This window comes from Genypterus blacodes, unplaced genomic scaffold (assembly GCF_046128005.1).
Source record: "Genypterus blacodes isolate CSIRO-AG114 ecotype Tasmania unplaced genomic scaffold, CSIRO-AGI_Gbla_v1 ptg000062l_1, whole genome shotgun sequence".
NCBI lineage: Eukaryota > Metazoa > Chordata > Actinopteri > Ophidiiformes > Ophidiidae > Genypterus > Genypterus blacodes.
In genome coordinates, this window is record NW_027466874.1 from 452,528 (window position 1) to 521,729 (window position 69,202).

The 69,202-nt window shown below is 46.5% G+C and overlaps 6 protein-coding genes across 9 annotated transcripts in view; 1 reads left to right on the forward strand and 5 right to left on the reverse strand.

Annotated features, from left to right (window-relative positions):
- LOC143003614 (alanine aminotransferase 2-like) overlaps positions 1-473 on the reverse strand; it is a 3,336-nt gene extending 2,863 nt beyond the window's left edge. The window contains exons 1-2 of the mRNA XM_076154384.1: positions 369-473; positions 64-156 (exon numbers count right to left, since the gene is read on the reverse strand). Coding sequence (XP_076010499.1) covers positions 64-156; positions 369-473 — 198 coding nt within the window. The remainder of the gene's footprint in view (positions 1-63; positions 157-368) is intronic.
- Positions 474-1,130: 657 nt separating this feature from the next.
- Positions 1,131-22,202, reverse strand: LOC143003658 (1-phosphatidylinositol 4,5-bisphosphate phosphodiesterase gamma-1-like). Its single transcript, XM_076154433.1, has 32 exons — positions 21,133-22,202; positions 14,819-14,968; positions 14,365-14,458; positions 13,516-13,563; positions 11,860-11,944; positions 11,690-11,770; positions 11,502-11,536; positions 11,196-11,268; positions 11,023-11,118; positions 10,822-10,940; positions 10,502-10,587; positions 10,304-10,424; positions 10,047-10,212; positions 9,568-9,687; positions 9,349-9,456; positions 8,931-9,115; positions 8,533-8,733; positions 8,103-8,222; positions 7,711-7,894; positions 7,234-7,311; positions 6,997-7,100; positions 6,828-6,924; positions 6,681-6,747; positions 6,206-6,372; positions 5,988-6,084; positions 5,668-5,892; positions 5,143-5,288; positions 4,754-4,868; positions 4,494-4,655; positions 4,234-4,322; positions 3,963-4,147; positions 1,131-3,864 (listed from the first exon to the last, which is right to left on the reverse strand). The coding sequence occupies exons 1-32, from the start codon at positions 21,422-21,424 to the stop codon at positions 3,804-3,806; spliced, it is 3,957 nt and encodes a 1,318-aa protein (XP_076010548.1). The 5' UTR covers positions 21,425-22,202; the 3' UTR covers positions 1,131-3,803.
- Positions 22,203-23,546: 1,344 nt separating this feature from the next.
- naprt (nicotinate phosphoribosyltransferase) lies at positions 23,547-30,816 on the reverse strand. Its single transcript, XM_076154435.1, has 13 exons — positions 30,351-30,816; positions 29,002-29,129; positions 28,799-28,881; positions 28,290-28,420; positions 27,767-27,882; positions 27,437-27,633; positions 27,030-27,170; positions 26,831-26,915; positions 26,364-26,444; positions 26,054-26,156; positions 25,816-25,973; positions 25,490-25,597; positions 23,547-25,008 (listed from the first exon to the last, which is right to left on the reverse strand). The coding sequence occupies exons 1-13, from the start codon at positions 30,589-30,591 to the stop codon at positions 24,922-24,924; spliced, it is 1,659 nt and encodes a 552-aa protein (XP_076010550.1). The 5' UTR covers positions 30,592-30,816; the 3' UTR covers positions 23,547-24,921.
- Positions 30,817-31,305: 489 nt separating this feature from the next.
- Positions 31,306-32,807, reverse strand: cunh8orf82 (chromosome unknown C8orf82 homolog). The gene is made up of 3 exons (XM_076154468.1): positions 32,509-32,807; positions 32,267-32,315; positions 31,306-32,140 (listed from the first exon to the last, which is right to left on the reverse strand). Exons 1-3 carry the CDS (start codon positions 32,719-32,721, stop codon positions 31,644-31,646), a joined length of 759 nt encoding a protein of 252 aa, XP_076010583.1. The 5' UTR covers positions 32,722-32,807; the 3' UTR covers positions 31,306-31,643.
- Positions 32,808-32,986: 179 nt separating this feature from the next.
- On the reverse strand, positions 32,987-38,345 carry serpinb1 (serpin peptidase inhibitor, clade B (ovalbumin), member 1). Of its 4 annotated transcripts, none has more exons than XM_076154463.1 (7): positions 38,207-38,345; positions 37,247-37,462; positions 36,013-36,150; positions 35,806-35,923; positions 35,241-35,383; positions 34,730-34,894; positions 32,987-34,617 (listed from the first exon to the last, which is right to left on the reverse strand). In XM_076154463.1, the coding sequence occupies exons 1-7, from the start codon at positions 38,327-38,329 to the stop codon at positions 34,210-34,212; spliced, it is 1,311 nt and encodes a 436-aa protein (XP_076010578.1). In that variant the 5' UTR covers positions 38,330-38,345; the 3' UTR covers positions 32,987-34,209. The 4 variants fall into 4 exon arrangements, with proteins under 4 accessions (XP_076010578.1, XP_076010580.1, XP_076010579.1 ...); XM_076154465.1 differs by having other exon boundaries at positions 37,247-37,458; positions 38,112-38,263; XM_076154464.1 differs by having other exon boundaries at positions 38,112-38,263.
- Positions 38,346-63,143: 24,798 nt separating this feature from the next.
- mylk4b (myosin light chain kinase family, member 4b) overlaps positions 63,144-69,202 on the forward strand; it is an 8,156-nt gene continuing 2,097 nt past the window's right edge. Inside the window, exons 1-6 of the mRNA XM_076154385.1 lie at positions 63,144-63,665; positions 66,111-66,216; positions 66,336-66,768; positions 67,207-67,427; positions 68,305-68,410; positions 69,079-69,172. Coding sequence (XP_076010500.1) covers positions 63,144-63,665; positions 66,111-66,216; positions 66,336-66,768; positions 67,207-67,427; positions 68,305-68,410; positions 69,079-69,172 — 1,482 coding nt within the window. The remainder of the gene's footprint in view (positions 63,666-66,110; positions 66,217-66,335; positions 66,769-67,206; positions 67,428-68,304; positions 68,411-69,078; positions 69,173-69,202) is intronic.

Here is a 69,202-nt window from a genome sequence, read left to right on the forward strand (position 1 = left end):
CCAGGGTTAAATGGAAAAAAGCTTCAGAGTCAAACTGAAACTTGAATAAAAACAAAACCCAACTCTACGAAGGAAGGAGGTGGGTTTGATTCCCGCCCTGTGTGGATCAGCTGTGCTGATGTCGATCACCTGGCTGAAGGTTTGATGGTGGAGTCCCTGTGGAGAAAACAGCAGAGGTGAGTTTAAACTGCCTCTTGTTAGAGAGAAATAAAAACTGAGTGAAAGTGCACACTGAGTGAAAACAGTCCATTTAAGGTACTGTCTCTTTAAGGGCCCCTGTCTGTTTTCCTGCTTGTTCTCATCGGCCAGCTGCCTCGTGTTGGAACACCAGCTTCTACAATCACTGAGTGCAGCACTGAGGCTCTCACCTGTGTGAGCTGCTGTGTGATTGGTCCACACACATTGTAGCGTTCACTCTGTGATGTCTCTCTGATCGTCCTCTCGCAGGGATCCTCTTCCTGCAGCGATGCCATCACGTGTCTAAGAACACATAACAAAGATCCTAAAATGCAGCGAGTTCTAATCTGAATGCAGTTCTGTGAAAGGACCGTAAGATTTAACCACAAAATGCTAAAATATTTCATACATTGGACACAACTCAAACAGCATAAAGCAGCATAAAATAAAATCAGATAAAAGATGATCAGGTGAGGGATATAAACCTGTTCACCATCTGATACACATCAGACCATATCTAGTCTGCTGGAGATGAAAAACAGATCATTAACAAATCCAATCAACAGGCCTCAGATGGATAATAACAGGTGATCTTGAAACAAATGATGCAGAATCATATAAAAACAGTTTTGACTTCCAGTTCTGTACCTGTTTGATCCTCTGAGCGCTCTGACAGAGGTGAGACTGACATGCAGGAGAGGAGTGAATGTCTAACTGGCGTCTCACATGTGCTCCCTCGCTTCACCATTAAACCTGATGTGATGATAAACCTCATGTATACGCAGCCTGAGGACTTTGGATCAACGTTTAGAGGTGCAAACAGCCAAGGCTGACTGTTCTGATCAATCAGTACTCAGAGTGTTGCCAACTTATGGCTAATCTTCCATTATGTGGCTGCTTGGATGTGAATTATTCATCGCAATGAGGAGGAGACAGACGGCAGCACTTACGTCAAAGAGTTTTATTAAATGGAAACGTACACAGGGTTCTGTAATGCAGAGTAATAATACTGGAGATTTAGTATAGATACTGAGACAAGTAGTGTTGAATATACAACGAGCTTTGCATAGAAGTTGTGAAAGAGAGAGAGACAGAAAGAAAGGGGGAGAGAGAGAGACAGAGGGAGATAGAGAGAGAGACATTAAGGGGTACACAAATAAATTTCTACATAAAGTTCCAGTTTGGTCAGTCTAAATCCATCATCTTCTTCTTCTTCTTCTTCTTCTTCTCTTCTGTTCTCTCCTCTACTAGCAGCAGGATCTACACCCGCATGATAAATAACAGAAGGTATTTACACTGAGAAGGAAAACGGCTGACGGGAAAGTGAAGTAGCTTCAGAGGAACAGGTGGGGGCGCTGTTATATAGTAAAGTCATTGCAGGGGGTCCAGGGCCTGCTGTGCCACATCCCGTTGATTAGAGCCAGAATGTGGGACCCAATCCCGGTTTACGTGGTTCTGACGTCACCCCAGTCCGACTCTAGATGGCGACGTTACCCACGTGCCACTTAGAATGGCAGAGATCGAAACCCTGCATGCTTTCTCACAAAAAGTTCCTCAAAGAACTGTCTAACAATCTGGGTCAGCCTGTTAGAAACGGCGCCACCTAGAGGCCCTGAGGAGGTCCAATGTGAGGGACGCCAGCCAGCAGCTAAGAGAGCTTGGCTAGTTTCTTTGGTAGCCCTTGTTAATGGTGTGTATGACCGCGCTGAACACATCCCAGCCCCTTATTAAGGTAACATCCAGTGCAGGATCTTCCTCGCTCCTCATCCTCACGTCCTCTGTGAAGGTAGTATACAGTTTAAGCCCTTTGAAGTATTGACTTCAAAGGGAGACCTTCTAGTTGTGGTTTGGTGGAGGTTTGTGCTCTTCCAGGTAGAACAGGAGGGTTCCAGTCTGGGGGGCAAAGTTCATATGGACCCCCACAAAGTCTGGTTCAGGAGGATTCAGGTCTCCGTCCTGCCCCTTTAAGAATCCCTTTAACCCTTTTCCATGAGTAGTGGTTCATATTGTATGCAAAGTTGTTTAGCCCAAAAAAGTTGATTCTTCCTACAGAATTCCAGTTTGTAAATTATATCCGTAAAGTTCTTTCTTTCCTCCAGCTGTTCAGGAAACCTTCTGCAGGCTGAGATGTCGAGTCTCAACTCAAAGTGTCTGCTCATTTAGTCTGTCATCATGTCTGAAAAGTCTTTTTCTTCAACGTCTGGAGTCTGAATTCATTTCAGCAATTTAGCTCCATTGGATTCGACAATAACGTCACTGAAGGAAAGTCATTGAAGCTATCTAACAAAAAAGTAGAAAAAAGATTAATTGCTAAAAATATTAAATTAACCTAATTATAAAACGGTATTTGGTTTGTGTGGTTGAAAGGTTTGTTGTATCTAATAATAGCTTTTTAAGTGGTAAAAAACAGTTTTTTAACTTTTCAGACTCGACGTCAACTTGTTGACTTGCTGAGATGTTTTGCAGTGTAACTCTACAAGGCGCCCACGTGTCTCAGGTGAACATCAAAGGTGCAGACAGACTCCATTTGTCCTCTTTGCTAATGTCCACCCTTGTTCCCTTTTCTCATCCAGATGTCAGATGGTTGCGTCCACACATGTAACCTGAGTTTTCTTCCCTTTGTTCCTGTTTTTTAAGTGACTGAAGGCTGAAACACAGTGAGTGCGAACGTGCCGAGCGTCCGTTATTCATTTCCGTTCTGGGCCCTGAAGGCGCTGGCGGAGCTGCGTCACTTTGCACGGGCTGAAGATGCTTCCTTCTCTTCTGAACGTGTGGAGACGCGCCCAGACCCGAGCAGCTGTTTCCTCTGAGCTGAGCTGCACGTGTCTTTGATTTGATCCTTATAATCTGTCAGAAAGAAGCTATTTTTGGAGGAGAACTGGAGATGAGAGATAAGATTCTTCCTAAACTGCAGTACATCCTAAACCTAAAGAATTGAGATATCCACTAACCATTTGTTCAGCCGTTCAACTTCATTACTTTTAAAATTATAACCATATCATCTCCTAGTCAACCTTCATTTTCTTGAGCTCTTCATTAAACGTCTCCTTAGATGATGATCATCACTCATGATGGAGCTGTTTGAGGCATCAGAGCTCGACTGAACAGAACAGTGATTCAACTGATCGATCCGCTCCTCTCCTAAACCTTCCAGCTCTCCTGAGTTACTGTAATTGGGTGCAACCTATAACACGCTAACCTGGGCTGTAACGTGTTCATGCTGCAGGAATCTGCAAAGGCCAAACTGGGTCAGATTCTACAAGCGGCAGCAGCTGCCACAATACTATTCTGTAACAACTCTACACCTGCTCCCCTGACCCTTGAGTTGTGTTTCCATGGTAACATCAGCATTAATGCCACACTCTTCCAATTCGCTCTTAATGTGTTTCAGCCTGCAGTCCATGATTGTTTCTTATAGCTTAATGTGTGATCTTTGGTCCATGAGATGTTCCTGTTCCTGTTTCCGTTCTTATTGTGACGGAATGTGTTGCATGTTTTTCCAGTTATGAATTGATTGCTTTCCGCTGCTTGTGAAGAACCCATTTTCCTCTTTTCAGGCTCTGGTGGCAGGAAGTGCCAGGCACAGTCTGTGATGGCGTCGGAGCTCCCTCTGATGGACAGGAGGATTAGCTGCGCTTTGCTGCTACCTGCTGCCTCATTCTCTCCCGCCGCTTCTTCTCGATCAGCCTACAAAGTGGATAGAGGCATTAGCTCAGATGTGATAGTGTGTGTTTATGAGTGTGTGTGTGTGTGTGTGTGTGTGTGTGTGTGTGTGTGTCAGGTACCTGCGGTTGCGAGCCTCCACGAGCTCGCTGAGCTGGTCCTGAGCTGTCCTGAGCTCCTCCAGGCTCTGTTGGTAGCTTAGATCAGCCGAGCCCGAGCGCTCCAGCATGGAGACCTGGTTTGACAGCTCGCTGGTTCGATCCCGCAGCCGCTGAATGGACGTGTACAGGTTCTCGTCGTCTTCCTCCTGCCATGGTGGTGAAGATAAACGTGGTCAGGTGCAGTAGGAGTTTTTACCAGAGTTAGCAGGAGCCGTAAGAGATGTGTGTGTACCTTCGCATTGACGATCTCGATGTGGACCAGGAGTGTCGCCAGCTCGAGTTCTTCACTGTAGCTGTTTTTCAGAGGGACGCTCCTGTAGCCTAAAGGACGACAAATCAATACGGATGAGTAAGTGCTGTGCTGCTAAGAAAGGAAACAACGCGTTTTACTCCCTCTTCTTTAAAGTGATAGTGCAGGAAACCTACGTCCCGACTAGTTCAGTGACGTTTGACAAAAAGTCTTCAAGGTCTTCAAGGTGACGTCACAGTTACCTGTTCGTAGCAGACGGACAGGGTAGGTCGCCTGGGCCAGGAAGTTGGGATCGCTGAACATGTCCTCCTCGTAGATAGTGAAGCGCAGGAAGGAGAAGGTGGGGTTGTGGACGTCAAACACAAACTGCTTCTGCACCCACACTGGATTCAGGCCGTTATCAGCTGGAGGACAGAGGAAACCGGTTACCATGACAGCGGAGAATCCTTCTTCGGCTCTGAAATGAAGCCACCGCTGCTGCACGCCATGGCAGCCGTCTTACCCACGACGTCTGTCTTGCACTTGCAGCTGTCGTAATCCGCCCCGCAGATCTCCACCTCCACAAAGGGACACACGATGCTGCGGCCGTTTTTGGGAAGATGCCGGGCACCCAGCACCTGACAGGCAGACGATACGTGTTAGGGCAAATACTGGTGATGGGTTTTACTCTGACATCATTTTCAGGTCATTTGTGTACGAAGTAGATCAGCAATGTTCATTTCTGTAAGTTGTGGCATTCTAGAGATACTTGTGTTTCTCTCCCAGGTCTGTAGGTTTTTGACAGAACCCACAACTTACTCAGAAACAACATCAGTGTCGAAATCAGGAAATTGGTCAAATTGCTGTATCAGTGTGTGAAAGTGTGTAAAGTCTCCCTGACTGGTGTCTGACCTGCAGCTGGATGGTGATGGGCTCTATGTGCAGGGTGTCCTTGTCAAAAGGGTCGAAGGCGTCGTCCCTCATGATGTCAGGCTGAGGCACGTAGCCGCTCCCCCCTCCCAGCATGAACAGGCCCTGGTTCAGCTGCATGGGTTTATCTGCACGCAAACATGAACCATGTGTACAACTGAGGGGCACTAAAGCAGAGATGACTCCCATCATGCATTGCTCAGACAGAAACACAGGAATTTACACATGGCTACAGAACAAACCCCATGTGGAATCAACCAAGCAAGAAGGTAAGTAGGTGGGTGGGTGGTAAATCTTGGTAAATCTTGGTCTAGTCTGGTCTGGTCTGGTCGGGTTTGGTCTGGTTTGATCTTGTCTGGTCCAATCTTGTTTTATTGGGTTTAGTCCAATCCAGTCTTGTCTGGTTTGGTGTGCTCATGTCTGGTCTGGTCTTTTCTCGTGTTCTCTTGTCTAATTAATCTTTATATATTACATATTATTATGTATTTATAAGTATAATTCTCTGACCAGGGGTCTGGAAGTTGAGTGCGACCAGCTGGGAGCCGCAGAGCCACATGGGCAAAGGGTCGTAGTTGGAAGAGTCCAGCCTCTGTCCTCGGGGGTACACTCTAGAAAGCTGGCGGCGGTTATACTGCAGGAAGCGCTTCCCTCGGCCACGCGTTGCAAACTTCTCCGCCTTGGTCTCTGGGAAGGAGGACATGTCCCGGTAACACGCCCTCTCCGTTCCAATCTCTGCAAATGACGACATAGATAAGGCGTGAAAATCGTGAAAAGGAACATAACCAAGCGTGCTACACACATGTTTTGATAGACAAGATGCTCCTTACTGTCTTCGTTGAAAGGGACGGGCCTGCAATAAACCACGAGATCGGACAGCTCCACTGCAATCTTCTTCCTCCTCTCCATCTGCTTCTCCTCTTGCATCTGTTGCCATGGAGATAAACAACATAGACAGATGGCACAATGGGCCATGTATAAGGACTCATCCGTGCACCTTTACATCCCTGAAGTCTTAAATGTCTGATTGTTGTCGTGCGGCACTGACCCGCGCGTCTGCGTTCTGTGCAGCCTCTCGGATCTTGACGATCCAGCAGTTTAGGTCCTCCAGGCTGTCGGACGACACATCCAGGGATTGATTAGGGTGCAAAGACAGCTGCTGGGAGTGGACGGTGAAGACATGTGGCCGGGAGTTCTTCCCATCCTTCAGCACCACTGGACAGATTTGGGAACGGTGAGAAGACGAGGACAAAGACAGACAGACCTCTGCATTGATGTTGCTCAGGGTGGACTTCACCAACATGGATTAACTTCCTTACTGGATCAAAATATGGTTTAAACTGGAAAGGAAATGTCATGGTTTTCAGGCAAACTACAGGACTACAGGGTCCATAGTTGGAAGTTGAAGCATTTTCGAGATATTTGGTATATTCACTTAGCAGTTAGTCCGTAGATTGGACCCCTATGTTAACGCCCCCACAAGCTCACAGACATGAAGTCATAAGTTTATCACAGCGACTCACCGACGTGGCAGGTGGGAACATCGATGAAGCCTTTTAGGAAGGTCCCCAGAGGGCTGTTCTCTGTGGACTGAGACGCGACAGAACATATGAAAACCCATGAGGACTGGAGAAGCAGACATCCTCAGAGCAGTTTGTGTCATAACTCACGGCTTCAGTCAGCTCTCTGGTGGGCGAGCTGGGAACCTCCTCTACGTAGTTTGCAGGAAACCACAGCTGTTTCTTTCCTCCGTAGTCGCCCCGCCACCTGGAGAGGGAGAACACGTTAATCACCACACGCTTTAAGAGGCACAGGAAGGTACAAATGCAACCGCCTCACCATCCGCCCTCCTGTTTGTCCACGCTGAGGATGAGTGCCTGTTTGGGGAAGCAGAGCTCGTCGTCCCTCTGAGCTCTATAGTCGTAAAGAGCTTTGACCGTACACTGAAACGCACAGCAGGGCCACGTGTTTAGTCTCTGTACTACCTTATTAAAACAGGAACTCCAGCATGACACGACAGCATGACTGATTACAACTAGACATGATATTACAAGTCCACTGGAGGAACAATCTTACCCGCGATGTTGGCATCTTATTGGCCTCCACGTAGAAATGAGGCGTGCGGACCTCATACAGCGCCCCGTAGTCCAGCTCCTGGCACGCAAAACACATCAACACAACACTTCACTAGTTCGTCTCTAGTTTTTCCATGAATCAGAAGCCAAAATGGTTCTAAACCTTTGCAATTATGTAACAAAAGATGTCTGTGTCTAGGAAGCAAAACATGAACATTTGCAGCTTCTCGGCAATTTACTACATTTACTTTACACCACTGTTTGCTGTTTTGAAAGTGAGCCAAACCAAGTTGTTGTGTTTAGTGATGGTGAGTTGTACTTTTCCTCAGATGTGTTGATGGTCCTAGTAGCGTTGATTTGAGTGTCATCAGGGTGCTACTCAAAAATTCATAAGAAGCTTCTGCATCCTGTCACGTAACCGTTTGACTCTTGTGGACATGTTGGTTATGGTTTATGGTAATGCGGCGTGTTGGCTTACCGTGGTGCCCATGCGGTCCAGCGTGTCCTCGTTGATGGGGTAACGCAGTCTCATCTTGCGGTACAGAGGATGTTTCTCGTAGTAGTTCACCAGGTCCACCAGGCTCTCGAACTCTGCCGAGCTGCCAAGCATGAACAGACGCCCTTCCTGCTGGATGCGACAGTGTTTGATCTTCCCCTCCGCCCTGCAGAGAGACCACAGCAATGGGAGACTTAACGCTTGCAAGTCCATTCTTTATGTTTGCATAATGGACCAAAACATCTTTATGAGTCTCTGTGGCAAACTTAAGAAATGGAAATCACATTCAAAAAATTCGTAAACATCCTATCAATCAAAAACAGGTGATGGATTCTGTATTGAGGTCTTTGTTGCTGCGGGTGTGGACGTCCCACCTGAAGGAGATGGCGTAGGAGTTGTGTTCACTGCGTTTTCGCACCAGGAACGCTCCGTCTCTGGGGACGCGCATCAGCATGTGCTCGGCCTGGACACGGGACAGACTGGAATGGAACCACCTGGACAACAGGACACTCAGCTGTGACCAACAAGCCTCATTTTAACTTACTCAGCCCTTTAGCTGGCAGGGCCTAGCTAATGCTACATTAGCTTTGTACTTTGTTCGAATGTTAGAAGATTTGTTTCACTAATCTAAGATAGCCCTGCTAACTCTATGTTGGTGCATTGCTAGCTTGCCTTGCCATTAATTTGTAGCTTTGTATCCTAGCTGTTTCTGGACCTCTGACCCCTTGGAGCTACCAGCAGTCCACACATTGTGACAGACTCCCTACAAGGTCACGAGAATGACCTTTGGCGTCTGTGACTCACTCTCTGCTCTCGTGAGCGTTGGGCTGAGGTACAGGGCTGCCAAGTCGCATCTCAAACTCGTTGCAGCGCAGAGGCGTGTCCCTGTAGTGGCAGATGAGGCGGTAGAGGCTGTCGAACACCAGGTTGTCAGTCAGAAAGAAACGGGTGGATCCAGACTCCTGACGTGAGTGGATCCTGCAGTGCTGGACTCGTCCTGAGCGCCTGGAGGATACAGAGCCTTAAAATTTGTATGTGATCAAAACATTTGATATATGAGCTCAGTTGATCAGTCTCTTTATTTAAAATGCAGCGGCTCATTAATGTTGCACATTCTGCATAATACCTCCTTGTTTCCAGGAAAGCAAACAGTAATACATCTGTAGACTGAAACCCAAACGATTGTGTGCAGCATTACTGACCAGAACGAGAGTGTGTAGTCTCCCACAAACGTCTCACTCTCCCGGACCAGGAAGGTTCCGTCTTTAGCCCCGCCCTCACAGTACTCCTGCAGGAGCTTTTCGGCCACCTGTCGCCCATCTCGCCCGCCTCCTAACTTCCCGTGAAACCAGCGCTCTGCACAGTGCTGCTCGTTGTTGTTACACTCCTGCATGATCACATGAGAGACGGAGCAAGAAGGTGAAGTAAGAACAAAAGAGCCAGAGGAGAAAGGATGACAACATTTATGCAAGATGCTGAAGGATTCAGTTTGATTATTACTTATTTGCTTACATTTCCCATGACGTATTTTGAGAGACTCCCAACAACAAATGTATGAGTTGATGGGTGTTGACGTTTCCTTCGTTAATCGTGACATTACTATAATTTCTCTGTTTCTACCTCTTTTGCGTCATCGTCATCCTCTTCATCATTTGTCTGGTAGTGAGACGTCTCCTCTGAATAGTAGATCTTATTACTGGTCAAGACGAAATAATGCGGAGTCCAAGTCTGTAAGACACACACACCAACAAAAAATCTATTCCACCTTCTGTTGTACAGCCAAAGGAAACTTGCTCGTATCCGCACACACCGCCCACACATCCGCCCACACACACTCACGTGGTCGATGGGGTCTTCCAGGTAGAGGATCCCGTTCTTTAGAGAGTTGCTGATGTCATTTTCAGAGTAGCTGGCTGATGTCACCTCTTCATACAGAGTCCCCTCCACCAGTTTCTTGTGCTGTGGAATATTGAGAACAGTCAGAAAAAGTGATACCCATATCAGACCTGCTCTCTATGACCTCGTGCCAGTAAGTCGCCGGAGGGTCGCCGGTTCGAGTCCCTGCCGAGGTGCCCCTGAGCAAGGCACTGAACCCTCAATTGCTCCCCCCTCTGTAATGGGTGGTAATGTAATGTAAGTCGCTTTGGATAAAAGCGTCTGTTAAATGATCGTAATGTAATGTAATGTAAGCGACACAGCTCAGCCAGAAAAGGCCACAAATGCAAATCACACAACCTATCCAGAGAGGCAGAGATCGGATATGAATCACATCCTATGTCCCTGTGACCATCTGGATCTTAATCTCTGTCTGCGTGCACCTTGATGAGGATCTTGCGTCGGAGCTGGTAGGGTGACGGAAGCTCCTCTGCGTTGTCGACCGGCTTGGTGAGCAGCAGATCTCCAAACACCTTCTTAAAGTGGGTGGCCATGTTCCTCTGCTGGACCACGCTGCAGTGGTCCTCTATGGACAGGATCACAGGGTACCTACAGGACCCACACACACACGGTTAGAGTGAGCGATGGCTGAGATCAGGATGTGCAGTCAGGATGCGTGAATACCTCACAAATGACTCACTCAGATGTGACAAACGCATGTTCTTTGATAGTGTGCAGCACGTCCAGGAATTTGATTTTGGAGGTGAGCGTGTGGCCGTGGTAGATGATTGGCAGGTCATCAGGTCCATCCCAGCAGTCCACTAAGATCCAAACACGCAGAGTGAGGTTGAGACATCACACAACAAAGAGCACACAGGCCATGAGTTTCTGCTCTTACATTCGATGCAGCGACAGCCCATCCTCAGGCAGCGAGCATAGGCCTCCAGAGAAGACTCACTGGAGAACTGGTCACCTGTCAGGTACCTGAAAACAAGAATGAGGGAACCATCATCATCATCATCAACATTTATTTATTCAAAGAAAACAATACTGTGTAAAGCTGCATGAATCCTCTATTCAATAATACTTCAGACACACAGATCTTCTGACCTACAGGCTTGTAGGAGAAGCTCAAACATCTTCACAAGTTCAGACACAATGAAGTCGTGGGGTTTGGTGGTCATATTTGGGGGTCTGTGACTTGAAAGCAGCACCTACGTGTTGTGTGAGGAGGAGATCCAGTACTGCGACAGCGGTCGTTTCATGTCATCGGCAACAACAGGGGAAAGTCGAGGGTCACACACAGAATTCTCTTTAGAGAAGAGGAAGGTCAGGAACTATAAACACAAAGGAATGATTTGAGCGTTTGGCAGGAAGGAATGTGTGTCTCCATGTTTGAACGTTTGTGTGGTGCTTCACCTCATCCAGCTGTAGCATAGGCTCAGGCTGGGCTCCGCCCCTCATGTACCCCGTCAGGAACTCTCTTACGCGACTCAGATCTGACGCCCACGATTCCTGAAACCATCAGCGTAACAGTGAGCACAGAACGGCACAGAGAGCCACATTCTCCACATGCAGAATGTTCTCCTTACCTTTTGGTCCATCTGCAGGAACTTCTGGAAGTCATAGAGGGAGATCTGACAAAGCTCCGGCCGGTCCACGTTCCTGAATATGTTGAACGGGCGAGAGAGCAGAGGAGGAAGAGGTTCAATGCAGTAACACTCTATGAGGTGCGTATGAGGTGCGTATTTGTTTCATCACACATCTACATATCTGCTTTAGGTACACATAAATACGATACTGAATAAGAGTATTTCCAGTCTTGGCAGTGAATCTTTAGATGAAGAGGAAGAGACAGAGGAAAACTGGGAAGAGGTGAAGGAGGAGGAGGAACTCACCTCAGGGGGAAGGAGAGGTCCAGCTGCTCGATAATCTGGGTAGATAAAGGGGAGGAGCCAGGTGAAGGACAGGAGTGAGGGAGGCGGGCGGAGCATCGACGGTAAAGATACAGTGAGAGAGTGTGTGTGTGTGTGTGTGTGTGTGTGTGTGTGTGTGTGTGTGTGTTTGTGTGTGTGTGGATACTCACGCTCCTCTGTGCGTCAAACATTAGCGTTCTGTAGAGTTGTGCAAAGTTGGGATAGGACAGATCACTTCTGGCCTCCACTTCCTGTCCAAACGGGAAGCAAGTGGGTTAGCATTAGGCGACGCGGCCGTATCGGGGCGCGGTGATGCTTTGATGCATTTGTCTGCTCCTACCTGAAGTTTGTCTTTGAGGAAGCGCATGTTGGGGACGCGGTAGTTGATCTGAGGCAGCAGCGTCTTCACCTCCTTCACTGTGATGCTGCACAGGAGACAAAAGAGACAAGGAAGAAGGATGTGAGGGAGGTGGCTTCATGGATCCATCAGGGTCCATTCAAAGACCTACAGACCTGAAGAGAACATGAAGAGTGTGTGGGTGAAGTGTTTGCTGTCCCTGTGTGTGTGTGTGTGTGTGTGTGTGTGTGTGTGTGTGTGTGGGAGTGTGTGTGGCTCTGCATTGCACCAGCAGATGGCGCTGCATGATTTAAAGATCTCAGGCTGAGTGTGGTGAGGATGCTTGTGAGGTTTTCATTGTTCAGGCTCAGCAGGGACGGCTGGAGAGCAGGGCACACTTCTGTCCTGCTTCACTGTCCTCTGTGTCTAATTGGAGGCTCCCTCACTCTACATGATGAAATGTTACATGGAACTAAACTTAGTCAGAATACTGAAATGTTGTGCCATGTAGATTTGAGCTTAATTCTCATTAATAACCGAAGCTTTTGCAATTTTGCCAACTGATCACAAACCTGTTGTTCACAAATACTGATGTAGTAAACAAACAAAGGCTCAAACACATCAATAACTTAAAGAAGAAGAAGCTGAAGATAATTTTGAGTTTCTTCTGAGAAAACGTTCACGCTAACTGCTTACGTAATGTCTTCTGCGTTATGCTAAGACAAGGTAACTTTGCACAAGTCCATCTAAAAAAACACACAAATCAATAGGAAAATGTTTCACGTCACAGTTGGTAAACTCGTCAAACATCAACAATCCCAACTTCATGAGGTTATCTTTCCCAAGTAGTGAAATTTGTCATTGACTCCTGACTCATTTACCAACTTGCTTTACTACATTCATGCTTTATGTGCATGCAGTGGTGACCCCATACACTGATTTAAACCTGCGTTAGTGAGTAACAGTACTTTCACTCATATCAGTTTAGTCCAGTGATGTAATTAAATTATGTTTTATTGCATGTAAACGTTCTGAGTGATGGACGTTTCCGATCCTGCGTCCAGGATTTTGGAATCTTGGCCCCTAGGCGCTTTTAGTTTCCATTGAGATTACGGACTGTAGCTTTAGACGAGTTTCACTGTCCGAGCGCTGCCCAGCTTTTTTTCTGCCACATGGACGATCGCTTTCACTGATTACCAAAACACACGTGTCCGCCAGCCGCCAGCGAGATGAAGGAGGTCAGCGGGTCGAAGAACGCCAGGGAATATTACAGCTGACCTCTGGTGAACTCTACGGAACAATCGCCGACCTCCCTCCCCCCTCCCCCCCCTGCCTACTGTCTGACACTGACTCTGCTTAGGTTTTTAGCTACTGTTGCTATTTTCACAGGAGACAGGAAGTTGCCCTCTCCAAGCCAATCGAGTTGTTTCCTGCCTCTTATCAGGCGCTGGCAGGCTGTTTGTGCTGGAGCGGCTTCCAGCCAGACTAAACCCTGGGTGTGTGAGCGTGTGGGCGACGTCTGGGTCCAGATCGCTGCTCAGAGAACATCTGGAGCATCTGGGTTCACCTCCTTGTCCACCTGCTATGGCCATGCTGACTAGTCAGCTCCATCACGTGTCTTTACCGCTGCATAGTGACCCGTTATGGTGAGTGACCCACCTGCCCTCATGGCTCCGGTCCATGACCTCAAACTGTTTCCTCAGCCACCTGCAGAGGGAGAGAGAGAGACTGAATTAGTGTATGTTTCTGGCGTTAACATCTTTATCATATATATATACAGAATATTTATATATATATATTTATATATATATACATACATGGACAGTGTGTGTGTCTGTATTTGTGACAGCAGTAAGTTGGTGTTGGTGTCACATGACAAAATCTGTTCACCAAACTGTTTACGGACGCCAAAACAAATTCGGACTTTCGCTTCCCGTAACAGCTTCTAAGTATATATACGGCTCAATTTAAGGTGAAAACAAACCTCCACCTACACATCCTGGCCTTCACAGCCTCCCTCTGTTCTGCCGTGCACACACACACACACACAGGAGCCAAACTGTGCCTCCACAAACTCATGTGGAGTAAATATTTCTTCCCTAAACACATATTTGTCCTGTCCTCTCCACTCAAACAGGTTCATTTATCTCTCACAGACGCAGCAGAAACTGTAATGTGACGTCTATCACAAACATACACACCAATAAACATTAAAATAAAAAAAAACTAAACCATTCGTGTCACCCCAAACCCTGACATACACATTTTAAATGTGCTTTTCGTGCACTTCTTGAGTTTTATGAGTTTTCTCCCTGCGGTTGTCATGGCAACATGTCACGACTGTGGCAGTTATGTGACAGATATCCATGTGAACATTATTTTCGTAGAGACAGAGAATTAGTCAAGTGCAACAAACACACACACATGCACACACACACACACACACACACACACACACAAACACACACACACACACACACACACACACAGACACACACACACACACACCTGTCTGTCTGCTGGGGTGCTGGAGCTCTCTGAGTGTCGACCATCAGCCAGTTGAGTCCAGTAATCCACATGTTGACCTCCTCCTCACTGAAAGCTGAGACGGAGCCAAAAACATAACTTAATCTTTCTATATATCCAGTTACGTTGTGAAATACAGTATGTGTTGTATTAAATTCCACTGCATCGTTTTAGGAGCGAAACTGTATCATATAATTGTTGGCTTAAAATGAACCGTTCCTGTTACGACGGGAACACATGGGTCCACTAGGGGGCAATGTGGAGGCTAAAGTATTGATCATCCCTGGTTGGCATGGTAACCCTTCAAAAACCATTGACTTTTTCTTAACAGTGTAAACTATGAATATTGAATTTAATTGCAGCATATAAAACACACACACACCCTCCTACACACACACACACACACACACACAAACACACACACACACATACTGACCAGCAACACTGAGGGTCCTTAGGCGAAACTCTAGGCCGTACAGGACAATGAAGCAGTGGGCGGTGTCCAGTTTCCGCGCCTCCTCCGGGTAACGCTCAAAATCACGAGAGCCTTTTCCCAAACGCAGCTCCCGAATCTCTCTTACGTCGACTGGTGGGAGGGAGGAGGTGAGAGAGGACGGAAGGAGGAGAGAGGGAGGAGGGAGGGAGGACGGAAGCAGGAAAGAGGGAGGGAAGGAAGGAATTGTTGGATTAATACAAATATGCGTTACATAAATCACAGTTTGGCGCTCATATCTCTGCCGAAAACAGATTTACTGCTGCAGATGCACTGCACATGTGTAAAGCATGTGGGAGGAGTCAAAGTACTCAAAGTATTACAACAATGAAAATACTCCATTAAAAGTAGTTTGAGCAAAGACGGTTTCAGGACTTCATGAACATTTGTATCCAGGTGTGAAGGATAAGTTATATGTATTCATCAGTAATCTTTGAAGTAATGATGTCATTACAGATCAGGATAACTTCCTGTACTGATGTTTTTTATTGAGGTTGAACTCAGATGTTTTTGTCTGAGATCTGATATGAATGTAACCCGCTCGGCTCAGACACATTCATGGGATAAACTCCGCCCACAAGCTGAGAATGTAGCCCGCCTCTTCTCCTGCTTGCTGTTGTTAATAAAGTTCTTTTGAATACTAAACTGTACTGTATTACACTATAAACATGACAATTTCTCTTGCAGAACTTGTCGCCTTTAATTCCAGAAAATTCATTCAATTCATTCGTCAACACTCGGGTCTCTGCTGCACGCGCCCGCACACACACACACACACACACACACACACACACACACACACTGACCACAGACTATGATGTTAACTCTGGACTCGGCTTTGACACTTGCAGTGGTTGACACACCCATAAAGAAAACTGGCCTCTTATTGACTTAGCAGATGTCTTGTGCAAACACACACACACACACACACACACACACACACACACACACACACACACACACACACACACACACACACAGACGCTTGACTATAACACACACTCTCCATGTCACTCTGATGTGCCTCACAGGAGCTTCCACAGCAGGAATAAAGTAGGAAGGAAAAACTAAAATAAATCTTACAGAATACAGAAGTCAAACAACCTGAGTATACACAGAGTATTACTCACATAAAAACAGTGATACTTCCACGGAAAAAAGTATGACAACAGGAAACACAGACTGGACTTTAAAGGCAGATACCAATGTCGACATATGATAGATATCACTAGCTGCTATGCTTCTTTTTTCTCTGTCACTCTTTCATCTGAGCTGACAGCATGAAACCTGACTCTGTACACTTTACAGCAGATAATATTTTCCTTTTGCGCTATTAACTCGATCAGAGTAGTAGTAGCGCTGCGTCCTGTTATGACTCTGGTCCATCAGTGGTCTCAGTGTGATCTGTGGTCATGACGTTAGCGTGTGTAAACTGTGTGTGTTGAAGGTTGTAATCAATTCAGGATGTTCACTGGGAAACAAACAGATGATGTCATCCCTGTGCCACATGGCAGCGCTGCTCCACCTGGAGAGTTTAAAGGTGCTGCTGTGCACTTTGTGAACACTAGTGTCGCTGTTGAGTACTGTTAACACGACCTGTCCGTCACAGATTTGGCAGGTTGAAGGGCTTAAGGGTCAGGAACTTCACTATTGATTTGCCTGTTGGTGGCACTGTAATAACCACTTTGACGTTTAACATTTATGACATTATATCTTCCAAACAAATTCTTGGGTCAATCCTCATCCATGCATGTTTAAGGTTTTTTTTTTTTTAAGGAGTTTTTCCTCGTCTTCCCAGAGAGCTTTGGGCTTGGTCGGGGATTTTCCTGATGTTGTGGCTCTGTAAAGCCCTTTGAGACATTCTATGTGATATTGGGCTATACAAGTAAAATTGATTTGACTTGAAAATTTACATGTAGGCCACGCCCATTTCTCACAAACTTTTTTTTGTTTTGAACTTCCCCCAAAACAGTTCTTTCACACTTTCCTTCTTACTGATTGTATTTTCTGCCTTTGTGCTTATGCAACTCAGACAGAAATGAAAGTGTGCACAGTTATTCCCATTAATTACAATGAAAAGAAAAAATAAATTATCAGATGATTAGTGGGATTTCAACGTTTAACCCATAACCTTGAGTGTCTACCTAGTGGTCTGTAGCACTGGGCAGTATGATGGAGGAAAAGGAAGTCAAATAAGCTCCATCTCAGCTAGACGATGGTGCTAGTTGCATATTTGTAGGCCTGCTAGGCACTCAGCTCTGTCTGGATACATAGAGCTCCTATCTGAAGATGACTTTATGACCACCAGATCCAGATCCTACTGATCAGGATTCTACTGATCCAGATCCTACTGATCCAGATCATACTACTCCAGATCCAGTATTAGTGGATGTTTTGGTGTGAAGGCTCCTGTACCGTCCTTAGTATCCGCCACCATCTAGTGGTAACCTTGTGTCAACGCAGCAATGGTTGTCTATGGCCTAAAAATAAAGATAAAAAAATCACTTTAAAACTATGATCCAGATCTGCCTAAATATCTACCGTAATTTTCCTTAACCCACAACTCACCTCCTCAAAAAACGCTTTAAATGTCTGTCACACCAGGAGGTAAGATAATAAGAGCTAAAATAAGGGTGTGTCAGTACAAAGCAAGAGAATGAAAAAGTTCAAGACTCTGAGTCTCAATCTGCTTTTTCCTGCTGAAGATGCTGCCAGTGTTTTGTTTTCCTGCACTCAGGCCCTTAATCTGAAGCAGGACGTCAGACACGCCCTGATAACCCCCCCCCCCCCCCCCCCACTTCCTGTTCCTCAGGATTTAATACCGCCGCCACGATTTGCCGTGCTCATCTCAAAGAATAACACAACTCCCCAATATGTGTGTGCGTGTGTGTGTGCATGTCCAATTGTGTGTGTATGTGTGTGTATGTGTGTATTTGTGCGTGTGCGTATGAGCACGGAAAAACACAGCAAAGTTCAGGGCGAGAAAATGTATTTTAAAGCAAACAGGAGAAAAAAATATCAGGCAACAAAAACAAAGGAAGGAAGGGGGGGTGAGAGGAGGAGGAAGGTGAGTAACCCGAAGTATCGGAAGAGAGAGAGACAGAGAGAAAGGGAGAGGGAGAGACAGAGAGAGAGTACAAGAGAAAGAGAAAGAGAAAGAGACAGTGACAGAGAGAGAGTGAGAGAGAGAGAGCGAGAGAGTCAAAGACATGGCAGCATCTGAAAATAAGAGGTAAAGAATGAAGCAAAGCATCGGAAGAATAAATGAAAGAAAGTGAAGCAGGAGGTCAGAATCTGTAAGAGAGTGATGATCAAAGTTTGTTTAAATGAATTTAAGGTAGAGTGAAACTTTGACTTCATGGATTATAATCATTATGTTAATGTTTTGAATCATAAAAACTATTCATTTACATAAATCTGACTATGGTGTCTCGTCATTTTACTTTTCCTTTGTAGAGCTCAATGTCCTTCCTCCTTGTTATCCAGTTAACTATCACTACATTATGACTCACTAAACAGTTTGATCTTAGTCAGAATTTAAACTTTCAACCTGGTGTCTTGTTGACTGGTTGAACTTCACATTTTAAATGAACATTTGGATTGAAGTCATGATAAGGGTCCAGTTTTTATCACCTTAACTTCTCCATTTTTTCCTGGCAGGAATGAACTTCCGCTTTCAGCCTGAATGTTGTGGCTTTACATTATCCTGTCATCATCTCCACGGCAGCAGTGAGCCTCCATATGTAGACTTCACTGCTAGGTTTCTATTTGATCTCTACTTTTTAATGTACCCTTACTAACAAGCCTGATGTGTTTAAAGGTTCTTGGTAAAAATGTGCCTCTGTACAATGAATTTCCGTTGAGATCGAAACTTTTCCTTTAGGTGTTTCCTGGCAGGAACGTTCTTCCATACGATGCTCCACATGCTGCGACGGAACCGTGGGAGATAAAGTGAAGCGAGCAGAGAGCGGCGAGGACCCGCTGAGTTCCTGGAATGTGTGTGGGGTTTGTCCAGAGGGAGGTTGTTTGTAAAGGGGTGTGTGTGTGGGTTATGAAAGCGTGTGTGTGTGTGTATAAGTGTGAGCAGTAATGTGGTCGATACATGCCTGTGTCTGTGTAGACGTGTGTGTAATCGAACGGTGTTGTGTCATTGGAGGCTTCACACACGTTGGACTTTCACACATACACGCACACACGCGCACACACACACACACACACACTTGGATTGGAGATAAATAATTGATGATGCCACCTCAGCAGAACAAACACATACATGCGTGAAGCAGCTACGGGACTTCATACACACATACACACACACACACACACACTCACACACAGGCCTCCCACTCAGAGGGGGGATGGGGGTTGTGGGAACGGAGCAAAGCGAGAGTGAAGCAGAGGAAGAGTGTGTGTTACACTGTAATCCCTGGTGTCAAACATAAATAATCCAGAATTCACCTTCAGCTGCACAGAACACACACTGCAGCGTCGAGTAACACAGAGACGTTACAGCCTGCTCCTTTATTACAGGGACAGACGGACACTTATATGGTTGTACCTGCGTGGTTCACATTCGTATTTACATTCAATGTGAAAGTAAACAGGTTGATGTTTTATTTTTGTATCTGGTTTGTTTATTTTCTTCTTCCTGTCCTCATACCTCCAACTTTCTGTCACTCCTGCTAACCAAGAACACTCTTATCCCAATAAGTACTTAACTTTTCTTATACTTTCAGCAGTAATGGAGTACTTCTCTATTGTGGTAATACTACTCTTCCATAAGTAAAGTCCCTGAGTACTTCCTCCTGCCTCTCAGCAGACCTCCTTCCACTTCCAGAGGGGAGGAGTGGAGGAGTGGAGGAGTAGAGGACGCTCTGCTACCATAAATTGTGAGGCAGAGTTAGAATAACACATGGCAGACAGAAGGAAACTCTATCATGCCAGTTGTGAATGCAGTGAGGTTTGTGTGCTAACAGACACTGAAACAAATCCTCCCTAAGGCCACAGAAACCAGGACGCAGACAAAAGCCTCCACACCCAGACTGAGCCTGAGTGCCGCAGCTACACACAGGGACGACAGCCGGCCAGAGGGGCAGACAGACAGGCAGACAGAGGGGCAGACAGGCGGCCAGAGGGGCAGACAGACAGGCGGCCAGAGGATCAGGCAACAGACAGACAGCCTGAGCCCAGTTCCGACTGACCAAAACACAGGGAGGAGAGGCGGCAAGACAGTCTGACAGAGAGTAAGACAGGCAGTGTGTCAGTCAGAAAGACAGACAGACAGGCAGCCAGTGAGACAGATACGCTGCTGGGTGGCACATGGGCCTAGACACAGCATGAGTCTCCTGTCTTACTTCTTGATGCACATCCGTCTGTCTGTGTGCAGAGTTACAGAGAGGCTGACTTGGAGGAAGCAGAGGTCACAGGGTTATGATCTGCCTGTCTGCTAGGGAGGAGGAGGAAGAGGCTGTGACAGCTTCAAGTCAACACACACCAAACAAAATGTAAAAAGCTCTGGACAATGTTGTGATTGCTCTGTCAGCCTCAGTCAGGCTCAGCTGTGAGTCAGTTTGGTTAACCTGACTGGTTTCAGTCCAGTTTGTGTTTCTGTTCACTGGATTCTGAAGAATCTCAGCTGTTTACGATCAACTCCCTCAGTCAAAGCCTCTTCTGACACCGAAAGTTTGTAGAGATACGACTCAAACTTCTACATGAAACACTTTAGTAACACAATAATAAAATAAAGCTGAGAAAGCTTTGAGTGTTTGCAGGTGGTAACACAACCTCACCTGCCGTCACCATGGACACCTGCATCCTGGAGACGAGGAGGAGGTGGATCATAAAGGATGCTGAAGCAGCTCACACACCTGCAGCATCAGGTGTGTAAGCTGACTCGTCTTCATCACTTATACCCAATAATCCATTCCCTGTAACTTCAAGGGAGTTTTTACTTTAAATGTAGTAGTGGGTTGTAAGCGGTTAATGGTGACAGCCTGGATGCATTAGAGGATTCTTACTCTCAGGCCTGTTCTGGAAGCATTTCGTGGTCTGGAGACGTTTCAGTCCATTGAGTTAGATCAGTGTGTGACGTGTGGATGTGGCGTGTTCTACATATGTGCAGTATGTGTGTGTGTTTAATGTGTGATTTGTTGTGAGTCCAATCTGATGAATGACTCCAGGGTTCACATATGGGCCTGATATCAGGTTCGGGCCCCGGTGCATGCTGGGACGCGGTGCTTGAAGGTGTTGATACTCACTCTCGCCCTCCACTTTATCAGGGTTTCGGCTCCAGACGACCTGCCGCGTGTCCTGCTTGATCTGGAACGTTCTCCTCTCGGGGCGCTGGGACTTCTTCTGGTAGAACACCGTCATCACGGTGCCCATCTCCAGGCTGTGGAGGATGCGAGGGCCGGCCTCCGTCCAGTCCAGCATCCGGGAGGCCGTGACCGGACCGGCGGCGGTCCCTGCGCCTCCGGCACCACCGGCTGAGGTGGCACCGGCCTCCTCGGCACAGCCATTGAGGCAGCCGCTGAACCTGGCAGCACACATGCTCACTGCGCCGCCATGAAGGGACCGGACACGGTGTCGAACCTGGACGCTTTGAGACCGAGGATGCTGGTTCCGTTAGTCTCCTATGCGCACCGATCCAGCCTGCTCAGGAGGTCTGAGCCCAAAACTGCAAACATCCAAACCTGGAGCTGGACTCCGCGCTCAGCAGCCCGCAGGAGTGTGAGATGGGGAGGGGGGGGGGGGAGTGTGTGTCCCGTCTTATCCTTTCCAGATGCTTCTGGCAGCGCACCAGCGAGATCCACTTGGAGCGCCTTCTCATCACCGCTGGACTCGGGTTTCCCCCCTTTAGGTCCTCATGCAGCCCGCGACAGCAGAAGGCGAAGCCGCGGTTCAACCCGGAGAAATGCAGCTTCGGCCCAGCGAGGCTCCCGTCTGCCGAACCATTCTGCTCCAGCTCAGCTCAGCTCAGCTCCGCTCAGCGCCGCGGACGGGACGCGTTTCCACACACGCAGTCACACCAGACGTCCCGTTCAAAGCAGCCCGTGGATCCAGAGCCTGCGGGGCGGTGCGCGCTTTGCTCCGCGGCGGAGCCCGGAAGCAGCAAACCCGAGTCCGCCTGCTTGCTTCCCGCTGGTGCTGCTGCTGGTGCTGCTGGTGCCTGCGCGTCCCTCTCTCCTGCGCCGGAGGTCTGACAGGAAACCTGAGCGAGCAGACCGGAAAAGCGCGATGGGATTTTTTTTGTCTGTATATATGAGGAAGATGAGGAGGAGGAGGAGGAGGAGGGAGAAGGGAGGAGGAGGAGGGAGGAGGGAGGAGGAGGAGGAGGAGGGGGAAGGAGCCGCGGCTGTGGGAGAAAGAGGAGAGGAGCGAGGAGGTGCACAGCGACCTCCGTAGGCCTCCAGGAGACCTGCAGGTGTGAGTGCTGGACACTGTGTCAAGTTACATTTAGCAGCTTTAGTCCCTCTCGAAACACAAGCACGATCTGACAGTAAGGCTAAGATTCATTTAATTCTATGTTGTTTTTGTTTTTTTGTATTTTGTTGTTCATTCATTGTTATTCTTACCTCCGTCAAGGACGTTATGTTCTTACCCGTGTTGGTTTGTCAGTCTGATAATCAGCAGGATTACTTGAAAAGTTATGAACCTGTTTTCATAAAACTTGGTGTGCAGGTAAGTGATGATCCAGGGGAAAAGCCATTATAGTTTGGGACCGGTCAGCCTGATGGTGGCGCTGTGTTACCACTTTGGGCCTTTAATATTTGAATTGTGAGTTACAGAATCAACGCTTTGATTCTATACAATTCAAAAGGTATGAGTCAAAGAGTCCAAGTTATTAATACATAGTCACCACCAAAGTGTCCTAGTTGGAGGACTGCTCCACCTTGGCAGAGGTATGTGCTCTACCCTCTGGTTCTACCTGCTTATTAAAAACTCTTGATTCTGGAGATGATTATGCTGTAAAAAAAGACATTGAATTCCTCTGATAGAGATAAGTGACACAAATGTGAAGCATGTTGGCGAGGAATTCACATCTGTTTGGAAGCAGGATTCACCCGACTGTTGTTGTCCATTACAGCGAGACTGAGCAGGCGTGATGACCTCACATCAGCTCCGTGTCTAATCACATCCACATGTCGCTCTGCACCGCCACCGCCGCTGGCCAGCACGCAGCAACCCACAGCCACTCACAGCTCACTGCCCACACGGTTTGAGGTTCCAATCTGAAGGACTATCAAGCTGGAATAAGATGTATATTTTTCCTCGTGAATATTCATCTTCATAGGCCTGAGAACATACATGATCAGGAGGGACACAATCATTGTTGCCGTGGCTTCTATCCCAGATTTGAACTAATTCAGCAACCACCCGCCTCAGCCGATTCTTCCCTGTCAGACCTTCACTCCCCTATTTCCAAACCCTGAAGAAGGTTTTGGCTGGAGCCTGTTTGGCTTCAGATCAGACCATCAGCAAAGGAGTTTCCTTAAATAGGATTGTGACAAAATCCTTGAAATAACATAGTTGGACATGACATAGTTGGCAAAGGTGTCGAGGTGGAAAGAGGATTTGACGCAAAACAACAAAGTGCAGCACCTCTGAGTTAGAGCGCTCTATGTTCTCTCTATGTTAGCCTCAGAAAAGATCAACCAACCCTCAGAAGAGATGTAGTCATTAGCCATGTTTAATTGATAATTTAAACACATTACATCATTAGGATTGTTCAAAAAGAACCATTCCCGTTGCAAATCATTACTATGGAACATTCAATTAGATTCAAGTTATGAGATAAAGCATTTGAGGTTATCAATATTAGAAGTTCTAACACTTGTCATTATTTGTTTTAGAAAAATAGACTTTTTTACTTGACACGTTTAGTTTTCGTACAATTCCCACAGTGACAGATGGAACACAAACACGCCTGGAGCCTGGAGATGATTTAGTGTTCAGGCTACGAGTCAGTTCCTCATTTGGGGACTCGCTTATCCACCGACAGCTTTGACTTCTGTTGACTTAATGAATTCTTAACCCATAAACTGGCAGCAAAGGTCAGGAGTCCATGAGTCTGCTGGAGTAACTGCAGCTGTAGTTTACATTATCCATCATTTAAACCTACAACTCTGATGCCTTACAACCATCCAAACTAGTTTAAAGTCATATAATACAGAATTGTACTCAAATTTACGTTCTTTTCATTCATCAAAGTAACACATGTCAGTTTTCGTACTGATGTGTTGCCAGGCTGTAAAACAAAGTGCACACACACTCGGTACTATAAGGCATTTTGTAAACAAAACCTGGAGTCTGTTGCCATGACATGACACATGACTTGCAGAGGAAAAATATAGAACTTACCGAGAGTGGGGCACCAGGAGGGGGCGCCAGAGGCACTTTGGTTCAACCTAATTCAAACATTTCACAGGCTCAGCTCTGCATGGGGAAAGTTGGCTCGAGAGAGTTGATTGAAGCTCTGAGCCATGAATGTTCTACCTCAGACAGGCTGTTAGCTTGAGTTTGACATGATCGTGTCAGAGAAGTCCTTTTCTCCACAGCCGATGTGATGTCATGATAGGCGGTTTAACCAAAACCTTTCTCTAGTTTAAGATGTTTAAGTCTGTGCTGTGAAGATCCAGCAAGTACAAGTACAAACAGTTAATTGACAAGAGATCTATGGAAACTTCTGGAATTTGGAGTTACAATGGCTGAGCGCAAATAAAAACACCTTTCTCAGCCCTTTACGTGTCAGGATCAGAACTTATCAATCGACATTCTTAACTCTTTTTGTCTCAAGTCAGTTTCAGAAACATGATCTTTAAGCTTATTGGGGCTATAATGGGAATGTAGCGTTTAGTCTGAGGTATTGAGTGGAATTCTTGACTTGCTGGAGGTAAAAAAATAAATGCCAAGTGATCACCAAGGTCATGAGGGTTCATCCTCTGGGGATCACGAATGTCCCTGATGAATTACATGAGACTCCAGCGAAGAGTTTCCACATAGAAAGGACGCGCATGATCGGGAGACAACAGAGCAGTCGTGCTTTTTTAATTGGCCGACAGAAAGTTGCTGTTGTTGCAGCTTCCTGTTCTGAGTTCAGTGACCAGGTTATGGAGCTTCTCTGACAGCGCCACCTGGTGGGGGGGAACAGAGAAAAGACATCTTTGAAACTTGAGCAGTGTGAGAATCGCCTTCAGTGTGTTGTCGATTATTTGAATGATTGACTGAATAGTTTTGTAGTTTTTTGAAGTGCTGTTCTGTGAGTGATACAGAGGCAATTATAAAATACTTGATTTGTGAAATCATCCAATACATCCAAATGAGTCAGCTGACATTGTTCTCATGTATGTGAACGTCAAATATCACAAAAAGTCTCCAATTTCAAACACATGTATTGTGTTGCTGTCAAGTCAAAAGTGTCAAAAGTACGAATCAATCAAAACCTCCCAAAGTGGAGAAATCGTTTCATTTGGTATATTTGACATTGACACTTTGGCTCTAATGAGTATTTTACTTTTGCTTAAGTACAATTTTGTGTGTGTGTGTGTGTGTGTGTGTGTGTGTGTGTGTGTGTGTGTGTGTGTGTGTGTGTGTGTGTGTGTGTGTGTGAATCACCGTGTAAGATTCTGGCTCTTGTAGTCGTATGTGTCGAGGGTGCAGCGTCTGCAGGGAGCTCTGGACCTTTGCTCTACATTCAGCAGCGCTGCACAGAGGGTGTGTGACCTAGAAAAGTCAGATGGAGTCCATGAGGAAAACACATCCTCCTCCTGCACCGATACACTCCAAGGCTCCAGAGCTTCAAGGACGTTTTCTCTGATAAAATCATGTTTACTCTTTCTGCTGCAGCTGTCTCACAAACTCTGATGTGAACTTCTGACCTACATTTCCACTGAACTCCTTCACAATTGGCCCCAAGAATCTCTTCACATGACCGTGCTCACCTGTCCTTTGGTGAAAACTTCCTGCCGCAGACAGCTGACCTGAGCCGGCGTGACAGTCAGTGAGGTGTCATCCCTGCCCAGAGGGTAACAGCTGAGCGGGCGTCCTGCCTCTGGCGCCGGCTCCACCTCCAGACACATCAGGTCCAGGAAAGGGTGACCTGCAGGAGTGTGACAAGTGAAATAACTCAGAAGAAACAGCAAGACAGAGACAGAGACAGAGACAGGAAAGAGTTCTCACCCTCAGGGTCCACAAGCCTGTAGACCGCTTTCCTCCCAGGGACGGTGCTCTTCTTTGGGTCTTCTGTAAACTTCATCCTGGGTGTCCCCCTCACCTCCACCAGCTAACACACAACAGGAAATAACCAATGACTTCAACTTTAAATAAAAAATATTGATTTGGAAATCAATTATGGGGTCCATCAAGGCTCCATGCTAGGCCCCATATTGATTGGCAAATAAATGACATTTGGTAGTTTCTTAAGTACAAGCTATTGTTATAATTTGTATTACGACTTTCCGTGTGTGTGTGTGTGTGTGTGTGTCTGTACCTTATACACACAGCCGAGTGACGGCTGTCGTGTGCAGGTGACCAGATGAGTTCCAACACCGACCACATCGATCTCGTTCTCCTGAGACAAATGCACACAGAATGAATCAGAGGGAGTGAAGCTGACAGTGCAACTCAAGTACCAAAGTACTCACAGTAAGTAACAATGTGATGTAGTTGAGTTTTCATTTTCCACTTCTCCTCCACTACGGGAAATGTTCTACTTTTTACTTTGTAGATTCTAATTTTAATCTCTGTGAGATGTTTAATTTTTTCTTATTTGTTTCCTTTGAAGTTAAGCTTCATTTCCTTCTTCCTTCTGTTTTGCACCATTGTCTTCCTCCCTTATGTTCATTCATTCTTTCTTTCTTCCTCACCCTTTTCCTCTATTTGTCCTTCTTCTTATCACCATATTTCAATCTGCTTCTCGTTCCCCTTTCCCTTTAAATGTAGTGCAGTGTTTCTTACCATCTTGTTGAGTGCAGTCATGCTTTCCTCTGAGATGTTATTGGTGCCCACGATGATCATTGAGTGGAAAGTAGAGATGTTGAAGCTGTAGAGAAACAGAAACAAGTCAAAGGGACGACTGTAGCCTGAGAGACAAATGGATCTTCTCTGTAGAGCAAAGAGGCCCAGATGCACACAGGCAGCATGGCACTGTACTCACTGATTGCCACAGAGTTTGAAGCCACGCCGCACATCCACAGACTGCCTGCAGAGGTCGCCGCTGTCCAAACGAACTCCCCGAGGGCTGTAGCCCAGCTCACACAACGCCAAGGCCACGGCACAGAAGTTCAGCAGGCCGCTACTGAAATAAGGGAAGCAGGCCAGTTTAGTTTAGAAGCCAAAGGTCCAAAAAGGCGATGGGCAAAACGAACAACGTCTGTTTGATTGGCAACTATCATCTTTTTTGGTTTCCCAGTTCTGCAAGTTGCTGAAACAATTTGCTCAGTCTAACAAGACCAAGCAGCAGTGACGGTGACTGACCTTAGAGGGTTCATCGTCCACCACATAGAAGAAGAACAGACCACATTAAACAAACCAAACACACTCAGGAGACATTAGGACCATTACCAGCTGACGCTGTAGCTGTCAATCACAGGCAGGAAGTTGTGAGGGTAGGCGATGGCATACGTCAAGAAGGCAGCCAGCTCGCCCTCGTGCAGCTTATTAGGCTCCGCCCCCAGCAGCTCACACACACGCCTCAGCCAGCCTTTAGACAGAGAGATGAAGTCCACAGGGTCGAGGTCTCCGTTCACCGGCGCCAGAGTCTGATAGGAAACAAACACAAACAAAAACAGAGAAATGATTATGAAGCACTGGACACTCACATGTAAGACGTCCCTGAATGTAACAACGATAAATGTGCACGGAAACCTCAGTCTGCCCCTGAGAGACACTCACCTGAGGGGACACCTCCTCCAGGGAGGAAAAGGAAGTGACATAAGAGTGTGCCATGGTCCCGGACACGGGGATCCCAAACAGGAAGCCAGCCTGAACGTTACTGGTGAGGTCAAACCCTGAAACACAGTTTGTCATACAGCTGCAAGATTTATCATGTGACAAAAATGTCTATAGATGAAACTGAATGTGTGAGAAAAAGCACAAAAATTAAATGGAAAATATATTTGGGTGTAGCCACTAGAGGGCGCATGTTGACACTTAAGACACTTCTGTTATGGCACTTAGATCACTTACATACATGTTTAAGCATAAAGATATATTACTTTGTTTAAATCTTGTCTTTTAAAGTTTATTTTTTTAAATGTTTTGTGTAAATCAAATAAGCAGATACATTTAAATGTGCAATATAGCTGATATGTGGACTTAAGTGTGTGAAACTGAATCATGATGAAGCTGATGAGCTCCAGAAGCTGTGCACAATCTTTGGTGGCAGATCAGGAACATGTGAGAGCATCAGGTTCACCTCCAATGTGTGTGTATCGTGAGGCGGTAAGGCCCCCGTCTGGCCCCTGGGCCCTCCTCAGGCCCATCTCCAGCAGCTTCCTGCGAGGGCCAGCTGCCAGGCGGAAACGCGCCGCGTTGCTGCACACCAAGCTGACAACGCAGAGAGAGAGAGACAGACAAAAGTTTACATCTCATGCTAGAGTCAGAAGTGTGAGGAGGAGGAGGAGAAGGAGGAGGAGGAGGGAGGCTCTGTTTTTAATTCCACTTCTAATGAGGAACAAGAGAAATAGTTCTTCACAGTATAGATATGAGATTCAGCTCTTACAGTGTTTTGTTAGCTTCCAGCAGACACAATCTATTACATCATTGTTCGTACTTTATCTTAACTGGTTGCTGCAGTTGCAAGCAAACTGGTTTTGATTTTGAAGCTGCCAGTCAAAATGGAGGAGGGTGAAAAACCCCTTCAAATGCTCAAAAACATGTTTTGTGTGTGTGTGTGTGTGTGTGTGTGTGTGTGTGTGTGTTTACCTGGCGTAGTTGACCAGACACAGTAAGCTGGTCTCCAGGAGTTGAACTACAGCCAGTGGACCTGCAACCTCCATCAGTGGAACCTGCACATTTTCCCAAAAATTGCCATCTCAGAGTGAATCGTGCCGCTCAAAGTAACGCAGCAATAAATGAGCTACAGCTGTAATCCTCCCACACACACACCTTCAAACACACCCACTCACCCTGGCAAAGACCGCAGTGCCCTCTGGGACGGAGCGGACTGCGACTCCTGAACAGTCCAAGCCTCGCAGGAACTGGAAGAATGCGGGGTCGGTGTCCGGAGGCAGGACGGACTGCAGGAAGTCAACATCTGGATTCATACACACAGAACTCAAGGTCAGCAGGTCATGAGGGCATCGCATGATTTTGCTGGATATGAAATCTTTAACATGGTAGTGATTTATATGAAGTTTAGTAAAGACGTCGCTCAGCTTCGTCTCAGCTGTTGTCTGTGTAGCTACTCTGCACTGAGGTTAGTGCGGCCATGATGTTTATGTGTGCATAACTGTACTCTCTCTCTCTTGTAGCTGCTTCATTGGCGCCCTTATGTGCCAAATCTTCTTCCTCTTCTTCTACTAACTATTTAGGGTTAGCAGCATGAGGTGACAACCTACACTGAACCTAAAAAAGCTCAAAGCTGAACACACACATGCACTTAAACAATCACGTGTCCTCCATGTGACCTTGATCCCTCACATGACCTTACACACACATTTCAAAATGCAGCTCAATCTAATAATCTTAGCATAATCTCAGCAGTATGAGTGATCAGAGGGTTACTGCAGTACTTTCCTTACCAATCCAGTCCTTTCACACTCATCTACCCTTTCTTCCCGTCTTTCCCTGGCCGTTTTTCTTCCTTTCCTTCTCTCTCTTCATATAATTTCTTCATTCATTTCTTATTGCACTTCATTATTCTGCACAAACCTGCAATCATCTTACTCGTCACTAGGTTTACCGCAGTCTATAGTCCGACTGAGACGCATATGCAGGAATTCAGGTTTGCCTAATTACCGCCATATGTTGTTATGTAATGGTGGTGTGAGGAGTATGTTTACATGCACAAGCAGGGCCAATTAAAGTCCTATTATCCACATCTGCAACTTTATTTACATCAGTTCTTTGACGGTCGAATGAGGTGAAAGACGCTGGTTGTGTAACATACATTCCTTTTCTACATGCTTTACTTGTTTACGTCCTTCAGGTCGTTTTCGCTCTTTGCTCAAATTTCCACTCATCTGTTGTAACGCCAGGGACATTTGGTGGTAAGGCGCAGACTAAGTGAGTTGGACGAGTATATGAACCTTCGTGTCGCTCTGTCGCGTCTTAACGAATCGGTCACGTCACCGGGCGAACATCGCTGTGTGAAAAAAAAGTTTCTTAAAAGTAATGTCAAGGTTCACCAGTGAGCTGCGCGTGCGAAGCTGAGTATTGCGCAATCGGCTCTTAAAGGGGAAAAGAAAACGTTTGATATTATGAATGTAAATGATTATTAGTGATCGATGGATGCGGACGTGTGCGGGGCGCTCACCGGCCTGCGTGAGGCAGAAGCTGCGGAGGAACAGCAGGCAGTCGTGGAGCCCCGCGAACAGCGAGAAGCCGCCGCCGAACGGGTTGTCCCTGAAGAAGAGCTCGAACACGGCGGGCTCCTGGTGCCGCCCGGCCCGCCAGTACGCGTAGGCCATGGTGAACTGGTACAGGTCCGTGAGCAGCGGCGGGGCCCGGTGCCGGATGGACCGCTCCATGTGTGTTTCTGTGACCGGCGCTGCCATGTTCTGCTGCTCCGCTGCTGCTGCTGGGGTCGCTGGGACTTGCAGTTCTCTGACTGAAGACCCCCGTCAACTTGACTGGAGACGCACCAGTAGGACTCTCACCCACACACACACACACACACACACACACACACACACACACACGCACAAGTGCTGCTCTCAGTGTAAAGCTGCTGGACCTGTTCTCCGATTTACACACGCCTTTACAGTCAGAGTTAGAGGAGTCAGAGCAGAGCAGAGCAGCCTGGAGCAGAGGGAGAGCTTGTGTTTGCACAGGTGGACTGAAGTTGTGAAGTTGTTGGTGGTCCACTTGTTATTAAAGCTAAAGTTGAACTGGTGGAACTCTAGGGTAAGAAACTTGGAGCCCCCAAAAATACCACAATTCACCACAGGAGGCGCTGCTACTCCAGCTGTCAGTCACTGTCAGGGGAGTAAACCTGAACGAGCCCAGGCTTCAAAAATGTTTGATTTCCATTCCAAGAGATATTTCTTTTTAAACTTTACTTTTGTAGAATTTTCTGGCAATTTTCTGGCATCACAAGACGTTAAGAACTTGTTTCAGTCCATTTATTTTTTTCCATTCTTTAATACAGGGCATTATGGATATAACAGCATCACAGGCCTTATTTATGAATGAATCATATTTCTAATGGTAGATCAAACACATATACTGCATGATGTAATGAAGCATTGGAGGTTAAAATGCAGTCAAACATGCACACAGAGCAACAACTCATTGTTTGTGGGATTCAAGCAGTGTTCTGGTGTGGACGCGTCTTAAACGTGGCTGTGCTGCACCAATCAGAGCACAGGTTTACCGTCAAACCAAACTCGGGGCAAAGAAACACCTCTGGGTCCCTCAAGAAGCTCCTCACTGGGTTTGGACTCTTATATTAGGACATTAGAGGACACAGATCCGAGTTTACACGCCTAGCTGCTAAACTTTTCACTCTTGGTTGATAATATTTTGCGCTTTAATCACAAATACATAAAGGCTCATGATTTGCCTTTGATGTTGTTCATGTTTGGCAGTGATGGGGGCCTGGACACCATCAGCCCGCTCCTCCCTGCTGCCCGCTGTCCTCCTCCGCCCTGGGGAAGCTTCCTGCCAGCTCATTGGTCAGCGTGTGTTGCTTCCCTCCCCACAGAAAGTGTGTGGGCTGTCCCGATTGGCCGAGCTCTGACGCGTGAACGAAGAAGGGGCTGAGTTCGATGGCCAGGGCCGACCTCACCAGTCCCACGCTCCCCCCTCTCTCTGAGCAGGGGTGGTACAGCCGCCCGCTGGAGGGATGCATGTACAGGGCGGCGGGCCTGAACGGGGCAGACAACTTCTCACCCCCGCCGCAGTAAGACAGCAGCTCCTGGTCTCCTACGGGCCCCTGTGGCCCCGCAGGGCTCTGCAGCAGCTCGGTGAACACCACGGGCCGGTCATCGCAGCGCAGGAAGTTCCTCTCCCGGCCGCACAGAGACAGGAAGGGGAAGTGCTCCTCGTAGCGCCCAGAATGGTTAAAACGCAGACGGCTGAAGAAGAAGATCAGGAACTTCTGATCTGACCACAAAGAAACAAGACGCCAGACTTCACTATCAAACACTCACCAACACTGACCGTCACACTCACGGTGGTAAAGTGTGTGAGCTATAAATGTGTGTGTTGGTGTTTAGAGGCGAGTCTCACCTTTGAAGCAGGTCACGAAGTTCTTCACTTTAGTGTCATCAAGGAATAGCTGGAAGTTGAGCACAACACACTTATCAGAATGAAGACAAAAAGAAGAAGGAAGGGAGGATGCAAAGAAAGTGTGGCAGAAGGAAGGAAACTAGGGAGGAAAGGAAGGACAGAGGAACTGCACTAGTCTCCTCTGTGCTTCCTGCAGTGTTGGAGTACATGCGAGTGCTGCAGGTGTATGTGGACACACTCGCCTGTCCCTGGTGGTCCACGTAGTAGAAGTACTCCCTTATGCGGGGCTCGGGGCTCTGGCCCTGCGTGTAGGCGGGGGAGCAGCTGGACCGCAGCCGGCAGGAGGCGGCGGAGCCCGGCAGAGCGAACGGGAGGAGCCGGCAGGAGGCGGCGGAGCCCGGTAGAGCGAACGGAAGGAGCCGCCCTCTGCTGCGGAGGCACCGAAGACACGACATGACTCGCACGTGTGTGTGTGAGTGTGAGTGCTGAGCGAGGGAAGACAGACACCTCGTCTCTGTCCCCCTGTGTTTGTTTACATGTAGAGGAATCAACCGGAAGAAGTTATCGCGGCTCAAACAGCGGCGGAAGGTTCTAACTGCTGCCCCCCTGTGGACAAAGGCGATAACGCAAGGTTTCATTGGTTTTTACTTTTTTATCATAATTTTACACAAAGTTGTACTATTATGGAAGTAATGACAAAAAAACACAATATCACATGTATAATGTTTAAACTGTTTATTATATGTATAGTTCAAGAAAGTGTTAAGTCTAAACACAAAGTTGTACATTTTTGTTTTAGTATGTCTTTTTTATTTATAGGTCAAGAATAAATGAATCATCAAGGAAACATATTGTGCTGTTCGAAAAGTCGGAATATTTTAAGAAAAAGTTTAGATATTGATCAAATAAAAAATAACAAGTAAGTAAGCCATAATATCTTTATGAATAAATGAAGTAATATTTATCTAAATGATGCTGACATATTGAAAACAGTGTAGCAAGAATAAATTTATGTTATAGTTGGTGCAATAAAAGAGTGTTAAATATCAGGAGTTCAAAAAGCTGTGTTACTGTGAGAATACGTATTTAAAGTGTGTATGAACAAATTGTAATTGAGGGTTTGATAAAAACTTGTGAAAAAGCTCTACACTGAATGTTTTCTCCACAGTAACACACACACACACACACACATACTTTTGCTGTATGGCTGCCTCTTTGTGCACTTTGAAGTGTTAACGATTAACTCCCTTGTGTGTCATGGAAACCTGACGAGCACAGATTCTCCTTCTTGTGTAAATCAATAAAAAATGATCAAGTTCTCCCCAAATACAAATTCATCAGATTCCTGTTTTGGTGAAACAAAAGAGGAATCCAGGAGCGCTCTACTCTCCTTTTTTCAAAGTGAATCTATGAGCTCACCAGTCACCAATGCCTGAGTGGGATGTTTGCACAATAGTTGGAATTTCAGTTATTTTAGCTGGAATGCTGTTTTGGAATTTGATCTGCATTAGCTGCTCGATGTTTTCAAGGCCTGAGGTGATGCAGGGATGTTAGACTGAACGTGCACTGCAAAGCATCAGTTTAATAATTACCGTGTGCAGATAAATCATGTGTTATCTAGTCATCTAGTAACATGCAGGTGGGCGTGGCCTATATGGATGGGCAAGGTCCAGGAGGGAAAGATTTAGATTCTATGACCTACAGCTCAAAATGCCAGACCATCACCTTCTCTGCAGCAGTAATATCCACAAAAAGATGAGAAAATATCAGACTGACTTCTTATTAATTTGAAACGTTACAGCCGTGATTGTAGTGCAAGACCGTAAGATGTGAGGAAAATAATTTCAGAAGCAAAACAGGAATCAAAATACTTCATTAAGACTTCATTATTTTGGGTTCCACTCGAATCTGAATCATGAATCCAGGTCTTCCTGCTCGGGCGTCTACTGAGGAGACAAGAACATGCCGAGGAAGAGGATGGACTTGGTCTTGTTGTGCCGTATGAAGAAGAGGAAGGGGTGATCGGCCATGAAGTGCTCCTCTCTGAGCATGCAGAAGGAGACCATGCCGGCTGTGGCTGCAGCAGCTTCCGTCCCCTCCTCGTTCACCTCCACGAAGGCTTTGTGGGCCACCGTCGACAGGGAGAGGCCTCCCTCGCCGTTCATGCCGGACAGGTCGGCCTTTGCGCCGCAGAACACGTCGCTCATGCCCATTTTGGCAAGCGGCTCGTTCAGCTCATAGTCCTCTTCTAGCTTGAACTTGGGCAGGTGGATGATGATCTCTGTGTCCACGTCCATGTTGTCCCTGCTGGTCCATTCATCCAGCTTCTCCTGTGTCAAGTCTCTCTGCAGCTAAAATGTCCAACACATACACACCCACACACACACACACACACACACACGTGAGCTGCAAAGTCAGTGTGCCAGGTGGCTTTTGTTTGGAGGTGGATGTAGCGTTGTTTACCTTGAGCAGAGGGTTTGAGCCCTCGGACTCCTCAGGCAGCAGGATGAACATGCTGAGGTCATCGTTCATGTACGGGAGCTCCAGGATCTGCAGGCTGTATTCAGGGATGTAGTTGTAGGGCAGCTTCTTCATCTGGTACATCATCTGGACTGCTTTGGTCTCATTCTGACACACAGAACATGCAAATAAACATGTGAAAATGGATATTTGCTGTTTAAGGTGGACACAAAAACTCCATCTTGAAGGCCAGGAATGTATTTGACCTCAATCTTGATACAGATCGTAGTTTCAAAGTCATTACATTATTTCACATAATTTTTGGCCCATAGACAACCATTCAGACTGTGAGAGGTGCAAGTGTCTTACGATCAGATGTGTTAACACTAGGTTACCACTAGATGGTAGCAGAGGACAGCACAGCAGTCCTCAAAGTAAAACACTCCACTCACTACCTCTGGATCTGGATCTGGACCAGTGGGATCTATGTTCATCCAAAAGTCTTTGCTTTTACCTTCTTGACCTTGAATGGCATCTCTTTGGTGTTTGCCACATTGAAGCGGTTCTTCCAGCTTCCCTTGAAGTAGATGGCATTGACCAGAGCTAATCTGGTCATGGGGGTGACTGTGCCGGGCTTCAGGAGGTCTTTAATCTTATCTGGAACATATAACAAGGACAAAGCTGCTGCTGTGCACTGATTCACAAACGGTATTGTCGTCTTTTATTATGAACTCAGTGACTTGTGAAGCGTCACCAACGCACTGAGACTCCAGACCTAAAAGTGTAAGAGTTCCTACAAGAGCTCGGGTTTGACTCTTTGTTCTGGAGATGAAGCTTAAGGTTTAGAAACAGAATTCCTTTGCTTGAATTAAAACATGTTATTTATCTTTCTGTTTCAGTTTGTCTCGTGTTATAGATGGAGATAGTGTCTCTCTCTGTCAGCTCTGCACTAATGGACCCAACAGGCGATTGAAACACTCAGTTGGGGCAGATTTAGAGTGAACAACACCCTGCTGGTGCTGGAGTCTGTGGGGTCGTGGTGGTGATTCAGCCGCCACAGATACAAGTCAAATCCTCACTCTCTGTCTGTTCCTCCACCCAGCTGTTGATCTGGTCCCTGCACTCCTCCGGCGCCCTGATGAAGTCCACGGCCTTCAGCTCAGCCTGGTAAAACTTCATCGTGGAGTCGAGGAATTCCTGCGGCAAACACATAAGTGGTCGTGGATCCGTGGCTTCGCTTTGCAGAGTGTGCGTGCTGCGCGATGTGCAAGGGTGTGAGGACTCACTGTGAGGAAGCTGCAGGTTTTCTCTCCGTATAGGCGATTGGCGAGCTTCAGGATGTACGACGCCGACGGGGAGTTGATGTGAGCATTCAGAGCCTCAAAGTCTGCGTGAACGTTTGTTTCTGGGTCAAACGACAGCACCTGGGAACACACACACACACTTACAACTTCAAACTGGAGTAATGGACAAGTACTTGGACTGCACTTTCAGGAGTTGTAGCCATGACAACAATATCATGACATGAAGAATAGTAAAGCCTTCTTCTCTTCATCAGAATACTTTAAACTCTAGTAAAGTATCGTAGAATTCTGTGCATCTTTTGTGCTCAACCATTACAAAAGAGTCGCCCCCTGGTGAAGGAGCTCTGTAGAGCTTCACAGAGAGGCAGAGCGGTAAACAGAGCTGCAAGTCTGCTCTACTCTGATGTTAAGGTCCAGACTGTGATTTATCATCCTGTCTACTGAGGAATGGTGTAGCTGTTTGTTTGGTGAATGACAGATTGATGTTCTGACTTCAGGTTGTGAAGAGTTAAAGCTCACGGTGAACAGGTTTTTACAACAATGCAGAACTTGTACCAGGAGTTTTTATTGAGGCTAAAGTGCAGTTGGCTTTACATCCAGTCTGACACGCCTCTCACACACACACACACAGACACACACACACGACACATGTCCTCAGCATGAACATGCATTGAGACAAGCGATTCAGCCAATCAAATGACCTCGTCTTCTGTTGGTTCTGCTTCTTTGTTTGCTTCATGAATTCATTTAAGCTGGATGACTGATTGTGAGTCGATCCATTATCAGGCTCATTTAAAGTGACATCGTCATCGCCCAGAGTCCAAATTAATTTAGGCAATTCTACATTTCATTGAACTTGAATCTGAAGGTATTGATTAATGCAGATAGAACATGTTTAGATTTCTCCTTGATTCATGATTATAAGAGACCCAAAATAATCAATGAGAAAAAATATAGAAAAACTTTAAACAGTCCTGAATCTAAATGAATTTCTATCAATACATTTAAAAAAAAAACTGATTTTCTACTTGATTCTATAACATTTGGGAAACAACGTATAGAAAGTAAGAAAAAAAATAGAATTCTAGGGACTAAGGGTCCCGTGTTTCACACTCACAGAGTTATAGTTGTTACATGTTACATAGCTAATATTACATTTTTATAACACATTCACTTCCTTCTTACGTCCTGTGTGTTAGTGAGTGTGCGTCCTGACCTGAGCCATCTGAGAGGCTGTGGCTCCTCTGGCACCCAGGTACACCATGGCCAGAGCTGAGCTGATGCTGAGCGGCGACACAAACACGTTCCCAGAGGGGTCAGACTGGCTCAGCGTCCTCAGCAGTTGCAGGGCGAAGGCTGTGTTGGAGCTGCAGACGGAGGCCATGGCTGCTGCTGCTGAAGATGAAGATGCTGCTGCTGCTGTGCTATCTGACTGGAATGACACACAGAGTTAGTGATGCCATATGTAATAACAACTAGGCGTTTACCAACAAGCCACGTCAACTGTTGAGCCGTCTGAGTTACAATCACAACCGTGTCCCATGATGCCTTGGGTCAAATTCTCCTGATGAATCCAGTTTCCACCATTGAAATGTTTTTATAAGTTTTCAGGATAAAATGAGCAGCAGAATGAGTTTAACGAAGAGTAAAAAACTACACAAACAGGATCACAAACACACACAGGTGGTTCAAACCCTTAAACTTTGTCCTCACACAGGAATGCCCTGTGCAAACAGTTCATCTCCACACCCACCCGCCTGCAGGTGTGTTTTTACTGCTAGAGCTGCTGACACGTCACTCTCTGTCTGTGCTCTATTCAACCTGATACAACTCAAATCTCTGCTAGGTTCACATCTCTTTGCTGCCTTAAATGACTGAATGTGTAAACGTGAGCCTCCTCTCTGTTATGTTTCATGTGAATACACTGTGAAGCCATTTAGGGAGTAAATATCTGCTTTATTTCTCTATTTTAGTTTGTCACATTTACGGTGAGGCGATCACGCCCCGACCACCCTACACACACGCGCTCTCAAAATGTGTCCGTACTTTTGAAAGCGCGAGTGGTCCAATAAAGTGCTCACGTTGATAAACAGGTTGTTCCTTTAAGCTTGATGTTACAGATGCTGTATACACACAGGTTAATAAGTCCGATGATGGTGATGACGATGAAATTTACCTGATGGTTCGAACACCGCAGAGTATGAGGCTGAAGCTGCTTGCAAATCTCCAGCGGATGAGGAAATGAAAGTAAAAGGAGACCGGAAATCAAAACGGAAGCTGCGGTTCTGAGAAGGGGCATTTATACCGACACACGGTGTGGTTGTTCCGCCAGAGGGTGGAGACGCGTCACACACACACACCCACAGAGTACCAAGTATAATGATCGTTCATGTTCATGTTGTTGCCGTAGTTACAGCAGATAAACTGAAGGAGAGACGGAAAGACAGATGGGCGGTGGACTGCAACAGGAAATGAGTGGCTTATCAGAAAACATACAAATAAATTCAGGCTTATCCCAATACTTTGTTCTGGGGGATTGTGAGAAATAAGTTTAGCTATTCTTTAAGTCTTCAGGCAGAGTAAGTGTGACGTGTTTGACAGGCTCGTCTTGAATCAAGTGACACAGGGACAAAGAGGACAAAGAAGACAAAGGGGACAAAGGGGACGTTCCCTCCTGAAGTTGTTTCGATCAATCAGTTTAGGGGTTAACCCAAAATGTAAAGTGCTTTAAGTGGCCACGTGGTGGTGGTGCTATAGGCACCACCACCAAGTGAAATGTTTGAGGTTGTTTATGAGAGATAAACATAACAAACGAATCGGACGTCATTCAGTAAAATGAAGTAAAAGTGTAAACTGTAAAAACAACTTGAATCTTATGTCAGTGCAAAATGTTTGGTCAAACTTTCGATCTCACAATGAGGATCCGTGAACATGAACTAGGATTCAACTGTGGCATTTCTGCAACAAGAAGGAGATGTGACTCAGTGTGACTGGACTGAAGGAAATGTTTGGACTCTGGGTCCTCCAGTTTCACAGACAGAAGAAATCTTCATGTTCTGAACTCTAAAAATATCCCCCGTTGCTATCAGAGGAGTTTGTTTTCTCAGAACAGCAACTGGCATCAAAGTGAGCCCTCGCGTTTGATTTCTACCGCTTTGGAATAAGGCGCAAAACATCAGCTGTTTTGGTTCCATGATAAATGAAAGGACACTTGGTAAAGTTGTTTTAGAGTTGGAACGCGGCCTTGGGGAGGGAGGGAGGGAGGTGGCTTGTTTTTTATATTAAATGGAGCCATTGTTCTCTCCATGTGGAGCATAGGAAGGTGTGCTTGTAGGCTTTATCGTGCAGTATCACGTCTACACCCTTCACTCGGGTTAACCACGTCACCACGGTAACCCAAGGGAAACACCATAAACATGTCTGATTCATGCCAACCCTTGGACTCAACACTGTTACGTAAACTGCTCTCCTATAGCAGGTCCAACTATAGACCCCATCCCCCGTGGGAGTGAGATGCATATGGTGTTTATCATCTGCTGAAGTGTCGCAGCGTTTCCAACATGTCAAATTAGCTTTCAGAGCTGGACTGGAGGCCTCAGTCCTGTCCTGGTTCTTCAGTCTGAACCAGGTTGATCCTATAACTCCTGTCACCTATTTCCTAATGCGTGACTGTCTGTGTTTATTGCCTCACATGCCTTTTTTTGTATCTCTGTATAATCCCACTGGAGGTTCCTAATGCACACACTATTTTTACTAGTACACTAAACTATTTGTGGAGAGGGAATCTCTCTTGGAATTGTCTCTCCTGAGGTTTCTTTCTTTTTTCTTTGTACTTGTACTAGTTTTCTCTGGAGTTTTTCCTCATCATCCTTGAGAGCTTTGGGCTGGGTCGGGAATTTGAAAGCCCTTTGAAACATTGTTTGTGATATCGGGCTAAACAAATAACATTGACTTTACCTCTTAATGCCACAGGGGGGCGCTGCTGAGGTCCAGGGGCAGAGCCGATGAGTCAGCCCGTATTCAAGGGTTGTTACAGATGATTATCAACACAAAGCTTTATCCAGTGCAGAAGGTGAGAGAGGAAGAGAGAGTTAGAGAGGGGAAGAGAGAGTTAGAGAGGGGAATGGAGAGCAAGAAAGAGGAAGAGCAATTGCATTGTTATCTCATAAAAACAAAAACAAAAAACTGTTTCATGTCCTCTCTCAACTTCTGTAACACAGGGAGGAAAGCAAACTACTAGAGATAATTCATTTATGTTTTCTGATGTTTTCCATTATAATCAGCGGGGGAAAACCTGCACATTGAGCTAAATTCAGTTAAATACGAAAAATCCCCAAATTTCAAATCGTGTTTTGTTAATTTTCATCCAATCTAACTTAGTTTAAAAGTATATGTATACAGCTGAGAGGAAGCTAGTCAGTCCAGCCATCTTGGGCCTCTCAGTCAACTGGGGCTCCAATCAGGAAATGTAGATGTTTGTCTGTAGCTTCTTTCTCCTCTGTCTGTCTTTAGTTTCTTTCTCTTCATGTATTTTTGGTCGGTGGTCAAACTATAAAGTATCCTAGAATGTGATGGGGTTTGTTATGTCAACACGCTACACCTGACAGAGGGCTTCATTAATCTCTCTGTTGTTATTCTGACTTATTTACGAGCGAGAGATGAAGGCAGCAAGGGGCCACAGCAGGGCGGCACATAGTTTAACTCACTTTACCTTCGTCCTTCAGCAGGCAAACGGAGGACAAAGTACAGCTAACAGATAGATAGATAGATAGATAGATAGATAGATAGATAGATAGATAGATAGATAGATAGATAGATAGATAGATAGATAGATAGATAGATAGATAGATAGATAGATAATGCCTGGAGAGCTTCTGAGGACAAAATAATCAATTCTTCTTCTTCTTCTTCTGTTTCTGTTTCGGTTTCTGTTTCTGTTTCTGTTTCTGTTTCTGTTTCGTCTTCTTCTTCTTCTTCTCATTGTGTTGGCATGGCAACTTCTGTCATTGGGACGATCACAACTACTGCTTGAGCAGGAGTTCCAGGCGTGTGAAAGGGAACGTTACAGAGGGCTCCAGCATCAGGAATGAACTTTGCATTTCGCGCACCGAATGGAGCAGAAGCCTTACAAAAGCTTCAGTTTATATTTAGGGAGACGCACAGATGGAGTGATCCCCTATAGTGTCGAGGGGAGGAGGGGGAGTTGTCAGAGGCTCATATCGTGGATTTATGCATTAGTTCATCCAGAATGCATGCAGCAGCTCAGAGCGGGTGGCACAGCCGAGGATGAGGATGAGAAATCATTAATATTTTAATTAGAGGCCTTTGTTCCACAGCAGCAGTGGATGTCGTCGTCATGGTGCCAAGGCCGTACAGCTTACCTGTACCGAAAATGACTTTATGAGACTTATATATAACTTGTTCCAACCCTGAGCCACTTTGAGTTCTTGCATGCCGTTAACACAGTTTGCCTGAGCTGCGTTTGAGTCCCGTCCAAGCGACGCCACGAGGCGAGCCGCAGCCAATCAAGTCTCACGTGGATCAGAGAGACGTCACATCACAGAGCACAGATACACGCTGTTAGAGAGTCCAGCACGTGTGTGTGTGTGTGTGATCTGATCTGAGCGCTCTCAGGTCACTGCACCTGCTGCCAGTGTAACACCAACACACAACCTACTTATGCTGATGAGGAGTTTGACCATGTGTGGATCTGTTCAGGGAAGCCAGAATGAGCTGAAATCCATTTTAGATCAATTTGGATGGAAGCGTCAAGCCTGAACACTCGCTGATAACTGACACAACATCTGCTGCTATGAGAGAAGAAGCCGTTCACTTAAAGACCGCTTCCCACCAGCGCTTCTGTCTGAGCTTTGCCTGTTTCCTATTTCTCCTTCCTTCTGGTGTCCCTGTGAGCAGCTGTCACATGATTCACTCTGAATGTTTTCAAAAGACAACTTAAGGAGGCTAAGAATATCATTTTTAAAAAGGTTTGGACATGTGTGAAGCTTTTTTTAAAGAAATTGTGAGCGAGGGTCAATGAGTAGGTGACCTTTGACCTTTGCTACAGGCCTGTGTGTGTGTGTGTGTGTGTATGTGTGAGTGAGTGTGTGTGTGTGTGTGTCTGTGTGTGTGTGTGTGTGTGTGTGTGTGAGTGTGTGTGTGTGTGTGTGTGTGTGTGTACATGTGTGTGCATGTGTGAGTTTGTGTGTGTGTGTGTGTACATGTGTGTCCATGTGTGAGTGAGTGAGTTTGTGTGTGTGTGTGTGTACATGTATGTGCGTGTGTGAGTGTGTGAGTGAGTGTATGTGTGTGTGTGTGTGTGTGTGTGTGTACATGTGTGTGCTTGTGTGAGTGTATGAGTGAGTGTGTGTGTGTGAGCATGTGTGTGTGTGTGTGTCTGGTTGAACACTTGCTGACATATCACTGCATAGCACGTTCAGCTGAATGTCCACAGTCCTGTGCTGCTCACTCAGCGCTCTGTTAGTTGCAATTCCATCAGGTGTCGCTCATATGATCCGATGTTCGCAGCCCAGTTTGGACAGACGGGGAAACGTCTCCGTCCCATTTCTCCGTCTGGTCTTGTTTGTAATTACACGCCTGTCTTCACACAATTCACATCAGATGGTTGATGTCTGCCGTCAGCGACATGCTGAGCCGCTCCGTGCACGTGTGTATGTCCAGCATGTGCAGAGGTCAGAGGTCAGGGAGGAGCTGGAACTCTCAAAACGTCTGAAGTTACTGAGTTTATATTTATGATGTCATGCTTTAATGATGTAAATTAAAACAATACAATCTCTATCTGAGCATAATTTGGAGTCTCATAGCAAGTTGATGAAATGACATTTTCAAGAAATGAATAATAATGTAATAATGAATAATATATAAATGATTGATTGTAAAATAATTCAGATTGTTTTCCATGTGATCGTCGGTGAACATTCTGTAAAATGCCTTATGGAACGTTCTGTCACTTAAAAACCTTCAGGAATGTTCCCACAGTAGTTGCTGGGATACTGAGCATCCTTCACTTATCAGTGTCTTAATTCAAGACCGAATAAAGATGAACATTAGAGAAACATCTCGAAAAATGACTCTTGATTCTAGAAAGTTCTTGTACACTTGGAAACTGGAACTCCATCTGTGCTGCAGGAGAAGATGCTGGCGTTCATGCAGAGTGTGGCCGTCATGTGCGGCTCCATCCCGGTAATGTGTTCTTTCAGGTCAAGGTGAAAGTTGCATACCCTTAGTTCAATCAGTCAAGCTACGCGGCCATCCCGTCACAGCGACGATCAGCTGGAACAAGGGACTTGTGGTGTTAAGCCCCAGCTGTGACCTTCCAGCGGATCACCAAGGAATCAGATTCCAGGTGGGATCAGGAGTGGCCCCTGAAATCTGTGTAAAGCTGTCCAGGCTGTAGCTTGGCGTGTGTTTCCCCTGACCCGCTGGTCGCGTGCGGTCAGCGCCCAGAAGCTTCACACCTCGTGTGACGTGAGGGGTCCTCACACACATTGTGATGTGGTACCTTGAAGACGCGACCATACTAGAGAGCAGGCTGAGAATACCGGGCCATAAACACAGCTCTTAACATTACCCAGACTGCACTGCACAGGTCAGACGCACAGTTCCAACTGTCTGTCTGTCTGGGACACAGTGGGACACATGAATCATGACACATATGTCATATTTACCAATCTTTCCTGTCTGTCTTTTTTCTGTTACAGCTAACATGCTCATTGTAGCAGTAAAGTCAGTGTGATACTGTGGGACTCAGCCAGTAGGTGGCGCTCTCACTAGGCTTCTTTACACTGTGGTAATGTTGTGATTGGATCTAATTGCTCTGTGGACGATCATCCATTCCACCGTCCATTGTTTAGATTGCTAATAGCTTCCAGGCTCCAAGGACACATGTGTATGTTTATCTCATGAACAAGTGTCTGTTGCACACATTGCATTTACACCTGAACAAGTTGTGACTGAGACGCGATCACAGCGCGAGACAAAGACGTCTGCGGTCTTGCAGAGCAGACGGCATTCCAGTCACCACTCTTCCTGCCTGGGTCAACACAGAGTGACCTCATTATCTGTATAACCAGACACACCAATCACTATTTAGCACGTGTGAACATCATGCCGACCAAATTAGTTCTGACTCGAATAAACCGTCTATATAAGTTAAAATGCACAAAATTCACAATGGCCAACTTCCTGTTTGGCTGAGCTGATAAGCAAAATGTTCCTCTTCATTAAAGCAGCATGTGAGGACGCAGAGGCCAGTGTGATGTTCAGATACAGAGCATCACTCGCTCGCTCGCCCCTCTCTCACCCGTCAGAGCTCCAACTGCTCTTCAGTGCAGAAGATGAAGAGGATCCATGGTCACCAAAATAACCGCCCTGCTCTCACTCCACACATGTGTACGGAGCCCTATATTCAGTCAGACTAACGTGTGTGTCCGTGCGGTCCGGCTGCCGTCTGAAGGGGGGGGGGAGGGCAGGTTAAGGCACAGCCAGCTGTTGTTTGCTTGGCTTTGTTATCGTCTGCGTGCTTCCCCTATCAGGCTGATTGCGATTAAGGCGTTCACACTCGCTGACGCCCTGCTGCTGCTCTGGATACACAGAAGCTCACGGCCGAAGGTTTGAGTCCATTTAACCACGTCCGATCTCATTGTGCACGCAGAGCTCAATTGACGCCGATGTGCTGTTGCTTCCCTGCTCAGATGTTTTTTTGTGTCCTTTGCTGACAACACAGAAACTCAATCTCAGCCTGAACCTTTGACTCATTACACTCATTAATTAGTGTTTCCATCAGCAGTTTGAATCAAAGTTGCCAAAGTGTAACTGAGAAAATGAAGCAGCTGCCTCTCGACTTCGTATTCAGTACTTCATTTGAAAGTATAGACTTTCGCTACAAACATCTTGTTGGTCACTAATACCAAGTGTACAAGACTGTGGTGCTCTGAAGATCTAATTGAGTTTGATCTAAATATAGCAGGAGTGAAATGCAAACATTTGACACAAAGCTGTTAAAGCCTGCAGCACCAGGCAGCAGATGAGCCAATTAACACATAGAGCGAAGGTAGAGCGGCAGGAGGGGACAAGGGAGGGACGGAGGAGCCAGTCAGAAATCTGGGGGTCTGGCATAAAACAAGATGATGAGGAAAGAGTGTGTGAAGAGGAAGACCAACGTTAGTATTCATGATCTGATTAATAGATCCCATTTTGCTGCTTCTGACAACGGAAATGTGAGTTTAATTCACACATACAGGGCAGGTATCTCGAGGAAACTTGCTGAGCTGTGTTCTTGGAGAATGCGGGCATCGATCCCGCTACCTCTCGCATGCTAAGCGAGCGCTCTACCATTTGAGCTAATTCCCTTGAGATGTGAAATGTGAGACATGACTTTTGGAGCCCTCTCTTTTGGAGATCCTCCCCACTTGGCCTCCCACCCTCTGTCTCTGTCTCTGTCTCTGTCTCTGTCTCTGTCTCTCTCTCTCTCTCTCTCTCCCTCCCTCCCTTCCTCATCCCTGTCCTGCACGCTATTCCTCAATCCATGACTTTTATGTGTTTTGCCCTGCATGCCTTTGTACCTCTGTATAATCCCACTGGAAGTTCCTATTGCACACCCAGCCATTCATGAAGAGGGAATCTCTCAAGGAATTGCCTCTCCCAAGGTTTCTTCCTTTTTTCCCTATGCATCCAGGATTTTTCGTGAGTTTTTCCTCGTCTTCCTTGAGAGATTTGGGGTGGGTCGGGAATTGTCCTGATGTTGTGGGTCTGTAAAGGCTTTAGAGACATTGTATGTGATATTGGGCTATACAAATAAACTTGACTTGACTTGACTTGAGCCCTGCTAGGCACTCGGCTGCCTGGATACATAGAGCTCCTATCTGAAGATGACTTCATGACCACCAGATCCAGATCCTGCAGATCCAGATCCAGATCCAACTAATCCAGATCCTAGTGATCCAGATACCGTTGACCCAGACCCTACTGTTCCACATCCTGATGATACAGATCTTGGTGACCCAGATCCAGTGGCAGTGAGTGTTTTGTTTTGGAGGCTGCTGTACCGTCCTCAGTCTCTGCTCCCACCTAGTGGAAACGTGGTGTAATCAAAGGACAAACAGTCTGAATGGTTGTCTATGGACTAAAAGTAGTGTTGAAATGTTATTACTTTAAAACTGTGATTCACATCTGACTCAATATCAACTATAATCTCCCTGGGCTCACTCTCCACCCCCCCAGTCTATCATCCCTCCTCTCACACAGACACATGGCGCTTTGGCATTCCCAGAGTTCCATTATAACAAGCTGCATTCCCTGGAAAGCTTCCTCTGCTCTGTTCCTGCCTGTGGTCCCAGAGCAGCAGGACCCTCCCCTCCCTCGCTCCTCGCCCTCCAACCCTCTGGTCTCAACACACACACACACACCCTCTCCCTCGCTCACCCCCTCTCCTCCTGTCCTGCTGTTTATCACTGGACGCCCCTGCAGAGCGTCACAAGCCACCAACTCTTCCCAGTGTCTGTCTGTCACACCGGACAGATCCGAACTCTTCCTCCTCTGAATTGCATCCAGGGCCAGGACCTACACACACACACACACACACACACACACACACACACACCGGAGAGAACGTCAAGCCTGGGGAGACGGACTCCATCACTGCCAACAGCGACATGGGGGGAAAGGAGAAGAAGATTGTGGTTATTTCAAACGTGTCAAATTACGGCGGGTGAGTGACTCTATTGCTCCTCTACTGTCACATCTACTGAGGACAGGAAGCCCTCACACGGGTAGAAGCTGTTTGAAGCTGTGGACCAGATCAGCAGAACAGAGGAAAATATGATTAAATCTTTTTAATGTAAGTGTATCTGCAGAAATAAATGTTTTCTGGGCATTGTATTTGTAATATATGTTCACTTTTTATTTGTACTAACAACAATTTGCATGTACATATCTGTGTGTATGTGTGTGTATGTGTGTGTTTGTGTGTGTGTTATTTTTCCTAAACTGGCCTAAGCCATAAGGGCCTTTTGAGGTAAAGCTAGGCGTTGAGAAGGATAACTTGGTGTTTGCGGAGGCGTCAGGAGGCTTTTCTCTGCTTGTTCCTCTCAGATGCAGCCTCATGTCGGCCTGCAGGAGGATGAGCTCGGGATTCTCACACCTTCTTTAAACGCTGCAGTTACATTCAGTGCAAGGTGCCACTTGTCAAATTACTCAACATGCTGACATTCGCTTTTGTGCAATGACAGACAATTAAATGAGAGAGAAGCGCCCCAAAAACACTTAACTGGCACCGGGAATGATCCTGCAATACTATACTACAATACTATACTACAATACCATACTGCAATACTATAAATGCTACATGGATACACGGTGCATGAAAATACTTCATTCCGATATGTTTAACTGAAAGAAGCTTTTATAACCCCAACCAAGAGCTGTTTGCTTGTTTGTTTGTTTGTTTGTTTGTTTTTAACTGATTTTGACCGAAGATGGTAGAGGGGCGTGGTTAAGGAAAGAACACCTTTAACTTTCAAGCAGATGGTGCGGTGGAGCCAGGGATCATCTTAGAATCGCAAGATGGAAACTTTTAAATCAGGTATATAGTTAGGCAATGATAGTAATAAGAATTGGGGCATTTGTTGGGATGTCAGAGCTTTCCTTTCCTTTAGGGGAGTTTATTCGCAGGACGTGACAAATGTTGCCCAGCCTCGTTCAGGCTTGCAGGAGGTATGAGGTGCATTAGTGGCCTCTTATTCCCTATTTGACAGCAAAGTTTGACACTAAGTAATGTCGATGAGAGAGAGCCAAAGGCCCGCCGGGTTATGTTCCTCTGCCCTGGTACAGATCAGCTTCCACACGCTGCCAATCACATCCATATCGTTTGGATCGTAGCCAATGGTATGCTGTTAATAACATGCTGAAATAATGAGAGAAGAGTGTTTGATAATCACTGGAACGATGCAGTTTGTTTTCCATGGTTACAGGAAGGAATTGTTTTGAATTTCGAAATAAACAATGAGTGGATTGCCACAGAAATGACAAATAAATACTTCATTTTTAATGGAAAGTTACATGTTGTTAGCTATTTATGCTGCTTAATTTTGCGCTTGGACCGGATGCAGCGAGTTGTTAGTGTGTGTGTGTGCCGCCTCCAAAGCGCTGCCATTGGCTGAGCATGAGAGACTTGGCAATGCAGAGATATACTGTCTCCTGTATGATTTTTATTTTGCTGATATTCTTCAGTTATGATGTTGGCTGTATGGATGCTCCACCTGATGATGTGATTGGTTGGCACAACTGCTTCCTGCTCAATTTGGTTGCGGAGCAGAAAGCAACTCTATCTGCTGCCGAGGCTGCTTTGTTCTCAACCAAATGAAAAATGACTAGGTGAAGTTCTACAGTTACACTGGTTTGCTGTCGGCAGGGTGAAGGATGGGTGGAAGAAGATGTCCTCAGCATGGAGCAGGCAGGGTGTGTAACTCTATACACTCTGAAGCTCTATAGGCAAATATTAGTGCCCAGTGTATATGGACATACTCCAGTAAGCATTGCAGTGAAGCTGTAAAGAACTTTATTGCAAGTATGTGTGCAGTCAGATTTAGTCAAACACGTTGAGCATGAGAGGAGTTTACAAGGTTAGAGGAAGAGAAGGAAAGGAAGGAAAAGAAACGTGGAAGGACACAAGGAGGTTAGGAAGGAAATACAAAAGGTGAAGAAAGGATTTAGGACAAATATATAAAAGAAAGGATGAAGGAAAGATAAACCAAGAGAGGAAAGGAAAGAAGGGAGGGAGGAAGGAAGGAAGGAAGGAAGGAAGGAAGGAAGGAAATAAACAGCAAATAGAGTAGAGTAAATGTACATGTTACTCTCTAGTATGGAGTGTGGGTATGTACTGTGTGTGTGTGTTTGTGTGTGTGTGTGTGTGTGTGTGTGTGTTCTGGACATAAGGTGAAAGGTGTGTGTTGGAGGCGCTGCTGCTTATTGGCTGCATTCCAGGCAAGACTCGGTGACTCGTATCATTTATATACTTAAAGATCAAAGTAAAAGTATTTTGTGAGTAAAGTCTTCATGTGTAATGTAAATACAGCTGTCAGATAAATGCGGTGCAGTAAAAAGTACAGCAGTTACTCAGAATAGAAAGTCTCATATAACACATATGGTGAAATTATACACACAGTGTTTACATACAGTACTTACAGTTATCTTCCACCTCTGGTAAACACACACCCACACACACACACACAGAGGGGGGGCCCTCCCCCACATTCCTGTGGCTTTAATGGATGTGTCCATACCACTAAACGTGGATCGCTGAGGCCCCTCGGCGTCTGATAGCACCCCAGGGTGCCAACTGTATATCTGAGCTCGCCGCGCCTCGTTAGGCCGTCTGTCTGTGACGCCCCCGAATCCATTACTGTACCCCATAGGCCCCGGATTACCTGTACGCATCCCATGACCCCGCACATGCACACGTGCACGCACCACATGGACACACATGGGCCCCACACAGCAGACTGTGTGTCTCCTGCATCACTCAGTGTTATCTACTGTGTGTACTGAGAGAGTACAAGTGATACGTACACACCACAGTGAGGACACAAGGACCAGAGAGAGTACTGCAGTATTTATCATGAACATGTAACGCATGTATGTAGAACACAGGCAGTACACATTCATGTCAAATATGATGCGAAAGATACAAGATGCATGTGAAGTAATGTGAGGATTGACAAGTGAGAAGTGTAACTTTACTGTATAACATGAAGAGTAGTAAGTACCGTGCCAGGTAATGAGGATAGTAACATAGAATGTAACACAAAGGGTAAAGTGGAGGGAAAGTAAGTAAACATTCAGTGTAAAATAAACAAGTACAAAGTAATGAATCCAGTACAGTGATGTAGAACGTAAAGAGCAATGTAAAGTTGAGGCGTGTACAGAGTCTAAAGTAGAGGAACATAGTGTGCGTGAGTGTGTGTGTGTGTGTGTGTGTGTGTGTGTGTGTGTGTGTGTGTGGTGCGGGGGGGTTTAGATAAGGAGCGAGGACTCTTCTCTTATTTATAGAGCTGTTTGCTGAGCGGCTGCTGCTTCATGATGGAAAACGAGGCTCCATTCAGTAAAGTTACAAACATCACGTTATCCTTCACACGCTCACTGACAAAGAACATATGGATCTATGTCACGTGTGTGCATCATAAACCGTTAAGTCCTTTTACAAGATTTTACAAACATTTGCAGGATTGCACATTGTCATCATCAGTAAAGGATCTGTAACACTGGATTAGAAACGGACATGAACTGAAGTCTGACACCCAGATTATACAGTTGGACTCTTCATACTCCCATTATACATATTCAGCCATATTCTGCATATTTCACTCACTCATTACATATTCAAAACACACACATGTAAAGATCTGAGCTCTACCATCTTTCTGTCAAAGTTTATTTGTACTAATGTGTACTAATGTGTGTGTGTGTGTGTGTGTGTGTGTGTGTGTGTGTGTGTGTGTGAACTAACATAAGCCATAAAGGCATTTTGTACATATACAGTACATACTAGAGGTCAAGGTTTTGAAAGTCTCAAGTCTCAGGTCAAGTCGAAAGTCAAAACAGGCAAGTCTCAATCAAGTCCACTCAGACTTTTGACGTGTAAATCACTGACTCCAGTCTTCCATGACGTTAGTTAAGCGTGTTGCTGAAACTTTGTGGCGTCGAGTGCTTATAGACCCACAGATTAGAGAACATGTAGCGTGTTTGTGTCTGGTGTTGCCTGGTGGTAGGGGGCGGGGGGGGGTGGTTGCTCTCTTTCCATTGTGGTCCCTCTGGCTCCCTGCAGTTGTTCGCTCTAACTCACAGTTGCATAAGTGTATTGTGTGTGTGTGGAATGCGAGTGTGTTTTATGTGTGTGAGTGTGTTAGCAGGCCGGCGATGCTGCAGCTTGTGTATGTTTGCTTTGCTGGTCATCCTTGGTAATCCCACCTATAAACCAACAGGGGAGGTTCCTGTCTGTCTTCTCCACCGTAAGCCCTCCATGTAACCGATAGGATGAGCTGCATGCGTGTCATAACTCTGTGGTTTCAGGGAGACCCTGAAGAAGATGAAGAGGAGGACGGTAAACATCTCAGGGGGTCAGCGGCGTCATTTAGCTCGCACCTTAAATGCAGCAATGTGCTACTAGAGAACAGTGATGAGAGCAAACATCGGCGTGAAAAAGCAGCCGACGGGCATTAAATAACCGGCATCTATTAATACTGGCGCTCAACGGGGTGGGCACGGGGACAGAGACGGGGACAAATCATGAGTGTCCATCACGGCAGTAATGTTAATGGGTAGTTAGAGGGACAGGGATGTTTGTGGTGTGGTAAAATGACTTCTCAGAGTGCAGGACGGCGGCCAGGGCTGCAACAAAGTCTCTACAGAGAGCGTCGGGTTCAATGTGCACGACGGCGCAACCAGACGCACAGACAAAGATGGTGGCAACAGGTGACTCGCGGCACTCCTCCATGTCACTCCACTTTATGTCTGTCCAAGTGATGACAAGGACACGAAATGGCACCGAGGGTAATCAGAGGACGAGGGCGATGAAGATATATCGGTACCAAGTAATAGGCCACAAGAGACACAAGAGCCCCCACAGCTAAAAACAACACACACACACACACGTACACACACACACACACACGCGCACACACGCGCACACACGCGCACACACACACACACACACACACACACACGCGCGCACACACACACACGCACACACACACATACACACACACACACACACATACACACACACACACACACACACACACACACACACACACACACACACACACACACACACACCTGCTCCAGGCCTGAAGTCTGATTCTCTTCACATCAAACATCGTTTCAATCTGCTGGACAAACCGACTCTGTTCATGAAGATGAAGATGCTGCTGAGGTCACTCTGCTGACAGTCAGCATCGCATATAATACACCAGGAGAGCCACAGCAGCACATCTGGAACATTCACAGTGAAGATTGAAGACTGAAAACCAAACTGAATCTCTAAAAAATCATATGAGTGTCCTAACTTCAGCTCAGATGTGTTTACAGGAAGTTTGCTTTAGGTGTTTAGTTCTTTCATGTCAGTGTTTGTGTCCATGTCAGCTTCACTGAGGAGGTCCTGCTGGTTTCTAGCAGCCTGGTCCCATTGTTCCTGTTTTTGCTGTGAAGTCACAGTTCTGTAATAAAATGTTTATAACTTCTATTTGTGGTGCTGGCACGACCTTTGACATCAAACACTTATAATGCAGGGCCCTAGAATAAAGCCCTTTAAAGTTACTGACACCGGGACTCTTCAAGGCCGCAGCCGACCCCAGCTGGGGTTCCTGAAAGTCCGTCTGAGGGAACAGTGACTCCTGACAGCTGGTGCTCTGACCCTATGAGCCTCACACACACAGGTGGACTCAAACTAACAACGTTCCTGTGCCTGGGTTTGACCTCTAACATGGAGGTTATGGTTTCATCTGTGGTCGCCTGTCAGCTCGATTACTTTTCACGGGACTTGTTGGACAGGTCGTTGAGGATCCAAGGATGGAACCCATGACGTTATGGTTTGTGGGTCTGCTTGGTTTTGAGCGATCTAAGGCGCAACAGTAGGGTTTGAGCCTCTGATGCTGAGGAAACCAGTGCCCCCTGAGTGACACCCCCGCCCCCCTCTGACCTCTGCCACAGTGAAGCGCGGCAGGGCAGGATGTTTGCGGCGGATGGAGGTATAAATATCCGCTGTGATCTGCTCTAACTCCCCCAGAGGCTCCGCAGGTAGAGCGTTGCACAGGGCCAGCTGTCGCCCGGCAGGCGTCAGAGCGGATTCCTCCACCACGTCAACACTCGCTGCTTTTGGACGGCAGACATTAGCCAGCACAGGGCAGCATCAGAGGGTGCTCCACGCCGCTCTGCCCCCCAGCATGGACTAGCTGCACTTTAACTCCATTCTGCTGCTGTCGTTTCCGTGGAGACATAGAGCAGATGGAACGCCACTAGTTTACTCATCTGTTGCATATTTCTTGTTCTACTGAGCTCATTCTGGCAGTCAGCATCTCATGTAATACATCATGTTTATCAGGAGAGCTGTAGTAATACATGTGGAACGTTCACAGAAAAGATAGTTTGTGTCTGTGTGACCTTAGGGAAGTTCTGCTGGTTTCTAGCGGCCTGGTCCAGAGGAGAGCAGACCTGCAGCTCTGTTTACTGCTCTGCCTCTCTGTTCATGCAGGCTGTGCTGCTCTATTTCTGGGTAATGTGATGGTGATGCTGTGCTAAAAGCTTTATAGGGCGTTTATATCAAATCAATCATATTTGGTTCTGATTCCAGGTCGGATAAGAAGACTCTGTGTAACGAGTGTGTTCCCAGTAAGCCCAATGGAACAGTCCCATTGTTGGGAATGCCTCCGCCCATACCTATGTCCCCCATCGTCGAGAAGATGGAGGGACTGAAGGCCATCCGTAACCGCAGCAACAGCCTTCGCCTGGGCCGCCTGGCGTTCTACAGACACCTGGAGAAGGTGGAGACCATGCGGAGCTTCTGGGAGCTTAAGCACGTGGAGCTGGAGGGAGGCAACCAGCAGGTAACACACACACACACCTTGTGAATGCGTGAACCAGCTGCTTTTACACCTTGCTGGGCTTTTTGGTTGTCCATGTATCCACATTGTTGTTGAAAAACAGCATTTCTGTGTGTGACGCAGTGTGTTTGTGATGCTGTTCTGATCTCGAGCCAGAAGAGCCTAAATAAACCCGGCAAGTCTATTCTGGGCTCTCAGCACCTGTTGGCAGCCTCCATCGTCTCTGACAGGTGCAGCACCACATGGCCACTAGAGGGCACTGCAGGCCTCAGCTTGAGCTCTGCTGGCCACACACACATCAATTGAGTCTTAAGGTCAGAGATCCAACTCTCTCAAACCGATCTGGCAAAATGGACCCATCAAAGGTGCATTCATCCAAATCTTAGTATCCCAGAATCCATTGCGTGCTGATCAGTCAAATGGGGCATTAAGGAGATCTTTATTAACTGGGAAATATCATGTCAGTATAAAATTGAAGGTCACTAGTTTACTAGTGAAGAAAGATGTGCATAACTAGTCAGAGGTGTTGTGAGTCACTTTGTACACTTGTCTATCATGAAGTGGACTAGTTGGAACGTTGGTGCTACCAGTGACCTGTGCAGTGTCTCTAGTTAGGCTGCTATTGGAAGCAGTTGGAAAAAAGTGCTACTAGTTGAAGAAAAGTCATTATTCAGTAGAAAAATTACCTTTCCTCAACTTGTGGAGCAAAATGTTGAACTAGAGAAGCCAAAAGTCCAACTGGAGGAGGAAACAGATCTGATCTGAGCTTCTTCATAGTAGAATCAGTGTGAGGTTCAGGCTCTCTCTCTCTGTGGCCGCAGACAGACTCAGTGATTGGTGCTCAGACTGGGGTGCAAGCACGCTGCTTCGCCACTGGATAGCAGCATTGCGTAACTTTAAAGAGCAAAGGCAAAGCTGAGGGAGGATCATTTGACACAGACGTTGATCATCTGTGACAGGGAATCACTGTTAAATGACTGAATGATAATGTGAACACCTGTGGGAAACATTCCAATACACATGCAGTTTTTATTTACCACTACCAAACAGGTTCTGTTCTTTCCTCAGTGTGTGTGTGGGTGAGTGTGTGTGTGTGTGTGTCGTGTGTGTGTGTGTGTGTGTGTGTGTGTGTGTGTGTGTGTGTGTGTTGCAGGAGGATTACACACATAAAGCTTTAAGATTTCATCTCCGGTCTTTCCAAGTCAGAAGGCTCAGGTCACTGTGGAGAGCATTTGAGTTTCAGGTCTGTTTGTCAAGTCGAGTGTAAGGTCACATAGCTGATACATGCATAGGTGACATGTGTGTGTGTGTGAGAGTTGAGCTGCTTTGTTTGATGATGATCACAGTAACTAACAGGAGACACAGACTTCATGTTGTAGTCAAATTATTTTTTCCATGTTTTTGCTGCATAAGCACAGATAGAATGTGAGTGATGGAGCTGATGAGAGCATGAAGTGAGAACAGAGTCATCAGATCCTGCTGAGGTTCTGCTGGCTGAGGGTCCTGCTCTGTGACCTCTGAACCCCACAGCTGTTAGCGCCTGTTAAAAAAAGCTGTGCTCCAAAAACACTGACTCAAACTATCATTCAACTCTTCGTTTATGTTCTTCAAATTCATTTGACTCCACCTGCATGTGAGTCTGCCGCCAATCAAACAGAAACTTCAACGTTTTTGAGCTGTCTTCTTTTTGTTTGTCCTGTATTTCATTTTTGATCCTGTTCAGCAGCTCACAGCGACACACACACACACACACATACACACACACACACACACACACACACACACACACACAAACACACAAACACACACAGTCCTCCAGTTGTGGTTTAACGGCTCTGTAGATTAAAGTTATTCCCACTCAGATTATTCTTTAGCCTAGAAGTTAGCACAGACACTCCGCGGTGTTCAGATTTCAAAGGAGCTTTCACAGTAAAGACTGGAACATTGAGGCGGCCTTTAGCTGCGTGCAGTTGCCATGGAGACTGCGTGCAGTATGACAGATATTCTTACTGACCCCTGCATGCATGAAGTGCTGTGTCCGAAGTTAAAGGACACCACGGGGTCTCGCTAACACGCCAGCAGTTGCAGGCATCTGATTCTGCATGCGGCAACGACACCGCAAACCCAACACCACCTGTCCCACTCTCGTCTCAGAGACGGCATGTTCGCCCCTTTTAGGTCCCGGGCGGCAGCGAGGCAGCGAGGCAGAGTGGCGTCCTGCTCTGTAGAACCTGAGCGATCGATAGCAGCCATTAGCCTCCAGTCCGTCCTAATTGGGGCCCTCGTGTTGACAGCGCCGTTTTTCCCGCCACATTAGACCCCTGGCAGGCTGAGATAAGAGCGCAGAGGAAGAGGAGGTGCGAAGGTGCTTGACCATGGAGAAGCTGCTAAGGGATAAAGAAGTTTGGATCTTGGGGAGCGTCGGGCTGGTGGCCACGTTTCTGTGGCGATGCCTCTGGAATTTATTCTCCTTTAAGAAGAGGGGGCGGGGCCACACACCTACTGCAGAGCGGCAGGTAAAACCCCAACGGCTGTGCGACCGAACCCTCAGCACCTTGTGTTTCAGTCCTGCAGGTCTGATGTTCTCAGATTCTTCAGACGCTGTTTATGAATAATGTCGTTTCTTCAAATTGCTGCAGTAGAATCTTAAATTCACTGTTTTGCAGAAATGGCAAGAAGTTAACTTGACTTGACTTGACCTTCAAGTTTCATTGTTGAAATGAGGCAAAGATCCATGTCTGTGTTTGAATTTGAGATCAGAAAGTCGTTTGTTGCGGGAGAAACACTGTTGGTTTGATCCCTTTGTCTGTGTGACCTTCACTTGGTTTCTCTGTGTTGCTGTAAAGCAGAGAGAGAAAAGTTTCAGGAACGAAGCTACAAAGATTCTCTGTCCCTATGACATCGTCCTCAACGCAGGGGTTCGTGTCCGTGTCACATGTTTGTCTGTACACGAGGAGACACTCCACATGCTGAGACGCTCTCATACAGACTACAGTTTTGCATGTTCAAGTCCCCTAAAGACCACATACACATCTGGAATCCATCCTGATCTGACCAAACACACACACACACACACACACACACCTGCATGCTCACATTTGTGTTAAGTGTGATGGTAAACATCGACGTTGACGTACATGCTGAGGTTAAAATCTGTGTGTGTGTCGCTGCAGGTTATTGGATCTTGTTTGTCTAAAGCGTCACAATGGATTTCTGTAAGATTTCGTGCATTAGTTTGAGATTTTGTAACGTTCAGGCACCAGATTGTTTTCTTTATCCCTTTAATGTTGTAAGATCGTAGGTGTGTCAGCATTTCTTTAGTGTTTCACCCTGCAGGAAAGTCATGGGTTTGAATCCCGTGCCACCCCTGGTCTTCTCTGTGTCGGTTTTCCTCTGGAGGTTTTGAACTGCAGCAGTTGTTGGTTTGATCGTTTATATCTTCATTTGTGGAGAGCAGAGCCTGAACATCTCCTCTGTCAGCTGTGTGTCATAGGGTCAGTGCTGCATTCCATCAGTGGGCAGGGGTGTGTGTGTGTATGTGAGCTGTATTACAGTATACAGTGGTCAGGGAAAGTATCGTTTGCAGGCAGGCGTCTGCAGGGCCGAGCACGGCGACGTGTCCAGATCCTTTACATCACTAAATCACTAAAGGAGCAATGCAGCGCAACACACACAGACTTTACAGAGCAAAGACACTGAGATGAGCTGAAAACAAGACAGATACACATTATTATTATTATTATCTACTAGTTATCTGGATGATGCAGAGTGCGTGTGTGTGTGCGTGTGTGTGTGTGTGTGCGTGTGTGTGTGTCTGTGTGTGTGTGTGCGTGTGTGTGTGTGTGTGTGTGTGTGTGTGTGTGTGTGTGTGTGTGTGTGTTTGTGTGAGTGTGCTTGTGAGTGTGAGTTTGTGTGTGTGCGAGTGGGTGTGTGAGTGTGTTTCTGAGTGTGTGAGAGTTTGTGAGTGTGAGTGTGTAAATGTGTGTGAGTGTGTGTGTGTGTAAGTGTGTAAGTTTGTGTGAGTGTGGGAATGTGTGTGTGTGTGTGTGTGTGTGTGTGTGTGTGTGTGTGTGTGTGTGTGTGTGTCACATTTTCAGGCCTGTAGCTTTGTGTTATTGTGTTTGCGTCCCTGCAGTCTGCTTTGGTTTGGGTTTGTCTTTGGTTTGAGTCTCAGCCCTCTAATGGAGCGAGGGCAGTGTGAGCTCACACACACGACGCAGATGGAGCAGGTTGTTTACGTCGTAAATACCTCTGCACAAACAGGTCACAGAGGGACACAACCTGAACCCACGCCGGCCCAATCTGACATACATGTTCATACGAAGGTCACGTTCACACACACGCTGTGACCAAAGCCCCTGTGTATAATACCCAATAGAATAAGTTAAAGTCAATTTAAACTGTTTTACTTTGCCTCCTAACTCTGACTAGCTGAGTCTCATTGATATCCTGTACGAACAAACACACACACACAATTTCACATACATCATCTAACTCAGTCAGTGCTTGTAGTGTTCTAGGGCTGGAGCCCAGACGTGTGGTCTCCACGGGGCTTGAACAAGGGGAAATGTAGCTTGTGTTAATGTGTGTGAGCGTGTCGAGCGTCTCTGCCTGAGGCTCTCATGCTGAGACAGAATTAGCACGAAAACACAGCGACGTTTCTACATGAGGCGTTCAGGGGCACAAAAAGAGAACACGTGAGGATGAAGCGTTTGTTTGCGTCACCGTCAAGGACAAGGACGTAAACAGAAGTGTGTTAAAGGCGAAACAGTGTGTGTGTGCAGAAAAGTGCAGAAACATACAGAACGTAAACATGCATGACTTCTAACAGGAAAGACCAAAGCTATAGAAGAAGAGTTTAACCTTGTTTACAAAGAAACAGGAGGAACAAGGGGAGTAGAGGAATAGTGGAGGGGAGTCCTGAGAGGACATTGGACAGGCAGGACAGACTCTCTCTCTCTCTCTGGTGGTGCTGTTCGTGTGTGCGTGTGTGCGAGTGTGTGTGTGTGCGGAAGTGTGTGCGGGTGTGTGTGTGTGTGTGTGTGTGTGTGTGTGTGTGTGTGTTTCTGAAAAGTATAGACGGACAGACATGGCTCTGACAGACAGGGGCGTCCAGGGCTGTAGGGAATTCATACACTACCATTTGTGACCAATTCTGACTGTCTCTCTGTCTGTCTGTCTGTGTGTCTGTCCATCTGTCTGCATGTTGCGTTTACGAGATGTCAGCCTATCGGCCTTGCACACTTTCATGTGGCGGGTCATAGGGTGTGTGTGTGTGTGTGTGTGTGTGTGGCAGGTGGTTGCAGTGTATTATGGGTAACCAGAGAGCAGATGAGTCTGACCTTCTCTCCGAATGCTGAGAAGTGTCCTCCCTCTTCAGCAAAGTGTCCTCAGTGTCCCAGCTGTCCATCTCGGGGCGCCTCCTGTCATCTAGTGGTCATCGTGCAGAAGTGCAGCCACACTCTTCGCTTGTCTTCTTTGTTTCTACAAAGATTCTGATTCTTTTGTTCAAAGTTAAAAAAAAATCAGCAAAGACAGAACATCAAGACATGCCTTTAGTTTATTGGGGGAAAAAAATTATATTGATTGTGGAATATTATGAAAATTAAGGAAAACCTGTGTTTGCACAGTGAAGCTCTTCAGACAGACACGACGAAAACGGCAGAAGTTTACAGAGAAATTTCCTCAAGCTCTAAATGTACTTGTGCAGTTTGTAACACTGAGGTGCAGTGAGATACACGATCCTCTGCTATAATGCTCCGCTAAGCCCTGCTGGTGTCTGTGTGTGTGTGTGTTCCATTTATCCAGCATCTTCTCTCTCAGTCTTGGCCTGTCACTCTCGGTTGTGTTGATGTTACGCAACACCACCAAACCCACGATAGCAGAGGGAAGTTGGTTTGTGTATACTTGTGTTCACACTTGTGAAACTTTTCCTTATGTAACTTATTTACAGACGACCTCATTTACCCTCATCTACACAAACACATTCCCCCTGCGTCTCTATACATTACCCTGACGTCAGGCAGCAGCCATGCTCCATGAAAGGCTCTGGAGCTGCAGTCTGGGGTGCGAGCTGGCCGGATGTTATCGGGCAGTTGAGCTGTGAAAGTACAGACTGTCATCTGTGTCTCACACACACCAGTCGGCGGTGACACACACGATATAGAAGCAGCCACGGAGCTAAAGAGACAATGTGTGAGGCCGACCTTCTCTGCACCGCATCGCGTCGGCCACACGTCCACCTGCAGCAGCGCCGCCGGAGGATCATGAAGACTGAAGTCTGAGAGACTGTGGGAGGGCTGCTTGCCAACAGGAAGTGAAACACACCTGTCTCTGTGTCTTCCATTACCCACTCACTGTGTATTATGACAAGAAGGTTGTGATAAGTGAATCGTTTTCATATTGAATGTCGTACTTGTTGATCGGTTTTGTGTGAATTTGACTTCATGGTTGTGAGCTGTGGCTCCCTCAACCTGAATGACTATGAATGAAGCCTGAATGCAGCTACAGGCCACTAGCTCACGTTGGTAGTCATGTGTTCGTGGCTCGGCTAAAAATGCATCTTTATCCTACTGATCCAGATCCTACTGGTCCAAATCCTACTGATCCAGATCCACATTTTTCAATGCAGAAAGTCCCATTTTGGTGTTTTCAGCTCCGTTGTGTGTTTTTGCGTACATTCAACTGTGACTTTTTGCAGCCGAGTTTCTTCCTGCATCCTTTCAACAGCCGTGTAAAGGTCAGTTTCTGCAGCGTCTCCCCTGGCTGCAAGTGAGTAAACTCAGAAAAGTGAATAAAATAGATACTAAACTGAAGCCTCATGTCCAGTTGGAGCTTACTGGGAGGCAGATCAGTGCTATGGAATGATTCTCCCTTGTAGTGGTGCTGTTTCATGTTGTTTCACTGGACTTACAGTGCAGCTTTACATCGTGGCGTCACCTGTCAGTGGGTGGGCAGCAGAGGCATGCGGCTGCTGATGCTGCAGGTCTGCATGCAGCGATGAGGACCAGACACAGCCTGTCGCGACCAAAGCGAGGTTGACTGGGTTTGTTACGGCTCCCAACGTGACATGCTGTGACAACTGTAAGGGGAATGGTGTCAGAACGCCATAGTGCTATAACACAACCAGTTATCCTTAAACTGACGATTCAGTAACTTAATTGACATGATGGTGGCAAAGTGTCTGATATTCCCACCGGTGCCTCACCAGCTATGAACCCGATCAACTGTAGTGTCCTGTACCAATGATCTCCTTTGTCCATTCAGGTCAGAGACATGCCTGGTCACAGTATGTCCTGTACTCTGCCTGCACTGGCACTTGTCCTCTCTCGTTCTCACCTTAGCGGCTAAATGGGCACTGGGGGCTCCGACGCTAAGCTTGACAGCTGACGAGCCGTCGGCGCCCGCAGCAGCGGAGGGAACGGGCAGAGTATAGGTCAGGTTTTTCCGGCGCTGACAGACGGGTGCCAGTATATAGGCGCCGGCGCTCTGCCTACTCCAGATACCACAGCACTGAGAGGTGGCGATGTTTTAAGGATAGTGAGTCGGACACGTTACAATACAGCAGTCTGGTCCAGAGGAGAGCAGACCTGCAGCTCTGTTTACCGCTCTGTGGCCTTTAAAGCTCTATTTCTGAGTAACGGGAGCCTGATGCTGCTCTGGTTAAGGCCTTTCAATCCCCCACTTCCTGTCCCTTCCAATTGTCCAGTGCTGCAGTGCCACTCGGTGGACAGCCTGTGTTAATGTCTTTATTTCATAGAACTTGGAAGTCCCCTTAATCATCTGTATCTTATATATTTCTTTCTATTTATTCTCCTGCTGTTTTGGAAAATCTCAGTATTCCATCTTGAAAGTACAACCCGACAGTGGAATCTCCAGCCGTGTAGCTCAGGCATGTGTGTCGCAGCGTGGTGCTGATGGAGAAGATGCATGTTCAGTTTGAAGCAGCTTGGCGTTGACGTGGTCTAAGGTTCCTCGGCTCCTCTTCACACGCATGTGGGCTGTTCTAAGGTGTCAGTGCTATCACCTTTTCCCACTGTTTTTCCGTCATCTTGCCAGTCACGCTACAGGAATACCAAACTTAGCCTGGAATGTGTGGACTCAGTGTGAAGCCATTCTTTCACTGTAACTAACTCACCAATGATACTTCATACTTCTGAAAGAGATAAACACTGCACATGCGTCTACAAAGAGAAAAGGAAAATATTTATTAGTACTTGAAGTCTTTCAATTAATCAAATCAAAGATGAGTCAATTAACTAAATGAAAATTTGTTTCAAGAAAATTATAGATTCTAAAATATTTAACAAAAAAAAATTATGGTGGAGAGAAAAAAATAGTCTCAACTGTATAGATAAAACCTTGTACAATATAATTAATAATATTCCCACTGATTTGATCAAAAATGTTAAATACAACAAGATACTATTGATCCTAGAAATGTTCAAACAGTTTAAATCTGTTGTATAAAGTCCGGTGTCCTGAAGCACTTTGAATCCAGGACAGATCGAGCAACAGGTCTGTTTGCTTTCATACGGTCCAGTTCTGGTTTCTGTGACGTTCTTGTTCCTTCTTCAGTGTTGTTATCTTTGATGATCTCAAGTCTGAAGTCAGCAGATTTGTGAACATCTGCAGTCTGCAGCTCATCACAGACACAAGAATGTGATAAGATGATAAGGTTTGACGGAAAAGTTGCGCAACTCTTGAAGAAATATTCCTGATCCTGGGAATTAGTGGCAATTACGCAACATCCTGCCGCTGCGTTAAACAACAAACAAGCCTGTGGTGAGAAGCATTTGGCCTTTGATGAGGTACAGAAATACACACAATGCTTGTGTGTGTGTAATGAGGGTCTGCAACGGTGGGCAGAGTGTGTTAGGCCCTAACAGAGACTCCTGCTCGCACCTGTCACTCTGTGGCAGAGCAACACGCCATGTATGTCTAGAAATGTGAAGAATGATAAAATTTGCGCTCCACATGAAGTTTAGTAAACACAGATAAATGTGCAGTTAACCTCCATTTGTAGTTTTTAGCTGTTATTTGTTTGTCTTGCTTTTTACAGCCTTGTATTTCAATCCAGCGTTCTTGGGATTCTGACACCTGCCTGAAGGGCTTTTGAGTGGCTCAAATGTCACATAGCTGCCCCCCACCCACCACCCCCAAACCCTCATCAAGCCCAAATGCACAGCGAGCCATCAGCTCTTATCACTGGCCACTCACTCACTGACGTCTATGGGGGGCTGCACTTTAATTTAGAGGGCAGCCGTTTGCTATTCTTAAACAGCCCCCAGCACACAGATCTGTTCTCCAAGTCTTTTCTTATCCCGGCTGCCTGGAGCTTTGTCTGCACAAGTGCTTTTTAATGCTCATTTACTTACGCTGAGCCTGAGTGAAAGTGAGCAGAAACAAAGAGAACCTCATTTCAGGAGTCATTGTGCCAAAGTGAGGAGTTGAGAACGTTGGAGGATTGTGCTTTTTGGGTGGAAGAAGCTTCGAATCATGAGCTCCAGCCTGGTCAATTCTTTGGCGAAGGTCTACGACCCAAACCCTCTCCACGGTCAGAAGCCTGGCGGGAGGAAGCTGTCACTCAGTGGAGCCGACAAGTCCCAGAGTGCATCTTCATCATCATCATCATGTAACGATGCGGCACTGCGCTGCGTGGAGACCCGCATGGACTCCCTGAGCTCTCAGATGGAGCGCTTGCTCAACATGCAGCAGACGGTCCTGATCCGGCTGGACGGCCTGTCCCACGACGTGCGGGGCATGGGTCGAGATCTGGCCTCTATGCGGGAGGAGGGCCGACAGGGTCGAGGCCCAGAGTCGGAGGCACCGTGCAATAAGCTGAGGGGGGCGGTGGAGAGGGCGGGCGAGTGTCTGGAGAGCCAGGGCCGCAGGCTGGAGGGGGTGGAGCGGCTGGTGGAGGGCACCCAGCAGGTGATCAGCTTCATCGGGGAGGTGGTGAAGAGCTCCAGGCTGGTGGAGCTGCTGTTCAACCTGCCTGGGAAGAAAACAGGAAGGAAGGTGAGGAAACCAGGACGTACCAGGATGTATCAACAAGTGGCCAAAATAACCTTAAAATAGTCACAATGTTTACATGCAAACTCGTCTCTGCATTTAAAGTGATGCTACATTACAATCTGTCTGAACGAGCTAACTAATGGCTTTTTGTAAATTGGAGCCTTCTGGAGATATCTAATGTTTTCAGGTCTGTAGTTCATAGAATGGACCCGTATGGATCAACAAGATGCTAAACGCTCCTTTATTCCAAGTTAGTAGTTCAGTTAGGCTCAGTTATATTCAGTGTTTTTCTGTAACATCTGACTGTGGAACCATCATGTGGCTCGCTAACTCGCCAGCTTGCTATCAGCCAGCACACTGAACACACAAGCTAGCTACCCAGATGCAGCACAGACAGGTTGGTGTTTGTGCCAGTCCACATCAGGATCATACAGGGGCGTATGCTGCTCTGGCTTATGTCATGTGTGTTGGGTCTGATATGAACGTGGTGTTACTCACATGTTTTCGGCATGTGATTGGTTTAAGTCAGTCCAGGCCACGCTCCTCCACCGCTGCTCCTATTGGCCAAACGGGACTGGTCTGAAAACACGTTATGGTCTTTAAAAAAACGTATGTTCATCACTGTGATGTGAAGGTATTTGGCCTCCAGGTGTCGCCACGGCAACAGTATAAATCTTAAGGTCTGTGTAGTATTTTCCGTGGAGGTCTGTGAGATGTTGCTGCTGTTGTATCAGCTGTGTTCACATAGTGAGACATCGTGATCATGGCAGCTCATCTCTGTCCAAAGGTCACACGTGGTACCTATGTAAAGTGCTCTCTGTGAAACAAACACACCTCCCAGGAAGGTTTCACCAGGAAAACACACACACGTCGCCAAACGACTCTGAAACGCTTTGTTGTGCCGTTTGTGTGTAAAGTTGTTGCGTTTCCCTTCAAAAGCGGCTTCATGTAGGGAAATACTACCACTGTAAAAAAACAAACCCCAAACTATGGAGGAAAGTTTGAAACTGACAAATCTGGGGAGGAGAGACATTTAAAAAAGAATATTTTTAAAATACTAAGAGAAATTGTAGAAAATCAAAAATCAATGGTGGATTCTGAAAACGTTTTAGACTGGATTTGACTCTCAGAGCATGAAGAACGTCCAGGCTCTCTGAGTTTATCGTCATTAGAAAACTGTACATAAAAACAAACAAGTATGGTACACAAAATGGTGAAATGTTTGTGCCGTATTGATCTGTGATGCTGGATGGAGCCTTATACAAGTTTTTTTTTTTGTAAAAATGTTTGGATGGCAGGAATGTGACAGTTTTGATGTCAGATGTAATTGTGTAAGTGTGTAAGTGGTTCCTCGTTGTTGGAGGTGTGAATGATGGCTGCCAGACTGAAGATCTTATCCAGACTGTGGCTCTATCAGCTGTGGGTGGAGCTTCATTTGCAGGGCAGGTCTGTCTGTCCCACGTGAAGGATGACTCGTCCCGAACACGTGACCTGACTGCAGTGATTGATATGAGGGGCTGATGTCCTTGTGTGCAGAGACGACATCATTGTTATTCTTGGAGATTCATGCCCGGCTATGTTTCATAGCTCGCTCTCTCTCTCTTTCTCTCTCTGTCTCTGCGTCTCTCTCTCACACTCTCTCTCTCTCTCTCTCTCTCTCTGTGTCTCTGTGTGTGTCTCCCTCGCTCTCTCTCTCTCTCTCTCGCTCTCTCTCTCTCTCTCTCTTACTCTTACTCTCTCTCTCTTTCTCACTCTCTCTCTGTCTCTGTCTCTGTCTCTGTCGCTCTCTCTGTCTCTCTCTGTCTCTGTCTCTGTCTCCATCTCTCTGTCTCTGTCTCTCTGTCTCTGTCTGTCTCTCTCTGTGTCTCTCTCTCTCTGTCTCTGTGCCTCTCTCTCACACTCTCTCTCTCTCTGTCTCTGTGAGTGTGATGGAGTGTCTTAGTCTGTTTTGGGAAAAGGAACGGGTTATGAAACATTCATATTGTCCTGCAAACTTTGCATGAATGAGGACTGATGGACTTATTGTTTCATTACATTACATTACGATCATTTGGCAGACGCTTTTATCCAAAGCGACTTACATTACATTATATTACCACCCTTCGCAGAGGGGGGAGCAATTGAGGGTTCGGTGCCTTGCTCAGGGACTCGAACCGGCAACCCTCCGGTTCTTAAGCGGAAGCTCTACCCACTCGACTACTGCCTCATTCTCTTGATCAGCTGTGACCTCAGAGGGTCAAAATATATTTGTTGCTCTCCAGCATATAAAGCTCCAGCCTGAACTCTGTGTGGCATTAATAGACTTTTCCTCACAAGCCAAAATAAGTCGTTCTGTCTCATAAAGATGTTTTTGCCATCAAACGTTTTAGTGGCTGAAGTTACAAAGTCTGCTTCTTGATTCTCACTGTTCTGTTTCTCTCATCCATCTTACTTTCTCGTTGTTTGTAGGGGAAAGACAACAAAGCAAGGGATGATAAAGACAAAGTCAAACTGAACCTTAAAGGCCTGAAGGCCCAGAAGAAGAGGAAGCCCCCAGACACAGAAGGGGAGCACAGTAAGTTACCTAGCCCCGCCCCCTGCTGCTGAATGAGCCAGGGGGTGGCACTCTAAGGCTGTGGTCACATGGTTTTTTGGCCTTCATCATGTCTCTTTGTCGTGTTTGTGCCACTTCAGACTCCATCTCCCTGAATGAGCCTGAGCTGGTGGATCAGGTGGAAAAGCTCAACAGGCAAAACGTAGAGCATTGCCATGGAAATGGGGAGGCCAACTGCCAAAACGGGGAGGCCAGAGGAGGCGGACGACAGGAGCCGGCGAAGCTGATCCTGGACGAAGCACGCACCCCTAACGACCTGGCAGAGGAGGAGAAGAAGAACGTTCCAGCCAGAGAGGAGGAAAAGGAGCAGTCTGAAGAGTCTGAGCCAGAAGTGGAGGGAGAGAAAGCAGAGCCAAAACCAGAGGAGGTTCCTCCAGAGCAGACAAGAGAAGTGAAAGATGATGGGAAGAAAAGCAGTGACAAAGGGGCAGAGGAGACGCCAGAACCCCTCGTCTCCACCGTTGTCCCGGACATTCCCGCTCAGAGCTGCCAGACTCTCCCAGCACAGGAAAGGTATGGTGATCCTGCTGCGTCACAATCCATCATCAGTCCAGTAAACCTGGAGTCTGCTGCTCCTCCACACCTGCAGGGAAACATGACACATGAAAGTCTGACCTTTAAATCTAAAGTTACACTTTTGCTTGGCACTGAATTAGGCCGACAAAGATGCATTAGCACAGCTGCAGTCTGGTAACTATGGTAACCATCCTGAATCAAGTGACAATTAATGGTTGTTTGAATGAGTTGATTTATTCCCTTAATCAGAGGATAATCAAAGTTCTGGCGTGCATATAAGCCTACTGAGGTGACTTGTGGCGCATCGCTGCCCGCAGGACATTTGTAGGTATTACATGCAAAAGTGTAGCTGTAAATCTGAGGGACGAGCGCAACTAAAACACACATTAACAAACATCCTCTCCCCAAATGTAAGGAATGATTGTGTCGTTTCAGCTCGGAGCAGGTCGGCGACATGGCCACCTGCAGCAAACGGCGCGTCACTGAAGAAGACCTGGTAAAGGATGACCTGAAAAAGAGTCGAGTGGAGGACAGGACACAGGAAACAGCTGAGGGGGCGGAGCCACAGGTCTCACAATCTGATGACACCAAGACAGAAGAAGAAGGAGAAGAAGCAGGGAAAGAGGAAGAGCCAGCGGTGAAGGAATACATCATCGGTGAGACGTGAATGTGTGGGAAGTGAATGTGTGGAAACTAGACCTATTGAATGTGTGTTTTTGACATTTGGCTTGTTGTTCTGCTGAGGTCAAAGGTCATAACATCACACCTGTGCCAGCGTCAAATGTCAGCATCATGTCAGCTGGCCAAGTCGATAATGAGACGCTGACCTGATGCTATTTTGATCCACTTTGTTTCCGGGCGCTGAGGCTTTTCCACCCTCTATACTGTAGTATCATTATAGAGGTTGGATACTTAATCAACAGCTGTGACGATATTGATTTTTGCGGGGAACTTTTTGTTGTGGTTTACCTGAAATCTCCAGGAAATGTCTCATTACCTCAGAGAAACCCAAAGATTTTTCCAGCATGTGTATTTCCTGTTTTGCTGCATTTCTGCCCTCTTCTTGGTCTCACAGGCACCTTTTCCCAGGAGTGTTTCAGTCCCTGAATCCTAATCAAAACAGAAGGCCTCATTATGTATAGTAGACTTCTGGACTCTAAGGTCCCCTCATCAGACCTCATATCTCCACCAAGCCAAAGGGTTCAAACCTGGAACCTTTTGTTTGTGATGACACGCAGTGCTGCAACTGTACTGCCCAGAGTGGTGAAGAGCAGATTTGACCATTATAACAGGACTTGCTTCCTTTGTCATTGGTCAAAAAGACTGATCGGGATCTGGACCAAACTGAAACCTGTTGTGATCATTTTTTATTAGATAAACTTATCAAATGTGATATTTTTGCTTTGCATTCCCAGTATAATTAATCAAAGTGATGTCAGGTTCAATGTTTTTAAATCAAAACTAACCAAACAACCCTACATTTGCAAAATATGAGAAAAGACTGAACATCTCTCCATATCTCTCTCTCCTTAGACTCCAGCCCTCCGCCTTTGGCTCCGTTTGACCACCGCATCATCACGCCCAAACCTCACCAGATAGCCACATACTACACCATCAACAGAGACGAGGTGCTGGGGGGGTGAGTCCAGACCGCCACACACACACACTGTACACACTGGTCCCTGAGCCACTGGCCTGCCACTCATAGTGGCAGCATTCTGCCTTTATTTTCATTCCACTCCCTGGAAGCCTCTGGTGGTCAGACGCATAATTTCACTGGGCCTCTCTATTAATGAAATAATAGGGGATGTGGCACCCTGTGAGGGGACCAGTAATAGTTTTAATAGTTTTTCCAGGACCTTTTTATTGCCCCCCCTGCACACCCCTCCCGCCCCCAAAGGGCAGACCTGATCCGGGGGCCCCCGGGGGCACTTACGAAATGGAGCAGCTCTCTGATGTAAGATGTAAATCCCGCCTCTCAAACCCAGAGATTAGACCTCAGCACGCAAGCACATTTCTGACATTGCTGACATGATGGCAGCGTACATTGACAGGATGACTGCGTGACAGGAGGAGCTTCATGTGATGATTCATCTGCCCGCTACACATGAGTGTGAAGACGCCGCGCTCAAGGAATCATAAATTAATTCCTGGATTTATCAATAACATTTATGAAGATGATTCATCTTGACTCATTGCCAAACTGCTAAATCCTGCTCAGTAAACTCCTGTCTGTGTCCTGTTGATAGATGATGATCTATGGTGCAGACCTGCTGATTCCTGTGTTTTTCCATTCTCTGTCTCTAGGGGGCGTTTTGGACAAGTGCACAAGTGTGTCGAGAACTCAACTGGTCTCATGTTGGCCGCTAAGATCATCAAAGCCAAGAGCCAGAAAGAGAAGGTGTGTAGGATATCACAGAGCTTCACTGTG

Bases quoted from the DNA above. Each gene is read 5' to 3' on its own strand.
- LOC143003658 (XM_076154433.1), bottom strand. From the start codon at position 21,424: ATGTGTGCTGCCAGGTTCAGCGGCTGCCTCAATGGCTGTGCCGAGGAG. The intron at 9,688-10,046 runs GTGCACGCAGAC...AATATTCCACAG, and splicing joins GACGCAAGATCCTCATCAAG to CACAAGAAACTGGTGGAGGG. The intron at 8,734-8,930 runs GTCAGTAATGCT...TGTATCCTCCAG, and splicing joins GACTACACACTCTCGTTCTG to GCGCTCAGGACGAGTCCAGC.
- naprt (XM_076154435.1), bottom strand. From the start codon at position 30,591: ATGGCAGCGCCGGTCACAGAAACACACATGGAGCGGTCCATCCGGCAC. The intron at 28,882-29,001 runs GTGAGTGGGTGT...GAAAATGTGCAG, and splicing joins GCACTGCGGTCTTTGCCAGG to GTTCCACTGATGGAGGTTGC. The intron at 28,421-28,798 runs GTAAACACACAC...CTGCGTTGTCAG, and splicing joins TGTCTGGTCAACTACGCCAG to CTTGGTGTGCAGCAACGCGG.
- cunh8orf82 (XM_076154468.1), bottom strand. From the start codon at position 32,721: ATGTCGTGTCTTCGGTGCCTCCGCAGCAGAGGGCGGCTCCTTCCGTTC. The intron at 32,316-32,508 runs GCGAGTGTGTCC...CTCAACTTCCAG, and splicing joins ACGTGGACCACCAGGGACAG to CTATTCCTTGATGACACTAA. The intron at 32,141-32,266 runs GTGAGACTCGCC...CTTTGTGGTCAG, and splicing joins CTTCGTGACCTGCTTCAAAG to ATCAGAAGTTCCTGATCTTC.
- serpinb1 (XM_076154463.1), bottom strand. From the start codon at position 38,329: ATGCCCCTTCTCAGAACCGCAGCTTCCGTTTTGATTTCCGGTCTCCTT. The intron at 35,924-36,012 runs GTGAGTCCTCAC...TGTTTGCCGCAG, and splicing joins AAACCTGCAGCTTCCTCACA to GAATTCCTCGACTCCACGAT. The intron at 34,618-34,729 runs GTAAACAACGCT...TGGACATTTTAG, and splicing joins GCTCAAACCCTCTGCTCAAG to CTGCAGAGAGACTTGACACA.